Raw genomic sequence first — 72,089 nt, forward strand, 5'->3', positions numbered from 1 at the left:
TTCAAGCATTAATTTCATTGTGCTTTTGCTCATTTTGAAGATTTTGACATTTTCACCTGAAGTGTACAATCGGGCTGAAAATGCATTTAAAGCAATAAAAACTTCATTTTGGCTCTCACACCTTAACTAAATGTTGTAGACTCAAACTTTTTGCTGTCATTAGTGTATTTTAGCAAAATGATGATGATTCAAGCATTAATTTCATTGTGCTTTTGCTCATTTTGAAGATTTTGACATTTTCACCTGAAGTGTACAATTAGGGGCTGAAAACGCGTTTAAAGCAATAAAAAGTTCATTTTGGCTCTCACACCTTAACTAAATGTTGTAGACTCAAACTTTTTGCTGTCATTAGTATATTTTAGCAAAATGAAGATGATTCAAGCATTAATTTTATTGTGCTTTTGCTCATTTTGAAGATTTTGACATTTTCCCCTGAAGTGTACAATCGGGCTGAAAATGCATTTAAAGCCATAAAAAGTTCATTTTGGCTCTCACACCTTAACTAAATGTTGTAGACTCAAACTTTTTGCTGTCATTAGTGTATGTTAGCAAAATGAAGATGAATCAAGCATTAATTTCATTGTGCTTTTGCTCTTTTTGAAGATTTTGACATTTTCACCTGAAGTGTACAATCAGGCTGAAAATGCATTTAAAGCCATAAAAAGTTCATTTTGGCTCTCACACCTTAACTAAATGTTGTAGACTCAAACTTTTTGCTGTCATTAGTGTATTTTAGCAAAATGAAGATGATTCAAGCATTAATTTCATTGTGCTTTTGCTCATTTTGAAGATTTTGACATTTTCACCTGAAGTGTACAATCGGGCTGAAAATGCATTTAAAGCCATAAAAAGTTCATTTTGGCTCTCACACCTTAACTAAATGTTGTAGACTCAAACTTTTTTGCTGTCATTAGTGTATTTTAGCAAAATGAAGATGATTCAAGCCTTAATTTCATTGTGCTTTTGCTCATTTTGAAGATTTTGACATTTTCACCTGAAGTGTACAATCGGGCTGAAAATGCATTTAAAGCAATAAAAAGTTCATTTTGGCTCTCACACCTTAACTAAATGTTGTAGATTCAAACTTTTTGCTGTCATTAGTGTATTTTAGCAAAATGAAGATGATTCAAGCATTAATGTCATTGTGCTTTTGCTCATTTTGAAGATTTTGACATTTTCACCTGAAGTGTACAATTAGGGGCTGAAAACGCGTTTAAAGCAATAAAAAGTTCATTTTGGCTCTCACACCTTAACTAAATGTTGTAAACTCAAACTTTTTGCTGTCATTAGTATATTTTAGCAAAATGAAGATGATTCAAGCATTAATTTCATTGTGCTTTTGCTCATTTTGAAGATTTTGACATTTTCACCTGAAGTGTACAATCGGGCTGAAAATTCATTTAAAGCCATAAAAAGTTCATTTTGGCTCTCACACCTTAACTAAATGTTGTAGACTCAAACTTTTTGCTGTCATTAGTGTATTTTAGCAAAATGAAGATGATTCAAGCATTAATTTCATTGTGCTTTTGCTCATTTAGAAGATTTTGACATTTTCACCTGAAGTGTACAATTAGGGGCTGAAAACGCGTTTAAAGCAATAAAATTTTCATTTTGGCTCTCACACCTTAACTAAATGTTGTAGACTCAAACTTTTTGCTGTCATTAGTGTATGTTAGCAAAATGAAGATGATTCAAGCATTAATTTCATTGTGCTTTTGCTCATTTTGAAGATTTTGACATTTTCACCTGAAGTGTACAATCAGGCTGAAAATGCATTTAAAGCCATAAAAAGTTCATTTTGGCTCTCACACCTTAACTAAATGTTGTAGACTCAAACTTTTTGCTGTCATTAGTGTATGTTAGCAAAATGAAGATGATTCAAGCATTAATTTCATTGTGCTTTTGCTCATTTTGAAGATTTTGACATTTTCACCTGAAGTGTACAATCGGGCTGAAAATTCATTTAAAGCCATAAAAAGTTCATTTTGGCTCTCACACCTTAACTAAATGTTGTAGACTCAAACTTTTTGCTGTCATTAGTGTATGTTAGCAAAATGAAGATGATTCAAGCATTAATTTCATTGTGCTTTTGCTCATTTTGAAGATTTTGACATTTTCACCTGAAGTGTACAATCAGGCTGAAAATGCATTTAAAGCCATAAAAAGTTCATTTTGGCTCTCACAAATTAACTAAATGTTGTAGACTCAAACTTTTTGCTGTCATTAGTGTATGTTAGCAAAATGAAGATGATTCAAGCATTAATTTCATTGTGCTTTTGCTCATTTTGAAGATTTTGACATTTTCACCTGAAGTATACAATCAGGCTGAAAATGCATTTAAAGCCATAAAAAGTTCATTTTGGCTCTCACACCTTAACTAAATGTTGTAGACTCAAACTTTTTGCTGTCATTAGTGTATGTTAGCAAAATGAAGATGATTCAAGCATTAATTTCATTGTGCTTTTGCTCATTTTGAAGATTTTGACATTTTCACCTGAAGTGTACAATCAGGCTGAAAATGCTTTTAAAGCCATAAAAAGTTCATTTTGGCTCTCACACCTTAACTAAATGTTGTAGACTCAAACTTTTTGCTGTCATTAGTGTATTTTAGCAAAATGAAGATGATTCAAGCATTAATTTCATTGTGCTTTTGCTCATTTTGAAGATTTTGACATTTCCACCTGAAGTGTACAATCGGGCTGAAAATGCATTTAAAGCCATAAAAAGTTAATTTTGGCTCTCACACCTTAACTAAATGTTGTAGACTCAAACTTTTTGGTGTCATTAGTGTATTTTAGCAAAATGAAGATGATTCAAGCATTAATTTCATTGTGCTTTTGCTCATTTTGAAGATTTTGACATTTTCACCTGAAGTGTACAATCGGGCTGAAAATGCATTTAAAGCCATAAAAAGTTCATTTTGGCTCTCACACCTTAACTAAATGTTGTAGACTCAAACTTTTTGCTGTCATTAGTGTATTTTAGCAAAATGAAGATGATTCAAGCATTAATTTCATTGTGCTTTTGCTCATTTTGAAGATTTTGACATTTTCACCTGAAGTGTACAATTAGGGGCTGAAAACGCGTTTAAAGCAATAAAAAGTTCATTTTGGCTCTCACACCTTAACTAAATGTTGTAGACTCAAACTTTTTGCTGTCATTAGTATATTTTAGCAAAATGAAGATGATTCAAGCATTAATTTTATTGTGCTTTTGCTCATTTTGAAGATTTTGACATTTTCACCTGAAGTGTACAATCGGGCTGAAAATGCATTTAAAGCCATAAAAAGTTCATTTTGGCTCTCACACCTTAACTAAATGTTGTAGACTCAAACTTTTTGCTGTCATTAGTGTATGTTAGCAAAATGAAGATGATTCAAGCATTAATTTCATTGTGCTTTTGCTCATTTTGAAGATTTTGACATTTTCACCTGAAGTGTACAATCGGGCTGAAAATTCATTTAAAGCCATAAAAAGTTCATTTTGGCTCTCACACCTTAACTAAATGTTGTAGACTCAAACTTTTTGCTGTCATTAGTGTATGTTAGCAAAATGAAGATGATTCAAGCATTAATTTCATTGTGCTTTTGCTCATTTTGAAGATTTTGACATTTTCACCTGAAGTGTACAATCAGGCTGAAAATGCATTTAAAGCCATAAAAAGTTCATTTTGGCTCTCACAAATTAACTAAATGTTGTAGACTCAAACTTTTTGCTGTCATTAGTGTATGTTAGCAAAATGAAGATGATTCAAGCATTAATTTCATTGTGCTTTTGCTCATTTTGAAGATTTTGACATTTTCACCTGAAGTATACAATCAGGCTGAAAATGCATTTAAAGCCATAAAAAGTTCATTTTGGCTCTCACACCTTAACTAAATGTTGTAGACTCAAACTTTTTGCTGTCATTAGTGTATGTTAGCAAAATGAAGATGATTCAAGCATTAATTTCATTGTGCTTTTGCTCATTTTGAAGATTTTGACATTTTCACCTGAAGTGTACAATCAGGCTGAAAATGCTTTTAAAGCCATAAAAAGTTCATTTTGGCTCTCACACCTTAACTAAATGTTGTAGACTCAAACTTTTTGCTGTCATTAGTGTATTTTAGCAAAATGAAGATGATTCAAGCATTAATTTCATTGTGCTTTTGCTCATTTTGAAGATTTTGACATTTCCACCTGAAGTGTACAATCGGGCTGAAAATGCATTTAAAGCCATAAAAAGTTAATTTTGGCTCTCACACCTTAACTAAATGTTGTAGACTCAAACTTTTTGGTGTCATTAGTGTATTTTAGCAAAATGAAGATGATTCAAGCATTAATTTCATTGTGCTTTTGCTCATTTTGAAGATTTTGACATTTTCACCTGAAGTGTACAATCGGGCTGAAAATGCATTTAAAGCCATAAAAAGTTCATTTTGGCTCTCACACCTTAACTAAATGTTGTAGACTCAAACTTTTTGCTGTCATTAGTGTATTTTAGCAAAATGAAGATGATTCAAGCATTAATTTCATTGTGCTTTTGCTCATTTTGAAGATTTTGACATTTTCACCTGAAGTGTACAATTAGGGGCTGAAAACGCGTTTAAAGCAATAAAAAGTTCATTTTGGCTCTCACACCTTAACTAAATGTTGTAGACTCAAACTTTTTGCTGTCATTAGTATATTTTAGCAAAATGAAGATGATTCAAGCATTAATTTTATTGTGCTTTTGCTCATTTTGAAGATTTTGACATTTTCACCTGAAGTGTACAATCGGGCTGAAAATGCATTTAAAGCCATAAAAAGTTCATTTTGGCTCTCACACCTTAACTAAATGTTGTAGACTCAAACTTTTTGCTGTCATTAGTGTATGTTAGCAAAATGAAGATGAATCAAGCATTAATTTCATTGTGCTTTTGCTCATTTTGAAGATTTTGACATTTTCACCTGAAGTGTACAATCAGGCTGAAAATGCATTTAAAGCCATAAAAAGTTCATTTTGGCATTCACACCTTAACTAAATGTTGTAGACTCAAACTTTTTGCTGTCATTAGTGTATTTTAGCAAAATGTAGATGATTCAAGCATTAATTTCATTGTGCTTTTGCTCATTTTGAAGATTTTGACATTTTCACCTGAAGTGTACAATCGGGCTGAAAATGCATTTAAAGCCATAAAAAGTTCATTTTGGCTCTCACACCTTAACTAAATGTTGTAGACTCAAACTTTTTGCTGTCATTAGTGTATTTTAGCAAAATGAAGATGATTCAAGCATTAATTTCATTGTGCTTTTGCTCATTTTGAAGATTTTGACATTTTCACCTGAAGTGTACAATCGGGCTGAAAATGCATTTAAAGCAATAAAAAGTTCATTTTGGCTCTCACACCTTAACTAAATGTTGTAGATTCAAACTTTTTGCTGTCATTAGTGTATTTTAGCAAAATGAAGATGATTCAAGCATTAATGTCATTGTGCTTTTGCTCATTTTGAAGATTTTGACATTTTCACCTGAAGTGTACAATTAGGGGCTGAAAACGCGTTTAAAGCAATAAAAAGTTCATTTTGGCTCTCACACCTTAACTAAATGTTGTAGACTCAAACTTTTTGCTGTCATTAGTATATTTTAGCAAAATGAAGATGATTCAAGCATTAATTTTATTGTGCTTTTGCTCATTTTGAAGATTTTGACATTTTCACCTGAAGTGTACAATCGGGCTGAAAATGCATTTAAAGCCATAAAAAGTTCATTTTGGCTCTCACACCTTAACTAAATGTTGTAGACTCAAACTTTTTGCTGTCATTAGTGTATGTTAGCAAAATGAAGATGATTCAAGCATTAATTTCATTGTGCTTTTGCTCATTTTGAAGATTTTGACATTTTCACCTGAAGTGTACAATCAGGCTGAAAATGCATTTAAAGCCATAAAAAGTTCATTTTGGCTCTCACACCTTAACTAAATGTTGTAGACTCAAACTTTTTGCTGTCATTAGTGTATTTTAGCAAAATGAAGATGATTCAAGCATTAATTTCATTGTGCTTTTGCTCATTTTGAAGATTTTGACATTTTCACCTGAAGTGTACAATCGGGCTGAAAATGCATTTAAAGCCATAAAAAGTTCATTTTGGCTCTCACACCTTAACTAAATGTTGTAGACTCAAACTTTTTGCTGTCATTAGTGTATGTTAGCAAAATGAAGATGATTCAAGCATTAATTTCATTGTGCTTTTGCTCATTTTGAAGATTTTGACATTTTCACCTGAAGTGTACAATCGGGCTGAAAATGCATTTAAAGCCATAAAAAGTTCATTTTGGCTCTCACACCTTAACTAAATGTTGTAGACTCAAACTTTTTGCTGTCATTAGTGTATTTTAGCAAAATGAAGATGATTCAAGCATTAATTTCATTGTGCTTTTGCTCATTTTGAAGATTTTGACATTTCCACCTGAAGTGTACAATCGGGCTGAAAATGCATTTAAAGCAATAAAAAGTTCATTTTGGCTCTCACACCTTAACTAAATGTTGTAGACTCAAACTTTTTGCTGTCATTAGTGTATTTTAGCAAAATGAAGATGATTCAAGCATTAATTTCATTGTGCTTTTGCTCATTTTGAAGATTTTGACATTTTTCACCTGAAGTGTACAATTAGGGGCTGAAAACGCGTTTAAAGCAATAAAAAGTTCATTTTGGCTCTCACACCTTAACTAAATGTTGTAGACTCAAACTTTTTGCTGTCATTAGTATATTTTAGCAAAATGAAGATGATTCAAGCATTAATTTTATTGTGCTTTTGCTCATTTTGAAGATTTTGACATTTTCACCTGAAGTGTACAATCGGGCTGAAAATGCATTTAAAGCCATAAAAAGTTCATTTTGGCTCTCACACCTTAACTAAATGTTGTAGACTCAAACTTTTTGCTGTCATTAGTGTATGTTAGCAAAATGAAGATGATTCAAGCATTAATTTCATTGTGCTTTTGCTCATTTTGAAGATTTTGACATTTTCACCTGAAGTGTACAATCAGGCTGAAAATGCTTTTAAAGCCATAAAAAGTTCATTTTGGCTCTCACACCTTAACTAAATGTTGTAGACTCAAACTTTTTGCTGTCATTAGTGTATTTTAGCAAAATGAAGATGATTCAAGCATTAATTTCATTGTGCTTTTGCTCATTTTGAAGATTTTGACATTTTCACCTGAAGTGTACAATTAGGGGCTGAAAACGCGTTTAAAGCAATAAAAAGTTCATTTTGGCTCTCACACCTTAACTAAATGTTGTAGACTCAAACTTTTTGCTGTCATTAGTATATTTTAGCAAAATGAAGATGATTCAAGCATTAATTTTATTGTGCTTTTGCTCATTTTGAAGATTTTGACATTTTCACCTGAAGTGTACAATCGAGCTGAAAATGCATTTAAAGCCATAAAAAGTTCATTTTGGCTCTCACACCTTAACTAAATGTTGTAGACTCAAACTTTTTGCTGTCTGTCATTAGTGTATTTTAGCAAAATGAAGATGATTCAAGCATTAATGTCATTGTGCTTTTGCTCATTTTGAAGATTTTGACATTTTCACCTAAAGTGTACAATTAGGGGCTGAAAACGCGTTTAAAGCAATAAAAAGTTCATTTTGGCTCTCACACCTTAACTAAATGTTGTAAACTCAAACTTTTTGCTGTCATTAGTATATTTTAGCAAAATGAAGATGATTCAAGCATTAATTTCATTGTGCTTTTGCTCATTTTGAAGATTTTGACATTTTCACCTGAAGTGTACAATCGGGCTGAAAATTCATTTAAAGCCATAAAAAGTTCATTTTGGCTCTCACACCTTAACTAAATGTTGTAGACTCAAACTTTTTGCTGTCATTAGTGTATTTTAGCAAAATGAAGATGATTCAAGCATTAATTTCATTGTGCTTTTGCTCATTTAGAAGATTTTGACATTTTCACCTGAAGTGTACAATTAGGGGCTGAAAACGCGTTTAAAGCAATAAAATTTTCATTTTGGCTCTCACACCTTAACTAAATGTTGTAGACTCAAACTTTTTGCTGTCATTAGTGTATGTTAGCAAAATGAAGATGATTCAAGCATTAATTTCATTGTGCTTTTGCTCATTTTGAAGATTTTGACATTTTCACCTGAAGTGTACAATCAGGCTGAAAATGCATTTAAAGCCATAAAAAGTTCATTTTGGCTCTCACACCTTAACTAAATGTTGTAGACTCAAACTTTTTGCTGTCATTAGTGTATGTTAGCAAAATGAAGATGATTCAAGCATTAATTTCATTGTGCTTTTGCTCATTTTGAAGATTTTGACATTTTCACCTGAAGTGTACAATCAGGCTGAAAATGCATTTAAAGCCATAAAAAGTTCATTTTGGCTCTCACACCTTAACTAAATGTTGTAGACTCAAACTTTTTGCTGTCATTAGTGTATTTTAGCAAAATGATGATGATTCAAGCATTAATTTCATTGTGCTTTTGCTCATTTTGAAGATTTTGACATTTTCACCTGAAGTGTACAATCGGGCTGAAAATGCATTTAAAGCCATAAAAAGTTCATTTTGGCTCTCACACCTTAACTAAATGTTGTAGACTCAAACTTTTTGCTGTCATTAGTGTATTTTAGCAAAATGAAGATGATTCAAGCATTAATTTCATTGTGCTTTTGCTCATTTTGAAGATTTTGACATTTTCACCTGAAGTGTACAATCGGGCTGAAAATGCATTTAAAGCAATAAAAAGTTCATTTTGGCTCTCACACCTTAACTAAATGTTGTAGATTCAAACTTTTTGCTGTCATTAGTGTATTTTAGCAAAATGAAGATGATTCAAGCATTAATGTCATTGTGCTTTTGCTCATTTTGAAGATTTTGACATTTTCACCTGAAGTGTACAATTAGGGGCTGAAAACGCGTTTAAAGCAATAAAAAGTTCATTTTGGCTCTCACACCTTAACTAAATGTTGTAAACTCAAACTTTTTGCTGTCATTAGTATATTTTAGCAAAATGAAGATGATTCAAGCATTAATTTCATTGTGCTTTTGCTCATTTTGAAGATTTTGACATTTTCACCTGAAGTGTACAATCGGGCTGAAAATTCATTTAAAGCCATAAAAAGTTCATTTTGGCTCTCACACCTTAACTAAATGTTGTAGACTCAAACTTTTTGCTGTCATTAGTGTATTTTAGCAAAATGAAGATGATTCAAGCATTAATTTCATTGTGCTTTTGCTCATTTAGAAGATTTTGACATTTTCACCTGAAGTGTACAATTAGGGGCTGAAAACGCGTTTAAAGCAATAAAATTTTCATTTTGGCTCTCACACCTTAACTAAATGTTGTAGACTCGAACTTTTTGCTGTCATTAGTGTATGTTAGCAAAATGAAGATGATTCAAGCATTAATTTCATTGTGCTTTTGCTCATTTTGAAGATTTTGACATTTTCACCTGAAGTGTACAATCAGGCTGAAAATGCATTTAAAGCCATAAAAAGTTCATTTTGGCTCTCACACCTTAACTAAATGTTGTAGACTCAAACTTTTTGCTGTCATTAGTGTATGTTAGCAAAATGAAGATGATTCAAGCATTAATTTCATTGTGCTTTTGCTCATTTTGAAGATTTTGACATTTTCACCTGAAGTGTACAATCAGGCTGAAAATGCATTTAAAGCCATAAAAAGTTCATTTTGGCTCTCACACCTTAACTAAATGTTGTAGACTCAAACTTTTTGCTGTCATTAGTGTATTTTAGCAAAATGATGATGATTCAAGCATTAATTTCATTGTGCTTTTGCTCATTTTGAAGATTTTGACATTTTCACCTGAAGTGTACAATTAGGGGCTGAAAACGCGTTTAAAGCAATAAAAAGTTCATTTTGGCTCTCACACCTTAACTAAATGTTGTAGACTCAAACTTTTTGCTGTCATTAGTATATTTTAGCAAAATGAAGATGATTCAAGCATTAATTTTATTGTGCTTTTGCTCATTTTGAAGATTTTGACATTTTCACCTGAAGTGTACAATCGGGCTGAAAATGCATTTAAAGCCATAAAAAGTTCATTTTGGCTCTCACACCTTAACTAAATGTTGTAGACTCAAACTTTTTGCTGTCATTAGTGTATGTTAGCAAAATGAAGATGAATCAAGCATTAATTTCATTGTGCTTTTGCTCATTTTGAAGATTTTGACATTTTCACCTGAAGTGTACAATCAGGCTGAAAATGCATTTAAAGCCATAAAAAGTTCATTTTGGCTCTCACACCTTAACTAAATGTTGTAGACTCAAACTTTTTGCTGTCATTAGTGTATTTTAGCAAAATGGAGATGATTCAAGCATTAATTTCATTGTGCTTTTGCTCATTTTGAAGATTTTGACATTTTCACCTGAAGTGTACAATCGGGCTGAAAATGCATTTAAAGCCATAAAAAGTTCATTTTGGCTCTCACACCTTAACTAAATGTTGTAGACTCAAACTTTTTGCTGTCATTAGTGTATTTTAGCAAAATGAAGATGATTCAAGCATTAATGTCATTGTGCTTTTGCTCATTTTGAAGATTTTGACATTTTCACCTGAAGTGTACAATTAGGGGCTGAAAACGCGTTTAAAGCAATAAAAAGTTCATTTTGGCTCTCACACCTTAACTAAATGTTGTAAACTCAAACTTTTTGCTGTCATTAGTATATTTTAGCAAAATGAAGATGATTCAAGCATTAATTTTATTGTGCTTTTGCTCATTTTGAAGATTTTGACATTTTCACCTGAAGTGTACAATCGGGCTGAAAATGCATTTAAAGCCATAAAAAGTTCATTTTGGCTCTCACACCTTAACTAAATGTTGTAGACTCAAACTTTTTGCTGTCATTAGTGTATGTTAGCAAAATGAAGATGATTCAAGCATTAATTTCATTGTGCTTTTGCTCATTTTGAAGATTTTGACATTTCCACCTGAAGTGTACAATCGGGCTGAAAATGCATTTAAAGCCATAAAAAGTTCATTTTGGCTCTCACACCTTAACTAAATGTTGTAGACTCAAACTTTTTGCTGTCATTAGTGTATTTTAGCAAAATGAAGATGATTCAAGCATTAATTTCATTGTGCTTTTGCTCATTTTGAAGATTTTGACATTTTCACCTGAAGTGTACAATTAGGGGCTGAAAACGCGTTTAAAGCAATAAAAAGTTCATTTTGGCTCTCACACCTTAACTAAATGTTGTAGACTCAAACTTTTTGCTGTCATTAGTATATTTTAGCAAAATGAAGATGATTCAAGCATTAATTTTATTGTGCTTTTGCTCATTTTGAAGATTTTGACATTTTCACCTGAAGTGTACAATCGGGCTGAAAATGCATTTAAAGCCATAAAAAGTTCATTTTGGCTCTCACACCTTAACTAAATGTTGTAGACTCAAACTTTTTGCTGTCATTAGTGTATGTTAGCAAAATGAAGATGATTCAAGCATTAATTTCATTGTGCTTTTGCTCATTTTGAAGATTTTGACATTTTCACCTGAAGTGTACAATCAGGCTGAAAATGCATTTAAAGCCATAAAAAGTTCATTTTGGCTCTCACACCTTAACTAAATGTTGTAGACTCAAACTTTTTGCTGTCATTAGTGTATGTTAGCAAAATGAAGATGATTCAAGCATTAATTTCATTGTGCTTTTGCTCATTTTGAAGATTTTGACATTTTCACCTGAAGTGTACAATCAGGCTGAAAATGCATTTAAAGCCATAAAAAGTTCATTTTGGCTCTCACACCTTAACTAAATGATGTAGACTCAAACTTTTTGCTGTCATTAGTGTATTTTAGCAAAATGAAGATGATTCAAGCATTAATTTCATTGTGCTTTTGCTCATTTTGAAGATTTTGACATTTTCACCTGAAGTGTACAATTAGGGGCTGAAAACGCGTTTAAAGCAATAAAAAGTTCATTTTGGCTCTCACACCTTAACTAAATGTTGTAGACTCAAACTTTTTGCTGTCATTAGTGTATGTTAGCAAAATGATGATGATTCAAGCATTAATTTCATTGTGCTTTTGCTCATTTTGAAGATTTTGACATTTTCACCTGAAGTGTACAATCGGGCTGAAAATGCATTTAAAGCCATAAAAAGTTCATTTTGGCTCTCACACCTTAACTAAATGTTGTAGACTCAAACTTTTTGCTGTCATTAGTGTATTTTAGCAAAATGAAGATGATTCAAGCATTAATTTCATTGTGCTTTTGCTCATTTTGAAGATTTTGACATTTTCACCTGAAGTGTACAATCGGGCTGAAAATGCATTTAAAGCAATAAAAAGTTCATTTTGGCTCTCACACCTTAACTAAATGTTGTAGATTCAAACTTTTTGCTGTCATTAGTGTATTTTAGCAAAATGAAGATGATTTCAAGCATTAATTTCATTGTGCTTTTGCTCATTTTGAAGATTTTGACATTTTCACCTGAAGTGTACAATCGGGCTGAAAATGCATTTAAAGCAATAAAAAGTTCATTTTGGCTCTCACACCTTAACTAAATGTTGTAGACTCAAACTTTTTGCTGTCATTAGTATATTTTAGTAAAATGAAGATGATTCAAGCATTAATTTTATTGTGCTTTTGCTCATTTTGAAGATTTTGACATTTTCACCTGAAGTGTACAATCGGGCTGAAAATGCATTTAAAGCCATAAAAAGTTCATTTTGGCTCTCACACCTTAACTAAATGTTGTAGACTCAAACTTTTTGCTGTCATTAGTGTATTTTAGCAAAATGAAGATGATTCAAGCATTAATTTCATTGTGCTTTTGCTCATTTTGAAGATTTTGACATTTTCACCTGAAGTGTACAATTAGGGGCTGAAAACGCGTTTAAAGCAATAAAATTTTCATTTTGGCTCTCACACCTTAACTAAATGTTGTAGACTCAAACTTTTTGCTGTCATTAGTGTATGTTAGCAAAATGAAGATGATTCAAGCATTAATTTCATTGTGCTTTTGCTCATTTTGAAGATTTTGACATTTTCACCTGAAGTGTACAATCAGGCTGAAAATGCATTTAAAGCCATAAAAAGTTCATTTTGGCTCTCACACCTTAACTAAATGTTGTAGACTCAAACTTTTTGCTGTCATTAGTGTATTTTAGCAAAATGAAGATGATTCAAGCATTAATTTTATTGTGCTTTTGCTCATTTTGAAGATTTTGACATTTTCACCTGAAGTGTACAATCGGGCTGAAAATGCATTTAAAGCCATAAAAAGTTCATTTTGGCTCTCACACCTTAACTAAATGTTGTAGACTCAAACTTTTTGCTGTCATTAGTGTATGTTAGCAAAATGAAGATGATTCAAGCATTAATTTCATTGTGCTTTTGCTCATTTTGAAGATTATGACATTTTCACCTGAAGTGTACAATCAGGCTGAAAATGCATTTAAAGCCATAAAAAGTTCATTTTGGCTCTCACACCTTAACTAAATGTTGTAGACTCAAACTTTTTGCTGTCATTAGTGTATTTTAGCAAAATGAAGATGATTCAAGCATTAATTTCATTGTGCTTTTGCTCATTTTGAAGATTTTGACATTTTCACCTGAAGTGTACAATTAGGGGCTGAAAACGCGTTTAAAGCAATAAAAAGTTCATTTTGGCTCTCACACCTTAACTAAATGTTGTAGACTCAAACTTTTTGCTGTCATTAGTATATTTTAGCACAATGAAGATGATTCAAGCATTAATTTTATTGTGCTTTTGCTCATTTTGAAGATTTTGACATTTTCACCTGAAGTGTACAATCGGGCTGAAAATGCATTTAAAGCCATAAAAAGTTCATTTTGGCTCTCACACCTTAACTAAATGTTGTAGACTCAAACTTTTTGCTGTCATTAGTGTATGTTAGCAAAATGAAGATGATTCAAGCATTAATTTCATTGTGCTTTTGCTCATTTTGAAGATTTTGACATTTTCACCTGAAGTGTACAATCAGGCTGAAAATGCATTTAAAGCCATAAAAAGTTCATTTTGGCTCTCACACCTTAACTAAATGTTGTAGACTCAAACTTTTTGCTGTCATTAGTATATTTTTGGCAAAATGAAGATGATTCAAGCATTAATTTTATTGTGCTTTTGCTCATTTTGAAGATTTTGACATTTTCACCTGAAGTGTACAATCGGGCTGAAAATGCATTTAAAGCCATAAAAAGTTCATTTTGGCTCTCACACCTTAACTAAATGTTGTAGACTCAAACTTTTTGCTGTCATTAGTGTATGTTAGCAAAATGAAGATGATTCAAGCATTAATTTCATTGTGCTTTTGCTCATTTTGAAGATTTTGACATTTTCACCTGAAGTGTACAATCGGGCTGAAAATGCATTTAAAGCAATAAAAAGTTCATTTTGGCTCTCACACCTTAACTAAATGTTGTAGACTCAAACTTTTTGCTGTCATTAGTATATTTTAGTAAAATGAAGATGATTCAAGCATTAATTTTATTGTGCTTTTGCTCATTTTGAAGATTTTGACATTTTCACCTGAAGTGTACAATCGGGCTGAAAATGCATTTAAAGCCATAAAAAGTTCATTTTGGCTCTCACACCTTAACTAAATGTTGTAGACTCAAACTTTTTGCTGTCATTAGTGTATTTTAGCAAAATGAAGATGATTCAAGCATTAATTTCATTGTGCTTTTGCTCATTTTGAAGATTTTGACATTTTCACCTGAAGTGTACAATTAGGGGCTGAAAACGCGTTTAAAGCAATAAAATTTTCATTTTGGCTCTCACACCTTAACTAAATGTTGTAGACTCAAACTTTTTGCTGTCATTAGTGTATGTTAGCAAAATGAAGATGATTCAAGCATTAATTTCATTGTGCTTTTGCTCATTTTGAAGATTTTGACATTTTCACCTGAAGTGTACAATCAGGCTGAAAATGCATTTAAAGCCATAAAAAGTTCATTTTGGCTCTCACACCTTAACTAAATGTTGTAGACTCAAACTTTTTGCTGTCATTAGTGTATTTTAGCAAAATGAAGATGATTCAAGCATTAATTTTATTGTGCTTTTGCTCATTTTGAAGATTTTGACATTTTCACCTGAAGTGTACAATCGGGCTGAAAATGCATTTAAAGCCATAAAAAGTTCATTTTGGCTCTCACACCTTAACTAAATGTTGTAGACTCAAACTTTTTGCTGTCATTAGTGTATGTTAGCAAAATGAAGATGATTCAAGCATTAATTTCATTGTGCTTTTGCTCATTTTGAAGATTTTGACATTTTCACCTGAAGTGTACAATCGGGCTGAAAATGCATTTAAAGCCATAAAAAGTTCATTTTGGCTCTCACACCTTAACTAAATGTTGTAGACTCAAACTTTTTGCTGTCATTAGTGTATTTTAGCAAAAATGAAGATGATTCAAGCATTAATTTCATTGTGCTTTTGCTCATTTTGAAGATTTTGACATTTTCACCTGAAGTGTACAATCGGGCTGAAAATGCATTTAAAGCCATAAAAAGTTCATTTTGGCTCTCACACCTTAACTAAATGTTGTAGACTCAAACTTTTTGCTGTCATTAGTGTATGTTAGCAAAATGAAGATGATTCAAGCATTAATTTCATTGTGCTTTTGCTCATTTTGAAGATTTTGACATTTTCACCTGAAGTGTACAATCGGGCTGAAAATGCATTTAAAGCCATAAAAAGTTCATTTTGGCTCTCACACCTTAACTAAATGTTGTAGACTCAAACTTTTTGCTGTCATTAGTGTATTTTAGCAAAATGAAGATGATTCAAGCATTAATTTCATTGTGCTTTTGCTCATTTTGAAGATTTTGACATTTCCACCTGAAGTGTACAATCGGGCTGAAAATGCATTTAAAGCAATAAAAAGTTCATTTTGGCTCTCACACCTTAACTAAATGTTGTAGACTCAAACTTTTTGCTGTCATTAGTGTATTTTAGCAAAATGAAGATGATTCAAGCATTAATTTCATTGTGCTTTTGCTCATTTTGAAGATTTTGACATTTTCACCTGAAGTGTACAATTAGGGGCTGAAAACGCGTTTAAAGCAATAAAAAGTTCATTTTGGCTCTCACACCTTAACTAAATGTTGTAGACTCAAACTTTTTGCTGTCATTAGTATATTTTAGCAAAATGAAGATGATTCAAGCATTAATTTTATTGTGCTTTTGCTCATTTTGAAGATTTTGACATTTTCACCTGAAGTGTACAATCGGGCTGAAAATGCATTTAAAGCCATAAAAAGTTCATTTTGGCTCTCACACCTTAACTAAATGTTGTAGACTCAAACTTTTTGCTGTCATTAGTGTATGTTAGCAAAATGAAGATGATTCAAGCATTAATTTCATTGTGCTTTTGCTCATTTTGAAGATTTTGACATTTTCACCTGAAGTGTACAATCAGGCTGAAAATGCTTTTAAAGCCATAAAAAGTTCATTTTGGCTCTCACACCTTAACTAAATGTTGTAGACTCAAACTTTTTGCTGTCATTAGTGTATTTTAGCAAAATGAAGATGATTCAAGCATTAATTTCATTGTGCTTTTGCTCATTTTGAAGATTTTGACATTTTCACCTGAAGTGTACAATTAGGGGCTGAAAACGCGTTTAAAGCAATAAAAAGTTCATTTTGGCTCTCACACCTTAACTAAATGTTGTAGACTCAAACTTTTTGCTGTCATTAGTGTATTTTAGCAAAAATGAAGATGATTCAAGCATTAATTTCATTGTGCTTTTGCTCATTTTGAAGATTTTGACATTTTCACCTGAAGTGTACAATCGGGCTGAAAATGCATTTAAAGCCATAAAAAGTTCATTTTGGCTCTCACACCTTAACTAAATGTTGTAGACTCAAACTTTTTGCTGTCATTAGTGTATGTTAGCAAAATGAAGATGATTCAAGCATTAATTTCATTGTGCTTTTGCTCATTTTGAAGATTTTGACATTTTCACCTGAAGTGTACAATCGGGCTGAAAATGCATTTAAAGCCATAAAAAGTTCATTTTGGCTCTCACACCTTAACTAAATGTTGTAGACTCAAACTTTTTGCTGTCATTAGTGTATTTTAGCAAAATGAAGATGATTCAAGCATTAATTTCATTGTGCTTTTGCTCATTTTGAAGATTTTGACATTTCCACCTGAAGTGTACAATCGGGCTGAAAATGCATTTAAAGCCATAAAAAGTTCATTTTGGCTCTCACACCTTAACTAAATGTTGTAGACTCAAACTTTTTGCTGTCATTAGTGTATGTTAGCAAAATGAAGATGATTCAAGCATTAATTTCATTGTGCTTTTGCTCATTTTGAAGATTTTGACATTTTCACCTGAAGTGTACAATCAGGCTGAAAATGCATTTAAAGCCATAAAAAGTTCATTTTGGCTCTCACACCTTAACTAAATGTTGTAGACTCAAACTTTTTGCTGTCATTAGTGTATTTTAGCAAAATGAAGATGATTCAAGCATTAATTTCATTGTGCTTTTGCTCATTTTGAAGATTTTGACATTTTCACCTGAAGTGTACAATCTGGCTGAAAATGCATTTAAAGCCATAAAAAGTTCATTTTGGCTCTCACACCTTAACTAAATGTTGTAGACTCAAACTTTTTGCTGTCATTAGTGTATTTTAGCAAAATGAAGATGATTCAAGCATTAATTTCATTGTGCTTTTGCTCATTTTGAAGATTTTGACATTTTCACCTGAAGTGTACAATTAGGGGCTGAAAACGCGTTTAAAGCAATAAAAAGTTCATTTTCGCTCTCACACCTTATATAAATGTTGTAGACTCAAACTTTTTGCTGTCATTAGTATATTTTAGCAAAATGAAGATGATTCAAGCATTAATTTTATTGTGCTTTTGCTCATTTTGAAGATTTTGACATTTTCACCTGAAGTGTACAATCGGGCTGAAAATGCATTTAAAGCCATAAAAAGTTCATTTTGGCTCTCACACCTTATCTAAATGTTGTAGACTCAAACTTTTTGCTGTCATTAGTGTATTTTAGCAAAATGAAGATGATTCAAGCATTAATTTCATTGTGCTTTTGCTCATTTTGAAGATTTTGACATTTTCACCTGAAGTGTACAATTAGGGGCTGAAAACGCGTTTAAAGCAATAAAAAGTTCATTTTGGCTCTCACACCTTAACTAAATGTTGTAGACTCAAACTTTTTGCTGTCATTAGTATATTTTAGCAAAATGAAGATGATTCAAGCATTAATTTTATTGTGCTTTTGCTCATTTTGAAGATTTTGACATTTTCACCTGAAGTGTACAATCGGGCTGAAAATGCATTTAAAGCCATAAAAAGTTCATTTTGGCTCTCACACCTTAACTAAATGTTGTAGACTCAAACTTTTTGCTGTCATTAGTGTATGTTAGCAAAATGAAGATGATTCAAGCATTAATTTCATTGTGCTTTTGCTCATTTTGAAGATTTTGACATTTTCACCTGAAGTGTACAATCAGGCTGAAAATGCATTTAAAGCCATAAAAAGTTCATTTTGGCTCTCACACCTTAACTAAATGTTGTAGACTCAAACTTTTTGCTGTCATTAGTGTATTTTAGCAAAATGAAGATGATTCAAGCATTAATTTCATTGTGCTTTTGCTCATTTTGAAGATTTTGACATTTTCACCTGAAGTGTACAATCGGGCTGAAAATGCATTTAAAGCCATAAAAAGTTCATTTTGGCTCTCACACCTTAACTAAATGTTGTAGATTCAAACTTTTTGCTGTCATTAGTGTATTTTAGCAAAATGAAGATGATTCAAGCATTAATTTCATTGTGCTTTTGCTCATTTTGAAGATTTTGACATTTTCACCTGAAGTGTACAATCGGGCTGAAAATGCATTTAAAGCCATAAAAAGTTCATTTTGGCTCTCACACCTTAACTAAATGTTGTAGATTCAAACTTTTTGCTGTCATTAGTGTATTTTAGCAAAATGAAGATGATTTAAGCATTAATTTCATTGTGCTTTTGCTCATTTTGAAGATTTTGACATTTTCACCTGAAGTGTACAATTAGGGGCTGAAAACGCGTTTAAAGCAATAAAAAGTTCATTTTGGCTCTCACACCTTAACTAAATGTTGTAGACTCAAACTTTTTGCTGTCATTAGTATATTTTAGCAAAATGAAGATGATTCAAGCATTAATTTTATTGTGCTTTTGCTCATTTTGAAGATTTTGACATTTTCACCTGAAGTGTACAATCGGGCTGAAAATGCATTTAAAGCCATAAAAAGTTCATTTTGGCTCTCACACCTTAACTAAATGTTGTAGACTCAAACTTTTTGCTGTCATTAGTGTATTTTAGCAAAATGAAGATGATTCAAGCATTAATTTCATTGTGCTTTTGCTCATTTTGAAGATTTTGACATTTCCACCTGAAGTGTACAATCGGGCTGAAAATGCATTTAAAGCCATAAAAAGTTCATTTTGGCTCTCACACCTTATCTAAATGTTGTAGACTCAAACTTTTTGCTGTCATTAGTGTATTTTAGCAAAATGAAGATGATTCAAGCATTAATTTCATTGTGCTTTTGCTCATTTTGAAGATTTTGACATTTTCACCTGAAGTGTACAATTAGGGGCTGAAAACGCGTTTAAAGCAATAAAAAGTTCATTTTGGCTCTCACACCTTAACTAAATGTTGTAGACTCAAACTTTTTGCTGTCATTAGTATATTTTAGCAAAATGAAGATGATTCAAGCATTAATTTTATTGTGCTTTTGCTCATTTTGAAGATTTTGACATTTTCACCTGAAGTGTACAATCGGGCTGAAAATGCATTTAAAGCCATAAAAAGTTCATTTTGGCTCTCACACCTTAACTAAATGTTGTAGACTCAAACTTTTTGCTGTCATTAGTGTATGTTAGCAAAATGAAGATGATTCAAGCATTAATTTCATTGTGCTTTTGCTCATTTTGAAGATTTTGACATTTTCACCTGAAGTGTACAATCAGGCTGAAAATGCATTTAAAGCCATAAAAAGTTCATTTTGGCTCTCACACCTTAACTAAATGTTGTAGACTCAAACTTTTTGCTGTCATTAGTGTATTTTAGCAAAATGAAGATGATTCAAGCATTAATTTCATTGTGCTTTTGCTCATTTTGAAGATTTTGACATTTTCACCTGAAGTGTACAATCGGGCTGAAAATGCATTTAAAGCCATAAAAAGTTCATTTTGGCTCTCACACCTTAACTAAATGTTGTAGATTCAAACTTTTTGCTGTCATTAGTGTATTTTAGCAAAATGAAGATGATTCAAGCATTAATTTCATTGTGCTTTTGCTCATTTTGAAGATTTTGACATTTTCACCTGAAGTGTACAATCGGGCTGAAAATGCATTTAAAGCCATAAAAAGTTCATTTTGGCTCTCACACCTTAACTAAATGTTGTAGATTCAAACTTTTTGCTGTCATTAGTGTATTTTAGCAAAATGAAGATGATTCAAGCATTAATTTCATTGTGCTTTTGCTCATTTTGAAGATTTTGACATTTTCACCTGAAGTGTACAATTAGGGGCTGAAAACGCGTTTAAAGCAATAAAAAGTTCATTTTGGCTCTCACACCTTAACTAAATGTTGTAGACTCAAACTTTTTGCTGTCATTAGTATATTTTAGCAAAATGAAGATGATTCAAGCATTAATTTTATTGTGCTTTTGCTCATTTTGAAGATTTTGACATTTTCACCTGAAGTGTACAATCGGGCTGAAAATGCATTTAAAGCCATAAAAAGTTCATTTTGGCTCTCACACCTTAACTAAATGTTGTAGACTCAAACTTTTTGCTGTCATTAGTGTATGTTAGCAAAATGAAGATGATTCAAGCATTAATTTCATTGTGCTTTTGCTCATTTTGAAGATTTTGACATTTTCACCTGAAGTGTACAATCGGGCTGAAAATGCATTTAAAGCAATAAAAAGTTCATTTTGGCTCTCACACCTTAACTAAATGTTGTAGACTCAAACTTTTTGCTGTCATTAGTATATTTTAGTAAAATGAAGACGATTCAAGCATTAATTTTATTGTGCTTTTGCTCATTTTGAAGATTTTGACATTTTCACCTGAAGTGTACAATCGGGCTGAAAATGCATTTAAAGCCATAAAAAGTTCATTTTGGCTCTCACACCTTAACTAAATGTTGTAGACTCAAACTTTTTGCTGTCATTAGTGTATTTTAGCAAAATGAAGATGATTCAAGCATTAATTTCATTGTGCTTTTGCTCATTTTGAAGATTTTGACATTTTCACCTGAAGTGTACAATTAGGGGCTGAAAACGCGTTTAAAGCAATAAAATTTTCATTTTGGCTCTCACACCTTAACTAAATGTTGTAGACTCAAACTTTTTGCTGTCATTAGTGTATGTTAGCAAAATGAAGATGATTCAAGCATTAATTTCATTGTGCTTTTGCTCATTTTGAAGATTTTGACATTTTCACCTGAAGTGTACAATCAGGCTGAAAATGCATTTAAAGCCATAAAAAGTTCATTTTGGCTCTCACACCTTAACTAAATGTTGTAGACTCAAACTTTTTGCTGTCATTAGTGTATTTTAGCAAAATGAAGATGATTCAAGCATTAATTTTATTGTGCTTTTGCTCATTTTGAAGATTTTGACATTTTCACCTGAAGTGTACAATCGGGCATTTAAAGCCATAAAAAGTTCATTTTGGCTCTCACACCTTAACTAAATGTTGTAGACTCAAACTTTTTGCTGTCATTAGTGTATGTTAGCAAAATGAAGATGATTCAAGCATTAATTTCATTGTGCTTTTGCTCATTTTGAAGATTATGACATTTTCACCTGAAGTGTACAATCAGGCTGAAAATGCATTTAAAGCCATAAAAAGTTCATTTTGGCTCTCACACCTTAACTAAATGTTGTAGACTCAAACTTTTTGCTGTCATTAGTGTATTTTAGCAAAATGAAGATGATTCAAGCATTAATTTCATTGTGCTTTTGCTCATTTTGAAGATTTTGACATTTTCACCTGAAGTGTACAATTAGGGGCTGAAAACGCGTTTAAAGCAATAAAAAGTTCATTTTGGCTCTCACACCTTAACTAAATGTTGTAGACTCAAACTTTTTGCTGTCATTAGTGTATTTTAGCAAAATGAAGATGATTCAAGCATTAATTTCATTGTGCTTTTGCTCATTTTGAAGATTTTGACATTTCCACCTGAAGTGTACAATCGGGCTGAAAATGCATTTAAAGCCATAAAAAGTTCATTTTGGCTCTCACACCTTATCTAAATGTTGTAGACTCAAACTTTTTGCTGTCATTAGTGTATTTTAGCAAAATGAAGATGATTCAAGCATTAATTTCATTGTGCTTTTGCTCATTTTGAAGATTTTGACATTTTCACCTGAAGTGTACAATTAGGGGCTGAAAACGCGTTTAAAGCAATAAAAAGTTCATTTTGGCTCTCACACCTTAACTAAATGTTGTAGACTCAAACTTTTTGCTGTCATTAGTATATTTTAGCAAAATGAAGATGATTCAAGCATTAATTTTATTGTGCTTTTGCTCATTTTGAAGATTTTGACATTTTCACCTGAAGTGTACAATCGGGCTGAAAATGCATTTAAAGCCATAAAAAGTTCATTTTGGCTCTCACACCTTAACTAAATGTTGTAGACTCAAACTTTTTGCTGTCATTAGTGTATGTTAGCAAAATGAAGATGATTCAAGCATTAATTTCATTGTGCTTTTGCTCATTTTGAAGATTTTGACATTTTCACCTGAAGTGTACAATCAGGCTGAAAATGCATTTAAAGCCATAAAAAGTTCATTTTGGCTCTCACACCTTAACTAAATGTTGTAGACTCAAACTTTTTGCTGTCATTAGTATATTTTAGCAAAATGAAGATGATTCAAGCATTAATTTTATTGTGCTTTTGCTCATTTTGAAGATTTTGACATTTTCACCTGAAGTGTACAATCGGGCTGAAAATGCATTTAAAGCCATAAAAAGTTCATTTTGGCTCTCACACCTTAACTAAATGTTGTAGACTCAAACTTTTTGCTGTCATTAGTGTATTTTAGCAAAATGAAGATGATTCAAGCATTAATTTCATTGTGCTTTTGCTCATTTTGAAGATTTTGACATTTCCACCTGAAGTGTACAATCGGGCTGAAAATGCATTTAAAGCCATAAAAAGTTCATTTTGGCTCTCACACCTTATCTAAATGTTGTAGACTCAAACTTTTTGCTGTCATTAGTGTATTTTAGCAAAATGAAGATGATTCAAGCATTAATTTCATTGTGCTTTTGCTCATTTTGAAGATTTTGACATTTTCACCTGAAGTGTACAATTAGGGGCTGAAAACGCGTTTAAAGCAATAAAAAGTTCATTTTGGCTCTCACACCTTAACTAAATGTTGTAGACTCAAACTTTTTGCTGTCATTAGTATATTTTAGCAAAATGAAGATGATTCAAGCATTAATTTTATTGTGCTTTTGCTCATTTTGAAGATTTTGACATTTTCACCTGAAGTGTACAATCGGGCTGAAAATGCATTTAAAGCCATAAAAAGTTCATTTTGGCTCTCACACCTTAACTAAATGTTGTAGACTCAAACTTTTTGCTGTCATTAGTGTATGTTAGCAAAATGAAGATGATTCAAGCATTAATTTCATTGTGCTTTTGCTCATTTTGAAGATTTTGACATTTTCACCTGAAGTGTACAATCAGGCTGAAAATGCATTTAAAGCCATAAAAAGTTCATTTTGGCTCTCACACCTTAACTAAATGTTGTAGACTCAAACTTTTTGCTGTCATTAGTATATTTTAGCAAAATGAAGATGATTCAAGCATTAATTTTATTGTGCTTTTGCTCATTTTGAAGATTTTGACATTTTCACCTGAAGTGTACAATCGGGCTGAAAATGCATTTAAAGCCATAAAAAGTTCATTTTGGCTCTCACACCTTAACTAAATGTTGTAGACTCAAACTTTTTGCTGTCATTAGTGTATTTTAGCAAAATGAAGATGATTCAAGCATTAATTTCATTGTGCTTTTGCTCATTTTGAAGATTTTGACATTTCCACCTGAAGTGTACAATCGGGCTGAAAATGCATTTAAAGCCATAAAAAGTTCATTTTGGCTCTCACACCTTATCTAAATGTTGTAGACTCAAACTTTTTGCTGTCATTAGTGTATTTTAGCAAAATGAAGATGATTCAAGCATTAATTTCATTGTGCTTTTGCTCATTTTGAAGATTTTGACATTTTCACCTGAAGTGTACAATTAGGGGCTGAAAACGCGTTTAAAGCAATAAAAAGTTCATTTTGGCTCTCACACCTTAACTAAATGTTGTAGACTCAAACTTTTTGCTGTCATTAGTATATTTTAGCAAAATGAAGATGATTCAAGCATTAATTTTATTGTGCTTTTGCTCATTTTGAAGATTTTGACATTTTCACCTGAAGTGTACAATCGGGCTGAAAATGCATTTAAAGCCATAAAAAGTTCATTTTGGCTCTCACACCTTAACTAAATGTTGTAGACTCAAACTTTTTGCTGTCATTAGTGTATGTTAGCAAAATGAAGATGATTCAAGCATTAATTTCATTGTGCTTTTGCTCATTTTGAAGATTTTGACATTTTCACCTGAAGTGTACAATCAGGCTGAAAATGCATTTAAAGCCATAAAAAGTTCATTTTGGCTCTCACACCTTAACTAAATGTTGTAGACTCAAACTTTTTGCTGTCATTAGTGTATTTTAGCAAAATGAAGATGATTCAAGCATTAATTTCATTGTGCTTTTGCTCATTTTGAAGATTTTGACATTTTCACCTGAAGTGTACAATCGGGCTGAAAATGCATTTAAAGCCATAAAAAGTTCATTTTGGCTCTCACACCTTAACTAAATGTTGTAGATTCAAACTTTTTGCTGTCATTAGTGTATTTTAGCAAAATGAAGATGATTCAAGCATTAATTTCATTGTGCTTTTGCTCATTTTGAAGATTTTGACATTTTCACCTGAAGTGTACAATCGGGCTGAAAATGCATTTAAAGCCATAAAAAGTTCATTTTGGCTCTCACACCTTAACTAAATGTTGTAGATTCAAACTTTTTGCTGTCATTAGTGTATTTTAGCAAAATGAAGATGATTCAAGCATTAATTTCATTGTGCTTTTGCTCATTTTGAAGATTTTGACATTTTCACCTGAAGTGTACAATTAGGGGCTGAAAACGCGTTTAAAGCAATAAAAAGTTCATTTTGGCTCTCACACCTTAACTAAATGTTGTAGACTCAAACTTTTTGCTGTCATTAGTATATTTTAGCAAAATGAAGATGATTCAAGCATTAATTTTATTGTGCTTTTGCTCATTTTGAAGATTTTGACATTTTCACCTGAAGTGTACAATCGGGCTGAAAATGCATTTAAAGCCATAAAAAGTTCATTTTGGCTCTCACACCTTAACTAAATGTTGTAGACTCAAACTTTTTGCTGTCATTAGTGTATGTTAGCAAAATGAAGATGATTCAAGCATTAATTTCATTGTGCTTTTGCTCATTTTGAAGATTTTGACATTTTCACCTGAAGTGTACAATCGGGCTGAAAATGCATTTAAAGCAATAAAAAGTTCATTTTGGCTCTCACACCTTAACTAAATGTTGTAGACTCAAACTTTTTGCTGTCATTAGTATATTTTAGTAAAATGAAGATGATTCAAGCATTAATTTTATTGTGCTTTTGCTCATTTTGAAGATTTTGACATTTTCACCTGAAGTGTACAATCGGGCTGAAAATGCATTTAAAGCCATAAAAAGTTCATTTTGGCTCTCACACCTTAACTAAATGTTGTAGACTCAAACTTTTTGCTGTCATTAGTGTATTTTAGCAAAATGAAGATGATTCAAGCATTAATTTCATTGTGCTTTTGCTCATTTTGAAGATTTTGACATTTTCACCTGAAGTGTACAATTAGGGGCTGAAAACGCGTTTAAAGCAATAAAATTTTCATTTTGGCTCTCACACCTTAACTAAATGTTGTAGACTCAAACTTTTTGCTGTCATTAGTGTATGTTAGCAAAATGAAGATGATTCAAGCATTAATTTCATTGTGCTTTTGCTCATTTTGAAGATTTTGACATTTTCACCTGAAGTGTACAATCAGGCTGAAAATGCATTTAAAGCCATAAAAAGTTCATTTTGGCTCTCACACCTTAACTAAATGTTGTAGACTCAAACTTTTTGCTGTCATTAGTGTATTTTAGCAAAATGAAGATGATTCAAGCATTAATTTTATTGTGCTTTTGCTCATTTTGAAGATTTTGACATTTTCACCTGAAGTGTACAATCGGGCTGAAAATGCATTTAAAGCCATAAAAAGTTCATTTTGGCTCTCACACCTTAACTAAATGTTGTAGACTCAAACTTTTTGCTGTCATTAGTGTATGTTAGCAAAATGAAGATGATTCAAGCATTAATTTCATTGTGCTTTTGCTCATTTTGAAGATTATGACATTTTCACCTGAAGTGTACAATCAGGCTGAAAATGCATTTAAAGCCATAAAAAGTTCATTTTGGCTCTCACACCTTAACTAAATGTTGTAGACTCAAACTTTTTGCTGTCATTAGTGTATTTTAGCAAAATGAAGATGATTCAAGCATTAATTTCATTGTGCTTTTGCTCATTTTGAAGATTTTGACATTTTCACCTGAAGTGTACAATTAGGGGCTGAAAACGCGTTTAAAGCAATAAAAAGTTCATTTTGGCTCTCACACCTTAACTAAATGTTGTAGACTCAAACTTTTTGCTGTCATTAGTATATTTTAGCACAATGAAGATGATTCAAGCATTAATTTTATTGTGCTTTTGCTCATTTTGAAGATTTTGACATTTTCACCTGAAGTGTACAATCGGGCTGAAAATGCATTTAAAGCCATAAAAAGTTCATTTTGGCTCTCACACCTTAACTAAATGTTGTAGACTCAAACTTTTTGCTGTCATTAGTGTATGTTAGCAAAATGAAGATGATTCAAGCATTAATTTCATTGTGCTTTTGCTCATTTTGAAGATTTTGACATTTTCACCTGAAGTGTACAATCAGGCTGAAAATGCATTTAAAGCCATAAAAAGTTCATTTTGGCTCTCACACCTTAACTAAATGTTGTAGACTCAAACTTTTTGCTGTCATTAGTGTATTTTAGCAAAATGAAGATGATTCAAGCATTAATTTCATTGTGCTTTTGCTCATTTTGAAGATTTTGACATTTTCACCTGAAGTGTACAATTAGGGGCTGAAAACGCGTTTAAAGCAATAAAAAGTTCATTTTGGCTCTCACACCTTAACTAAATGTTGTAGACTCAAACTTTTTGCTGTCATTAGTGTATTTTAGCAAAATGAAGATGATTCAAGCATTAATTTCATTGTGCTTTTGCTCATTTTGAAGATTTTGACATTTTCACCTGAAGTGTACAATTAGGGGCTGAAAACGCGTTTAAAGCAATAAAAAGTTCATTTTGGCTCTCACACCTTAACTAAATGTTGTAGACTCAAACTTTTTGCTATCATTAGTATATTTTAGCAAAATGAAGATGATTCAAGCATTAATTTTACTGTGCTTTTACTCATTTTGAAAATTTTGACATTTTCACCTGAAGTGTACAATCGGGCTGAAAATGCATTTAAAGCCATAAAAAGTTCATTTTGGCTCTCACACCTTAACTAAATGTTGTAGACTCAAACTTTTTGCTGTCATTAGTATATTTTAGCAAAATGAAGATGATTCAAGCATTAATTTTATTGTGCTTTTGCTCATTTTGAAGATTTTGACATTTTCACCTGAAGTGTACAATCGGGCTGAAAATGCATTTAAAGCCATAAAAAGTTCATTTTGGCTCTCACACCTTAACTAAATGTTGTAGACTCAAACTTTTTGCTGTCATTAGTGTATTTTAGCAAAATGAAGATGATTCAAGCATTAATTTTATTGTGCTTTTGCTCATTTTGAAGATTTTGACATTTTCACCTGAAGTGTACAATCGGGCTGAAAATGCATTTAAAGCCATAAAAAGTTCATTTTGGCTCTCACACCTTAACTAAATGTTGTAGACTCAAACTTTTTGCTGTCATTAGTGTATTTTAGCAAAATGAAGATGATTCAAGCATTAATTTCATTGTGCTTTTGCTCATTTTGAAGATTTTGACATTTTCACCTGAAGTGTACAATCGGGCTGAAAATGCATTTAAAGCCATAAAAAGTTCATTTTGGCTCTCACACCTTAACTAAATGTTGTAGATTCAAACTTTTTGCTGTCATTAGTGTATTTTAGCAAAATGAAGATGATTCAAGCATTAATTTCATTGTGCTTTTGCTCATTTTGAAGATTTTGACATTTTCACCTGAAGTGTACAATTAGGGGCTGAAAACGCGTTTAAAGCAATAAAAAGTTCATTTTGGCTCTCACACCTTAACTAAATGTTGTAGACTCAAACTTTTTGCTGTCATTAGTATATTTTAGCAAAATGAAGATGATTCAAGCATTAATTTTATTGTGCTTTTGCTCATTTTGAAGATTTTGACATTTTCACCTGAAGTGTACAATCGGGCTGAAAATGCATTTAAAGCCATAAAAAGTTCATTTTGGCTCTCACACCTTAACTAAATGTTGTAGACTCAAACTTTTTGCTGTCATTAGTGTATGTTAGCAAAATGAAGATGATTCAAGCATTAATTTCATTGTGCTTTTGCTCATTTTGAAGATTTTGACATTTTCACCTGAAGTGTACAATCGGGCTGAAAATGCATTTAAAGCAATAAAAAGTTCATTTTGGCTCTCACACCTTAACTAAATGTTGTAGACTCAAACTTTTTGCTGTCATTAGTATATTTTAGTAAAATGAAGATGATTCAAGCATTAATTTTATTGTGCTTTTGCTCATTTTGAAGATTTTGACATTTTCACCTGAAGTGTACAATCGGGCTGAAAATGCATTTAAAGCCATAAAAAGTTCATTTTGGCTCTCACACCTTAACTAAATGTTGTAGACTCAAACTTTTTGCTGTCATTAGTGTATTTTAGCAAAATGAAGATGATTCAAGCATTAATTTCATTGTGCTTTTGCTCATTTTGAAGATTTTGACATTTTCACCTGAAGTGTACAATTAGGGGCTGAAAACGCGTTTAAAGCAATAAAATTTTCATTTTGGCTCTCACACCTTAACTAAATGTTGTAGACTCAAACTTTTTGCTGTCATTAGTGTATGTTAGCAAAATGAAGATGATTCAAGCATTAATTTCATTGTGCTTTTGCTCATTTTGAAGATTTTGACATTTTCACCTGAAGTGTACAATCAGGCTGAAAATGCATTTAAAGCCATAAAAAGTTCATTTTGGCTCTCACACCTTAACTAAATGTTGTAGACTCAAACTTTTTGCTGTCATTAGTGTATTTTAGCAAAATGAAGATGATTCAAGCATTAATTTTATTGTGCTTTTGCTCATTTTGAAGATTTTGACATTTTCACCTGAAGTGTACAATCGGGCTGAAAATGCATTTAAAGCCATAAAAAGTTCATTTTGGCTCTCACACCTTAACTAAATGTTGTAGACTCAAACTTTTTGCTGTCATTAGTGTATGTTAGCAAAATGAAGATGATTCAAGCATTAATTTCATTGTGCTTTTGCTCATTTTGAAGATTATGACATTTTCACCTGAAGTGTACAATCAGGCTGAAAATGCATTTAAAGCCATAAAAAGTTCATTTTGGCTCTCACACCTTAACTAAATGTTGTAGACTCAAACTTTTTGCTGTCATTAGTGTATTTTAGCAAAATGAAGATGATTCAAGCATTAATTTCATTGTGCTTTTGCTCATTTTGAAGATTTTGACATTTTCACCTGAAGTGTACAATTAGGGGCTGAAAACGCGTTTAAAGCAATAAAAAGTTCATTTTGGCTCTCACACCTTAACTAAATGTTGTAGACTCAAACTTTTTGCTGTCATTAGTATATTTTAGCACAATGAAGATGATTCAAGCATTAATTTTATTGTGCTTTTGCTCATTTTGAAGATTTTGACATTTTCACCTGAAGTGTACAATCGGGCTGAAAATGCATTTAAAGCCATAAAAAGTTCATTTTGGCTCTCACACCTTAACTAAATGTTGTAGACTCAAACTTTTTGCTGTCATTAGTGTATGTTAGCAAAATGAAGATGAATCAAGCATTAATTTCATTGTGCTTTTGCTCATTTTGAAGATTTTGACATTTTCACCTGAAGTGTACAATCAGGCTGAAAATGCATTTAAAGCCATAAAAAGTTCATTTTGGCTCTCACACCTTAACTAAATGTTGTAGACTCAAACTTTTTGCTGTCATTAGTGTATTTTAGCAAAATGAAGATGATTCAAGCATTAATTTCATTGTGCTTTTGCTCATTTTGAAGATTTTGACATTTTCACCTGAAGTGTACAATTAGGGGCTGAAAACGCGTTTAAAGCAATAAAAAGTTCATTTTGGCTCTCACACCTTAACTAAATGTTGTAGACTCAAACTTTTTGCTGTCATTAGTGTATTTTAGCAAAATGAAGATGATTCAAGCATTAATTTCATTGTGCTTTTGCTCATTTTGAAGATTTTGACATTTTCACCTGAAGTGTACAATTAGGGGCTGAAAACGCGTTTAAAGCAATAAAAAGTTCATTTTGGCTCTCACACCTTAACTAAATGTTGTAGACTCAAACTTTTTGCTGTCATTAGTATATTTTAGCAAAATGAAGATGATTCAAGCATTAATTTTATTGTGCTTTTGCTCATTTTGAAGATTTTGACATTTTCACCTGAAGTGTACAATCGGGCTGAAAATGAATTTAAAGCCATAAAAAGTTCATTTTGGCTCTCACACCTTAACTAAATGTTGTAGACTCAAACTTTTTGCTGTCATTAGTGTATGTTAGCAAAATGAAGATGATTCAAGCATTAATTTCATTGTGCTTTTGCTCATTTTGAAGATTTTGACATTTTCACCTGAAGTGTACAATTAGGGGCTGAAAACGCGTTTAAAGCAATAAAAAGTTCATTTTGGCTCTCACACCTTAACTAAATGTTGTAGACTCAAACTTTTTGCTGTCATTAGTGTATTTTAGCAAAATGAAGATGATTCAAGCATTAATTTCATTGTGCTTTTGCTCATTTTGAAGATTTTGACATTTTCACCTGAAGTGTACAATTAGGGGCTGAAAACGCGTTTAAAGCAATAAAAAGTTCATTTTGGCTCTCACACCTTAACTAAATGTTGTAGACTCAAACTTTTTGCTGTCATTAGTATATTTTAGCAAAATGAAGATGATTCAAGCATTAATTTTATTGTGCTTTTGCTCATTTTGAAGATTTTGACATTTTCACCTGAAGTGTACAATCGGGCTGAAAATGCATTTAAAGCCATGAAAAGTTCATTTTGGCTCTCACACCTTAACTAAATGTTGTAGACTCAAACTTTTTGCTGTCATTAGTGTATGTTAGCAAAATGAAGATGATTCAAGCATTAATTTCATTGTGCTTTTGCTCATTTTGAAGATTTTGACATTTTCACCTGAAGTGTACAATCAGGCTGAAAATGCATTTAAAGCCATAAAAAGTTCATTTTGGCTCTCACACCTTAACTAAATGTTGTAGACTCAAACTTTTTGCTGTCATTAGTGTATTTTAGCAAAATGAAGATGATTCAAGCATTAATTTCATTGTGCTTTTGCTCATTTTGAAGATTTTGACATTTCCACCTGAAGTGTACAATCGGGCTGAAAATGCATTTAAAGCCATAAAAAGTTCATTTTGGCTCTCACACCTTAACTAAATGTTGTAGACTCAAACTTTTTGCTGTCATTAGTGTATGTTAGCAAAATGAAGATGATTCAAGCATTAATTTCATTGTGCTTTTGCTCATTTTGAAGATTTTGACATTTCCACCTGAAGTGTACAATCAGGCTGAAAATGCATTTAAAGCCATAAAAAGTTCATTTTGGCTCTCACACCTTAACTAAATGTTGTAGACTCAAACTTTTTGCTGTCATTAGTGTATTTTAGCAAAATGAAGATGATTCAAGCATTAATTTCATTGTGCTTTTGCTCATTTTGAAGATTTTGACATTTTCACCTGAAGTGTACAATTAGGGGCTGAAAACGCGTTTAAATAAAAAGTTCATTTTGGCTCTCACACCTTAACTAAATGTTGTAGATTCAAACTTTTTGCTGTCATTAGTGTATTTTAGCAAAATGAAGATGATTCAAGCATTAATGTCATTGTGCTTTTGCTCATTTTGAAGATTTTGACATTTTCACCTGAAGTGTACAATTAGGGGCTGAAAACGCGTTTAAAGCAATAAAAAGTTCATTTTGGCTCTCACACCTTAACTAAATGTTGTAAACTCAAACTTTTTGCTGTCATTGGTATATTTTAGCAAAATGAAGATGATTCAAGCATTAATTTCATTGTGCTTTTGCTCATTTTGAAGATTTTGACATTCTCACCTGAAGTGTACAATCGGGCTGAAAATTCATTTAAAGCCATAAAAAGTTCATTTTGGCTCTCACACCTTAACTAAATGTTGTAGACTCAAACTTTTTGCTGTCATTAGTGTATGTTAGCAAAATGAAGATGATTCAAGCATTAATTTCATTGTGCTTTTGCTCATTTTGAAGATTTTGACATTTTCACCTGAAGTGTACAATCAGGCTGAAAATGCATTTAAAGCCATAAAAAGTTCATTTTGGCTCTCACACCTTAACTAAATGTTGTAGACTCAAACTTTTCGCTGTCATTAGTGTATGTTAGCAAAATGAAGATGATTCAAGCATTAATTTCATTGTGCTTTTGCTCATTTTGAAGATTTTGACATTTTCACCTGAAGTGTACAATCAGGCTGAAAATGCATTTAAAGCCATAAAAAGTTCATTTTGGCTCTCACACCTTAACTAAATGTTGTAGACTCAAACTTTTTGCTGTCATTAGTGTATTTTAGCAAAATGATGATGATTCAAGCATTAATTTCATTGTGCTTTTGCTCATTTTGAAGATTTTGACATTTTCACCTGAAGTGTACAATTAGGGGCTGAAAACGCGTTTAAAGCAATAAAAAGTTCATTTTGGCTCTCACACCTTAACTAAATGTTGTAGACTCAAACTTTTTGCTGTCATTAGTATATTTTAGCAAAATGAAGATGATTCAAGCATTAATTTTATTGTGCTTTTGCTCATTTTGAAGATTTTGACATTTTCACCTGAAGTGTACAATCGGGCTGAAAATGCATTTAAAGCCATAAAAAGTTCATTTTGGCTCTCACACCTTAACTAAATGTTGTAGACTCAAACTTTTTGCTGTCATTAGTGTATGTTAGCAAAATGAAGATGAATCAAGCATTAATTTCATTGTGCTTTTGCTCATTTTGAAGATTTTGACATTTTCACCTGAAGTGTACAATCAGGCTGAAAATGCATTTAAAGCCATAAAAAGTTCATTTTGGCTCTCACACCTTAACTAAATGTTGTAGACTCAAACTTTTTGCTGTCATTAGTGTATTTTAGCAAAATGAAGATGATTCAAGCATTAATTTCATTGTGCTTTTGCTCATTTTGAAGATTTTGACATTTTCACCTGAAGTGTACAATCAGGCTGAAAATGCATTTAAAGCCATAAAAAGTTCATTTTGGCTCTCACACCTTAACTAAATGTTGTAGACTCAAACTTTTTGCTGTCATTAGTGTATTTTAGCAAAATGAAGATGATTCAAGCATTAATTTCATTGTGCTTTTGCTCATTTTGAAGATTTTGACATTTCCACCTGAAGTGTACAATCGGGCTGAAAATGCATTTAAAGCCATAAAAAGTTCATTTTGGCTCTCACACCTTAACTAAATGTTGTAGACTCAAACTTTTTGCTGTCATTAGTGTATGTTAGCAAAATTAAGATGATTCAAGCATTAATTTCATTGTGCTTTTGCTCATTTTGAAGATTTTGACATTTTCACCTGAAGTGTACAATCAGGCTGAAAATGCATTTAAAGCCCTAAAAAGTTCATTTTGGCTCTCACACCTTAACTAAATGTTGTAGACTCAAACTTTTTGCTGTCATTAGTGTATTTTAGCAAAATGAAGATGATTCAAGCATTAATTTCATTGTGCTTTTGCTCATTTTGAAGATTTTGACATTTTCACCTGAAGTGTACAATTAGGGGCTGAAAACGCGTTTAAAGCAATAAAATTTTCATTTTGGCTCTCACACCTTAACTAAATGTTGTAGACTCAAACTTTTTGCTGTCATTAGTGTATGTTAGCAAAATGAAGATGATTCAAGCATTAATTTCATTGTGCTTTTGCTCATTTTGAAGATTTTGACATTTTCACCTGAAGTGTACAATCAGGCTGAAAATGCATTTAAAGCCATAAAAAGTTCATTTTGGCTCTCACACCTTAACTAAATGTTGTAGACTCAAACTTTTTGCTGTCATTAGTGTATGTTAGCAAAATGAAGATGATTCAAGCATTAATTTCATTGTGCTTTTGCTCATTTTGAAGATTTTGACATTTTCACCTGAAGTGTACAATCAGGCTGAAAATGCATTTAAAGCCATAAAAAGTTCATTTTGGCTCTCACACCTTAACTAAATGTTGTAGACTCAAACTTTTTGCTGTCATTAGTGTATTTTAGCAAAATGATGATGATTCAAGCATTAATTTCATTGTGCTTTTGCTCATTTTGAAGATTTTGACATTTTCACCTGAAGTGTACAATTAGGGGCTGAAAACGCGTTTAAAGCAATAAAAAGTTCATTTTGGCTCTCACACCTTAACTAAATGTTGTAGACTCAAACTTTTTGCTGTCATTAGTATATTTTAGCAAAATGAAGATGATTCAAGCATTAATTTTATTGTGCTTTTGCTCATTTTGAAGATTTTGACATTTTCACCTGAAGTGTACAATCGGGCTGAAAATGCATTTAAAGCCATAAAAAGTTCATTTTGGCTCTCACACCTTAACTAAATGTTGTAGACTCAAACTTTTTGCTGTCATTAGTGTATGTTAGCAAAATGAAGATGAATCAAGCATTAATTTCATTGTGCTTTTGCTCTTTTTGAAGATTTTGACATTTTCACCTGAAGTGTACAATCAGGCTGAAAATGCATTTAAAGCCATAAAAAGTTCATTTTGGCTCTCACACCTTAACTAAATGTTGTAGACTCAAACTTTTTGCTGTCATTAGTGTATTTTAGCAAAATGAAGATGATTCAAGCATTAATTTCATTGTGCTTTTGCTCATTTTGAAGATTTTGACATTTTCACCTGAAGTGTACAATCGGGCTGAAAATGCATTTAAAGCCATAAAAAGTTCATTTTGGCTCTCACACCTTAACTAAATGTTGTAGACTCAAACTTTTTGCTGTCATTAGTGTATTTTAGCAAAATGAAGATGATTCAAGCATTAATTTCATTGTGCTTTTGCTCATTTTGAAGATTTTGACATTTTCACCTGAAGTGTACAATCGGGCTGAAAATGCATTTAAAGCAATAAAAAGTTCATTTTGGCTCTCACACCTTAACTAAATGTTGTAGATTCAAACTTTTTGCTGTCATTAGTGTATTTTAGCAAAATGAAGATGATTCAAGCATTAATGTCATTGTGCTTTTGCTCATTTTGAAGATTTTGACATTTTCACCTGAAGTGTACAATTAGGGGCTGAAAACGCGTTTAAAGCAATAAAAAGTTCATTTTGGCTCTCACACCTTAACTAAATGTTGTAAACTCAAACTTTTTGCTGTCATTAGTATATTTTAGCAAAATGAAGATGATTCAAGCATTAATTTCATTGTGCTTTTGCTCATTTTGAAGATTTTGACATTTTCACCTGAAGTGTACAATCGGGCTGAAAATTCATTTAAAGCCATAAAAAGTTCATTTTGGCTCTCACACCTTAACTAAATGTTGTAGACTCAAACTTTTTGCTGTCATTAGTGTATTTTAGCAAAATGAAGATGATTCAAGCATTAATTTCATTGTGCTTTTGCTCATTTAGAAGATTTTGACATTTTCACCTGAAGTGTACAATTAGGGGCTGAAAACGCGTTTAAAGCAATAAAATTTTCATTTTGGCTCTCACACCTTAACTAAATGTTGTAGACTCAAACTTTTTGCTGTCATTAGTGTATGTTAGCAAAATGAAGATGATTCAAGCATTAATTTCATTGTGCTTTTGCTCATTTTGAAGATTTTGACATTTTCACCTGAAGTGTACAATCAGGCTGAAAATGCATTTAAAGCCATAAAAAGTTCATTTTGGCTCTCACACCTTAACTAAATGTTGTAGACTCAAACTTTTTGCTGTCATTAGTGTATGTTAGCAAAATGAAGATGATTCAAGCATTAATTTCATTGTGCTTTTGCTCATTTTGAAGATTTTGACATTTTCACCTGAAGTGTACAATCAGGCTGAAAATGCATTTAAAGCCATAAAAAGTTCATTTTGGCTCTCACACCTTAACTAAATGTTGTAGACTCAAACTTTTTGCTGTCATTAGTGTATTTTAGCAAAATGATGATGATTCAAGCATTAATTTCATTGTGCTTTTGCTCATTTTGAAGATTTTGACATTTTCACCTGAAGTGTACAATTAGGGGCTGAAAACGCGTTTATAGCAATAAAAAGTTCATTTTGGCTCTCACACCTTAACTAAATGTTGTAGACTCAAACTTTTTGCTGTCATTAGTATATTTTAGCAAAATGAAGATGATTCAAGCATTAATTTTATTGTGCTTTTGCTCATTTTGAAGATTTTGACATTTTCACCTGAAGTGTACAATCGGGCTGAAAATGCATTTAAAGCCATAAAAAGCTCATTTTGGCTCTCACACCTTAACTAAATGTTGTAGACTCAAACTTTTTGCTGTCATTAGTGTATGTTAGCAAAATGAAGATGAATCAAGCATTAATTTCATTGTGCTTTTGCTCATTTTGAAGATTTTGACATTTTCACCTGAAGTGTACAATTAGGGGCTGAAAACGCGTTTAAAGCAATAAAAAGTTCATTTTGGCTCTCACACCTTAACTAAATGTTGTAAACTCAAACTTTTTGCTGTCATTAGTATATTTTAGCAAAATGAAGATGATTCAAGCATTAATTTCATTGTGCTTTTGCTCATTTTGAAGATTTTGACATTTTCACCTGAAGTGTACAATCGGGCTGAAAATTCATTTAAAGCCATAAAAAGTTCATTTTGGCTCTCACACCTTAACTAAATGTTGTAGACTCAAACTTTTTGCTGTCATTAGTGTATTTTAGCAAAATGAAGATGATTCAAGCATTAATTTCATTGTGCTTTTGCTCATTTAGAAGATTTTGACATTTTCACCTGAAGTGTACAATTAGGGGCTGAAAACGCGTTTAAAGCAATAAAATTTTCATTTTGGCTCTCACACCTTAACTAAATGTTGTAGACTCAAACTTTTTGCTGTCATTAGTGTATGTTAGCAAAATGAAGATGATTCAAGCATTAATTTCATTGTGCTTTTGCTCATTTTGAAGATTTTGACATTTTCACCTGAAGTGTACAATCAGGCTGAAAATGCATTTAAAGCCATAAAAAGTTCATTTTGGCTCTCACACCTTAACTAAATGTTGTAGACTCAAACTTTTCGCTGTCATTAGTGTATGTTAGCAAAATGAAGATGATTCAAGCATTAATTTCATTGTGCTTTTGCTCATTTTGAAGATTTTGACATTTTCACCTGAAGTGTACAATCAGGCTGAAAATGCATTTAAAGCCATAAAAAGTTCATTTTGGCTCTCACACCTTAACTAAATGTTGTAGACTCAAACTTTTTGCTGTCATTAGTGTATTTTAGCAAAATGATGATGATTCAAGCATTAATTTCATTGTGCTTTTGCTCATTTTGAAGATTTTGACATTTTCACCTGAAGTGTACAATTAGGGGCTGAAAACGCGTTTAAAGCAATAAAAAGTTCATTTTGGCTCTCACACCTTAACTAAATGTTGTAGACTCAAACTTTTTGCTGTCATTAGTATATTTTAGCAAAATGAAGATGATTCAAGCATTAATTTTATTGTGCTTTTGCTCATTTTGAAGATTTTGACATTTTCACCTGAAGTGTACAATCGGGCTGAAAATGCATTTAAAGCCATAAAAAGTTCATTTTGGCTCTCACACCTTAACTAAATGTTGTAGACTCAAACTTTTTGCTGTCATTAGTGTATGTTAGCAAAATGAAGATGAATCAAGCATTAATTTCATTGTGCTTTTGCTCATTTTGAAGATTTTGACATTTTCACCTGAAGTGTACAATCAGGCTGAAAATGCATTTAAAGCCATAAAAAGTTCATTTTGGCTCTCACACCTTAACTAAATGTTGTAGACTCAAACTTTTTGCTGTCATTAGTGTATTTTAGCAAAATGAAGATGATTCAAGCATTAATTTCATTGTGCTTTTGCTCATTTTGAAGATTTTGACATTTCCACCTGAAGTGTACAATCGGGCTGAAAATGCATTTAAAGCCATAAAAAGTTCATTTTGGCTCTCACACCTTAACTAAATGTTGTAGACTCAAACTTTTTGCTGTCATTAGTGTATGTTAGCAAAATGAAGATGATTCAAGCATTAATTTCATTGTGCTTTTGCTCATTTTGAAGATTTTGACATTTTCACCTGAAGTGTACAATCGGGCTGAAAATGCATTTAAAGCCATAAAAAGTTCATTTTGGCTCTCACACCTTAACTAAATGTTGTAGACTCAAACTTTTTGCTGTCATTAGTGTATGTTAGCAAAATGAAGATGAATCAAGCATTAATTTCATTGTGCTTTTGCTCATTTTGAAGATTTTGACATTTTCACCTGAAGTGTACAATCAGGCTGAAAATGCATTTAAAGCCATAAAAAGTTCATTTTGGCTCTCACACCTTAACTAAATGTTGTAGACTCAAACTTTTTGCTGTCATTAGTGTATTTTAGCAAAATGAAGATGATTCAAGCATTAATTTCATTGTGCTTTTGCTCATTTTGAAGATTTTGACATTTTCACCTGAAGTGTACAATCAGGCTGAAAATGCATTTAAAGCCATAAAAAGTTCATTTTGGCTCTCACACCTTAACTAAATGTTGTAGACTCAAACTTTTTGCTGTCATTAGTGTATTTTAGCAAAATGAAGATGATTCAAGCATTAATTTCATTGTGCTTTTGCTCATTTTGAAGATTTTGACATTTCCACCTGAAGTGTACAATCGGGCTGAAAATGCATTTAAAGCCATAAAAAGTTCATTTTGGCTCTCACACCTTAACTAAATGTTGTAGACTCAAACTTTTTGCTGTCATTAGTGTATGTTAGCAAAATGAAGATGATTCAAGCATTAATTTCATTGTGCTTTTGCTCATTTTGAAGATTTTGACATTTTCACCTGAAGTGTACAATCAGGCTGAAAATGCATTTAAAGCCATAAAAAGTTCATTTTGGCTCTCACACCTTAACTAAATGTTGTAGACTCAAACTTTTTGCTGTCATTAGTGTATGTTAGCAAAATGAAGATGATTCAAGCATTAATTTCATTGTGCTTTTGCTCATTTTGAAGATTTTGACATTTTCACCTGAAGTGTACAATCAGGCTGAAAATGCATTTAAAGCCATAAAAAGTTCATTTTGGCTCTCACACCTTAACTAAATGTTGTAGACTCAAACTTTTTGCTGTCATTAGTGTATTTTAGCAAAATGATGATGATTCAAGCATTAATTTCATTGTGCTTTTGCTCATTTTGAAGATTTTGACATTTTCACCTGAAGTGTACAATTAGGGGCTGAAAACGCGTTTAAAGCAATAAAAAGTTCATTTTGGCTCTCACACCTTAACTAAATGTTGTAGACTCAAACTTTTTGCTGTCATTAGTATATTTTAGCAAAATGAAGATGATTCAAGCATTAATTTTATTGTGCTTTTGCTCATTTTGAAGATTTTGACATTTTCACCTGAAGTGTACAATCGGGCTGAAAATGCATTTAAAGCCATAAAAAGTTCATTTTGGCTCTCACACCTTAACTAAATGTTGTAGACTCAAACTTTTTGCTGTCATTAGTGTATGTTAGCAAAATGAAGATGAATCAAGCATTAATTTCATTGTGCTTTTGCTCATTTTGAAGATTTTGACATTTTCACCTGAAGTGTACAATCAGGCTGAAAATGCATTTAAAGCCATAAAAAGTTCATTTTGGCTCTCACACCTTAACTAAATGTTGTAGACTCAAACTTTTTGCTGTCATTAGTGTATTTTAGCAAAATGAAGATGATTCAAGCATTAATTTCATTGTGCTTTTGCTCATTTTGAAGATTTTGACATTTTCACCTGAAGTGTACAATCGGGCTGAAAATGCATTTAAAGCCATAAAAAGTTCATTTTGGCTCTCACACCTTAACTAAATGTTGTAGACTCAAACTTTTTGCTGTCATTAGTGTATTTTAGCAAAATGAAGATGATTCAAGCATTAATTTCATTGTGCTTTTGCTCATTTTGAAGATTTTGACATTTTCACCTGAAGTGTACAATCGGGCTGAAAATGCATTTAAAGCAATAAAAAGTTCATTTTGGCTCTCACACCTTAACTAAATGTTGTAGATTCAAACTTTTTGCTGTCATTAGTGTATTTTAGCAAAATGAAGATGATTCAAGCATTAATGTCATTGTGCTTTTGCTCATTTTGAAGATTTTGACATTTTCACCTGAAGTGTACAATTAGGGGCTGAAAACGCGTTTAAAGCAATAAAAAGTTCATTTTGGCTCTCACACCTTAACTAAATGTTGTAGACTCAAACTTTTTGCTGTCATTAGTATATTTTAGCAAAATGAAGATGATTCAAGCATTAATTTTATTGTGCTTTTGCTCATTTTGAAGATTTTGACATTTTCACCTGAAGTGTACAATCAGGCTGAAAATTCATTTAAAGCCATAAAAAGTTCATTTTGGCTCACACACCTTAACTAAATGTTGTAGACTCAAACTTTTTGCTGTCATTAGTGTATTTTAGCAAAATGAAGATGATTCAAGCATTAATTTCATTGTGCTTTTGCTCATTTAGAAGATTTTGACATTTTCACCTGAAGTGTACAATTAGGGGCTGAAAACGCGTTTAAAGCAATAAAATTTTCATTTTGGCTCTCACACCTTAACTAAATGTTGTAGACTCAAACTTTTTGCTGTCATTAGTGTATGTTAGCAAAATGAAGATGATTCAAGCATTAATTTCATTGTGCTTTTGCTCATTTTGAAGATTTTGACATTTTCACCTGAAGTGTACAATCAGGCTGAAAATGCATTTAAAGCCATAAAAAGTTCATTTTGGCTCTCACACCTTAACTAAATGTTGTAGACTCAAACTTTTTGCTGTCATTAGTGTATGTTAGCAAAATGAAGATGATTCAAGCATTAATTTCATTGTGCTTTTGCTCATTTTGAAGATTTTGACATTTTCACCTGAAGTGTACAATCAGGCTGAAAATGCATTTAAAGCCATAAAAAGTTCATTTTGGCTCTCACACCTTAACTAAATGTTGTAGACTCAAACTTTTTGCTGTCATTAGTGTATTTTAGCAAAATGATGATGATTCAAGCATTAATTTCATTGTGCTTTTGCTCATTTTGAAGATTTTGACATTTTCACCTGAAGTGTACAATTAGGGGCTGAAAACGCGTTTAAAGCAATAAAAAGTTCATTTTGGCTCTCACACCTTAACTAAATGTTGTAGACTCAAACTTTTTGCTGTCATTAGTATATTTTAGCAAAATGAAGATGATTCAAGCATTAATTTTATTGTGCTTTTGCTCATTTTGAAGATTTTGACATTTTCACCTGAAGTGTACAATCGGGCTGAAAATGCATTTAAAGCCATAAAAAGTTCATTTTGGCTCTCACACCTTAACTAAATGTTGTAGACTCAAACTTTTTGCTGTCATTAGTGTATGTTAGCAAAATGAAGATGAATCAAGCATTAATTTCATTGTGCTTTTGCTCATTTTGAAGATTTTGACATTTTCACCTGAAGTGTACAATCAGGCTGAAAATGCATTTAAAGCCATAAAAAGTTCATTTTGGCTCTCACACCTTAACTAAATGTTGTAGACTCAAACTTTTTGCTGTCATTAGTGTATTTTAGCAAAATGAAGATGATTCAAGCATTAATTTCATTGTGCTTTTGCTCATTTTGAAGATTTTGACATTTTCACCTGAAGTGTACAATCGGGCTGAAAATGCATTTAAAGCCATAAAAAGTTCATTTTGGCTCTCACACCTTAACTAAATGTTGTAGACTCAAACTTTTTGCTGTCATTAGTGTATTTTAGCAAAATGAAGATGATTCAAGCATTAATTTCATTGTGCTTTTGCTCATTTTGAAGATTTTGACATTTTCACCTGAAGTGTACAATTAGGGGCTGAAAACGCGTTTAAAGCAATAAAAAGTTCATTTTGGCTCTCACACCTTAACTAAATGTTGTAAACTCAAACTTTTTGCTGTCATTAGTATATTTTAGCAAAATGAAGATGATTCAAGCATTAATTTTATTGTGCTTTTGCTCATTTTGAAGATTTTGACATTTTCACCTGAAGTGTACAATCGGGCTGAAAATGCATTTAAAGCCATAAAAAGTTCATTTTGGCTCTCACACCTTAACTAAATGTTGTAGACTCAAACTTTTTGCTGTCATTAGTGTATTTTAGCAAAATGAAGATGATTCAAGCATTAATTTCATTGTGCTTTTGCTCATTTTGAAGATTTTGACATTTTCACCTGAAGTGTACAATTAGGGGCTGAAAACGCGTTTAAAGCAATAAAAAGTTCATTTTGGCTCTCACACCTTAACTAAATGTTGTAGACTCAAACTTTTTGCTGTCATTAGTATATTTTAGCAAAATGAAGATGATTCAAGCATTAATTTTACTGTGCTTTTACTCATTTTGAAAATTTTGACATTTTCACCTGAAGTGTACAATCGGGCTGAAAATGCATTTAAAGCCATAAAAAGTTCATTTTGGCTCTCACACCTTAACTAAATGTTGTAGACTCAAACTTTTTGCTGTCATTAGTGTATGTTAGCAAAATGAAGATGATTCAAGCATTAATTTCATTGTGCTTTTGCTCATTTTGAAGATTTTGACATTTTCACCTGAAGTATACAATCAGGCTGAAAATGCATTTAAAGCCATAAAAAGTTCATTTTGGCTCTCACACCTTAACTAAATGTTGTAGACTCAAACTTTTTGCTGTCATTAGTGTATTTTAGCAAAATGAAGATGATTCAAGCATTAATTTCATTGTGCTTTTGCTCATTTTGAAGATTTTGACATTTTCACCTGAAGTGTACAATTAGGGGCTGAAAACGCGTTTAAAGCAATAAAAAGTTCATTTTGGCTCTCACACCTTAACTAAATGTTGTAGACTCAAACTTTTTGCTGTCATTAGTGTATGTTAGCAAAAATGAAGATGATTCAAGCATTAATTTCATTGTGCTTTTGCTCATTTTGAAGATTTTGACATTTTCACCTGAAGTGTACAATCAGGCTGAAAATGCATTTAAAGCCATAAAAAGTTCATTTTGGCTCTCACACCTTAACTAAATGTTGTAGACTCAAACTTTTTGCTGTCATTAGTGTATTTTAGCAAAATGAAGATGATTCAAGCATTAATTTCATTGTGCTTTTGCTCATTTTGAAGATTTTGACATTTCCACCTGAAGTGTACAATCGGGCTGAAAATGCATTTAAAGCCATAAAAAGTTAATTTTGGCTCTCACACCTTAACTAAATGTTGTAGACTCAAACTTTTTGGTGTCATTAGTGTATTTTAGCAAAATGAAGATGATTCAAGCATTAATTTCATTGTGCTTTTGCTCATTTTGAAGATTTTGACATTTTCACCTGAAGTGTACAATCGGGCTGAAAATGCATTTAAAGCCATAAAAAGTTCATTTTGGCTCTCACACCTTAACTAAATGTTGTAGACTCAAACTTTTTGCTGTCATTAGTGTATGTTAGCAAAATGAAGATGATTCAAGCATTAATTTCATTGTGCTTTTGCTCATTTTGAAGATTTTGACATTTTCACCTGAAGTATACAATCAGGCTGAAAATGCATTTAAAGCCATAAAAAGTTCATTTTGGCTCTCACACCTTAACTAAATGTTGTAGACTCAAACTTTTTGCTGTCATTAGTGTATTTTAGCAAAATGAAGATGATTCAAGCATTAATTTCATTGTGCTTTTGCTCATTTTGAAGATTTTGACATTTTCACCTGAAGTGTACAATTAGGGGCTGAAAACGCGTTTAAAGCAATAAAAAGTTCATTTTGGCTCTCACACCTTAACTAAATGTTGTAGACTCAAACTTTTTGCTGTCATTAGTGTATGTTAGCAAAAATGAAGATGATTCAAGCATTAATTTCATTGTGCTTTTGCTCATTTTGAAGATTTTGACATTTTCACCTGAAGTGTACAATCAGGCTGAAAATGCATTTAAAGCCATAAAAAGTTCATTTTGGCTCTCACACCTTAACTAAATGTTGTAGACTCAAACTTTTTGCTGTCATTAGTGTATTTTAGCAAAATGAAGATGATTCAAGCATTAATTTCATTGTGCTTTTGCTCATTTTGAAGATTTTGACATTTCCACCTGAAGTGTACAATCGGGCTGAAAATGCATTTAAAGCCATAAAAAGTTAATTTTGGCTCTCACACCTTAACTAAATGTTGTAGACTCAAACTTTTTGGTGTCATTAGTGTATTTTAGCAAAATGAAGATGATTCAAGCATTAATTTCATTGTGCTTTTGCTCATTTTGAAGATTTTGACATTTTCACCTGAAGTGTACAATCGGGCTGAAAATGCATTTAAAGCCATAAAAAGTTCATTTTGGCTCTCACACCTTAACTAAATGTTGTAGACTCAAACTTTTTGCTGTCATTAGTGTATTTTAGCAAAATGAAGATGATTCAAGCATTAATTTCATTGTGCTTTTGCTCATTTTGAAGATTTTGACATTTTCACCTGAAGTGTACAATTAGGGGCTGAAAACGCGTTTAAAGCAATAAAAAGTTCATTTTGGCTCTCACACCTTAACTAAATGTTGTAGACTCAAACTTTTTGCTGTCATTAGTGTATGTTAGCAAAAATGAAGATGATTCAAGCATTAATTTCATTGTGCTTTTGCTCATTTTGAAGATTTTGACATTTTCACCTGAAGTGTACAATCAGGCTGAAAATGCATTTAAAGCCATAAAAAGTTCATTTTGGCTCTCACACCTTAACTAAATGTTGTAGACTCAAACTTTTTGCTGTCATTAGTGTATTTTAGCAAAATGAAGATGATTCAAGCATTAATTTCATTGTGCTTTTGCTCATTTTGAAGATTTTGACATTTCCACCTGAAGTGTACAATCGGGCTGAAAATGCATTTAAAGCCATAAAAAGTTAATTTTGGCTCTCACACCTTAACTAAATGTTGTAGACTCAAACTTTTTGGTGTCATTAGTGTATTTTAGCAAAATGAAGATGATTCAAGCATTAATTTCATTGTGCTTTTGCTCATTTTGAAGATTTTGACATTTTCACCTGAAGTGTACAATCGGGCTGAAAATGCATTTAAAGCCATAAAAAGTTCATTTTGGCTCTCACACCTTAACTAAATGTTGTAGACTCAAACTTTTTGCTGTCATTAGTGTATTTTAGCAAAATGAAGATGATTCAAGCATTAATTTCATTGTGCTTTTGCTCATTTTGAAGATTTTGACATTTTCACCTGAAGTGTACAATTAGGGGCTGAAAACGCGTTTAAAGCAATAAAAAGTTCATTTTGGCTCTCACACCTTAACTAAATGTTGTAGACTCAAACTTTTTGCTATCATTAGTATATTTTAGCAAAATGAAGATGATTCAAGCATTAATTTTATTGTGCTTTTGCTCATTTTGAAGATTTTGACATTTTCACCTGAAGTGTACAATCGGGCTGAAAATGCATTTAAAGCCATAAAAAGTTCATTTTGGCTCTCACACCTTAACTAAATGTTGTAGACTCAAACTTTTTGCTGTCATTAGTGTATGTTAGCAAAATGAAGATGAATCAAGCATTAATTTCATTGTCCTTTTGCTCATTTTGAAGATTTTGACATTTTCACCTGAAGTGTACAATCAGGCTGAAAATGCATTTAAAGCCATAAAAAGTTCATTTTGGCTCTCACACCTTAACTAAATGTTGTAGACTCAAACTTTTTGCTGTCATTAGTGTATTTTAGCAAAATGATGATGATTCAAGCATTAATTTCATTGTGCTTTTGCTCATTTTGAAGATTTTGACATTTTCACCTGAAGTGTACAATTAGGGGCTGAAAACGCGTTTAAAGCAATAAAAAGTTCATTTTGGCTCTCACACCTTAACTAAATGTTGTAGATTCAAACTTTTTGCTGTCATTAGTGTATTTTAGCAAAATGAAGATGATTCAAGCATTAATGTCATTGTGCTTTTGCTCATTTTGAAGATTTTGACATTTTCACCTGAAGTGTACAATTAGGGGCTGAAAACGCGTTTAAAGCAATAAAAAGTTCATTTTGGCTCTCACACCTTAACTAAATGTTGTAGACTCAAACTTTTTGCTGTTATTAGTATATTTTAGCAAAATGAAGATGATTCAAGCATTAATTTTATTGTGCTTTTGCTCATTTTGAAGATTTTGACATTTTCACCTGAAGTGTACAATCGGGCTGAAAATGCATTTAAAGCCATAAAAAGTTCATTTTGGCTCTCACACCTTAACTAAATGTTGTAGACTCAAACTTTTTGCTGTCATTAGTGTATGTTAGCAAAATGAAGATGATTCAAGCATTAATTTCATTGTGCTTTTGCTCATTTTGAAGATTTTGACATTTTCACCTGAAGTGTACAATCAGGCTGAAAATGCATTTAAAGCCATAAAAAGTTCATTTTGGCTCTCACACCTTAACTAAATGTTGTAGACTCAAACTTTTTGCTGTCATTAGTGTATTTTAGCAAAATGAAGATGATTCAAGCATTAATTTCATTGTGCTTTTGCTCATTTTGAAGATTTTGACATTTTCACCTGAAGTGTACAATCGGGCTGAAAATGCATTTAAAGCCATAAAAAGTTCATTTTGGCTCTCACACCTTAACTAAATGTTGTAGACTCAAACTTTTTGCTGTCATTAGTGTATGTTAGCAAAATGAAGATGATTCAAGCATTAATTTCATTGTGCTTTTGCTCATTTTGAAGATTTTGACATTTTCACCTGAAGTGTACAATCGGGCTGAAAATGCATTTAAAGCCATAAAAAGTTCATTTTGGCTCTCACACCTTAACTAAATGTTGTAGACTCAAACTTTTTGCTGTCATTAGTGTATTTTAGCAAAATGAAGATGATTCAAGCATTAATTTCATTGTGCTTTTGCTCATTTTGAAGATTTTGACATTTCCACCTGAAGTGTACAATCGGGCTGAAAATGCATTTAAAGCAATAAAAAGTTCATTTTGGCTCTCACACCTTAACTAAATGTTGTAGACTCAAACTTTTTGCTGTCATTAGTGTATTTTAGCAAAATGAAGAGGATTCAAGCATTAATTTCATTGTGCTTTTGCTCATTTTGAAGATTTTGACATTTTCACCTGAAGTGTACAATTAGGGGCTGAAAACGCGTTTAAAGCAATAAAAAGTTCATTTTGGCTCTCACACCTTAACTAAATGTTGTAGACTCAAACTTTTTGCTGTCATTAGTATATTTTAGCAAAATGAAGATGATTCAAGCATTAATTTTATTGTGCTTTTGCTCATTTTGAAGATTTTGACATTTTCACCTGAAGTGTACAATCGGGCTGAAAATGCATTTAAAGCCATAAAAAGTTCATTTTGGCTCTCACACCTTAACTAAATGTTGTAGACTCAAACTTTTTGCTGTCATTAGTGTATGTTAGCAAAATGAAGATGATTCAAGCATTAATTTCATTGTGCTTTTGCTCATTTTGAAGATTTTGACATTTTCACCTGAAGTGTACAATCAGGCTGAAAATGCTTTTAAAGCCATAAAAAGTTCATTTTGGCTCTCACACCTTAACTAAATGTTGTAGACTCAAACTTTTTGCTGTCATTAGTGTATTTTAGCAAAATGAAGATGATTCAAGCATTAATTTCATTGTGCTTTTGCTCATTTTGAAGATTTTGACATTTTCACCTGAAGTGTACAATTAGGGGCTGAAAACGCGTTTAAAGCAATAAAAAGTTCATTTTGGCTCTCACACCTTAACTAAATGTTGTAGACTCAAACTTTTTGCTGTCATTAGTATATTTTAGCAAAATGAAGATGATTCAAGCATTAATTTTATTGTGCTTTTGCTCATTTTGAAGATTTTGACATTTTCACCTGAAGTGTACAATCGAGCTGAAAATGCATTTAAAGCCATAAAAAGTTCATTTTGGCTCTCACACCTTAACTAAATGTTGTAGACTCAAACTTTTTGCTGTCATTAGTGTATTTTAGCAAAATGAAGATGATTCAAGCATTAATTTCATTGTGCTTTTGCTCATTTTGAAGATTTTGACATTTTCACCTGAAGTGTACAATCGGGCTGAAAATGCATTTAAAGCCATAAAAAGTTCATTTTGGCTCTCACACCTTAACTAAATGTTGTAGACTCAAACTTTTTGCTGTCATTAGTGTATGTTAGCAAAATGAAGATGATTCAAGCATTAATTTCATTGTGCTTTTGCTCATTTTGAAGATTTTGACATTTTCACCTGAAGTGTACAATCAGGCTGAAAATGCATTTAAAGCCATAAAAAGTTCATTTTGGCTCTCACACCTTAACTAAATGTTGTAGACTCAAACTTTTTGCTGTCATTAGTGTATTTTAGCAAAATGAAGATGATTCAAGCATTAATTTCATTGTGCTTTTGCTCATTTTGAAGATTTTGACATTTTCACCTGAAGTGTACAATTAGGGGCTGAAAACGCGTTTAAAGCAATAAAAAGTTCATTTTGGCTCTCACACCTTAACTAAATGTTGTAGACTCAAACTTTTTGCTGTCATTAGTGTATTTTAGCAAAATGAAGATGATTCAAGCATTAATTTCATTGTGCTTTTGCTCATTTTGAAGATTTTGACATTTTCACCTGAAGTGTACAATTAGGGGCTGAAAACGCGTTTAAAGCAATAAAAAGTTCATTTTGGCTCTCACACCTTAACTAAATGTTGTAGACTCGAACTTTTTGCTGTCATTAGTATATTTTAGCAAAATTAAGATGATTCAAGCATTAATTTTATTGTGCTTTTGCTCATTTTGAAGATTTTGACATTTTCACCTGAAGTGTACAATCGGGCTGAAAATGCATTTAAAGCCATAAAAAGTTCATTTTGGCTCTCACACCTTAACTAAATGTTGTAGACTCAAACTTTTTGCTGTCATTAGTGTATGTTAGCAAAATGAAGAGGATTCAAGCATTAATTTCATTGTGCTTTTGCTCATTTTGAAGATTTTGACATTTTCACCTGAAGTGTACAATCAGGCTGAAAATGCATTTAAAGCCATAAAAAGTTCATTTTGGCTCTCACACCTTAACTAAATGTTGTAGACTCAAACTTTTTGCTGTCATTAGTGTATTTTAGCAAAATGAAGATGATTCAAGCATTAATTTCATTGTGCTTTTGCTCATTTTGAAGATTTTGACATTTTCACCTGAAGTGTACAATCAGGCTGAAAATGCATTTAAAGCCATAAAAAGTTCATTTTGGCTCTCACACCTTAACTAAATGTTGTAGACTCAAACTTTTTGCTGTCATTAGTGTATTTTAGCAAAATGAAGATGATTCAAGCATTAATTTCATTGTGCTTTTGCTCATTTTGAAGATTTTGACATTTTCACCTGAAGTGTACAATTAGGGGCTGAAAACGCGTTTAAAGCAATAAAAAGTTAATTTTGGCTCTCACACCTTAACTAAATGTTGTAGACTCAAACTTTTTGCTGTCATTAGTATATTTTAGCAAAATGAAGATGATTCAAGCATTAATTTTACTGAGCTTTTGCTCATTTTGAAGATTTTGACATTTTCACCTGAAGTGTACAATCGGGCTGAAAATGCATTTAAAGCCATAAAAAGTTCATTTTGGCTCTCACACCTTAACTAAATGTTGTAGACTCAAACTTTTTGCTGTCATTAGTGTATTTTAGCAAAATGAAGATGATTCAAGCATTAATTTAATTGTGCTTTTGCTCATTTTGAAGATTTTGACATTTTCACCTGAAGTGTACAATCGGGCTGAAAATGCATTTAAAGCCATAAAAAGTTCATTTTGGCTCTCACACCTTAACTAAATGTTGTAGACTCAAACTTTTTGCTGTCATTAGTGTATTTTAGCAAAATGAAGATGATTCAAGCATTAATTTCATTGTGCTTTTGCTCATTTTGAAGATTTTGACATTTTCACCTGAAGTGTACAATTAGTGGCTGAAAACGCGTTTAAAGCAATAAAAAGTTCATTTTGGCTCTCACACCTTAACTAAATGTTGTAGACTCAAACTTTTTGCTGTCATTAGTATATTTTAGCAAAATGAAGATGATTCAAGCATTAATTTTATTGTGCTTTTGCTCATTTTGAAGATTTTGACATTTTCACCTGAAGTGTACAATCGGGCTGAAAATGCATTTAAAGCCATAAAAAGTTCATTTTGGCTCTCACACCTTAACTAAATGTTGTAGACTCAAACTTTTTGCTGTCATTAGTGTATGTTAGCAAAATGAAGATGATTCAAGCATTAATTTCATTGTGCTTTTGCTCATTTTGAAGATTTTGACATTTTCACCTGAAGTATACAATCAGGCTGAAAATGCATTTAAAGCCATAAAAAGTTCATTTTGGCTCTCACACCTTAACTAAATGTTGTAGACTCAAACTTTTTGCTGTCATTAGTGTATTTTAGCAAAATGAAGATGATTCAAGCATTAATTTCATTGTGCTTTTGCTCATTTTGAAGATTTTGACATTTTCACCTGAAGTGTACAATTAGGGGCTGAAAACGCGTTTAAAGCAATAAAAAGTTCATTTTGGCTCTCACACCTTAACTAAATGTTGTAGACTCAAACTTTTTGCTGTCATTAGTGTATGTTAGCAAAAATGAAGATGATTCAAGCATTAATTTCATTGTGCTTTTGCTCATTTTGAAGATTTTGACATTTTCACCTGAAGTGTACAATCAGGCTGAAAATGCATTTAAAGCCATAAAAAGTTCATTTTGGCTCTCACACCTTAACTAAATGTTGTAGACTCAAACTTTTTGCTGTCATTAGTGTATTTTAGCAAAATGAAGATGATTCAAGCATTAATTTCATTGTGCTTTTGCTCATTTTGAAGATTTTGACATTTCCACCTGAAGTGTACAATCGGGCTGAAAATGCATTTAAAGCCATAAAAAGTTCATTTTGGCTCTCACACCTTATCTAAATGTTGTAGACTCAAACTTTTTGCTGTCATTAGTGTATTTTAGCAAAATGAAGATGATTCAAGCATTAATTTCATTGTGCTTTTGCTCATTTTGAAGATTTTGACATTTTCACCTGAAGTGTACAATTAGGGGCTGAAAACGCGTTTAAAGCAATAAAAAGTTCATTTTGGCTCTCACACCTTAACTAAATGTTGTAGACTCAAACTTTTTGCTGTCATTAGTATATTTTAGCAAAATGAAGATGATTCAAGCATTAATTTTATTGTGCTTTTGCTCATTTTGAAGATTTTGACATTTTCACCTGAAGTGTACAATCGGGCTGAAAATGCATTTAAAGCCATAAAAAGTTCATTTTGGCTCTCACACCTTAACTAAATGTTGTAGACTCAAACTTTTTGCTGTCATTAGTGTATGTTAGCAAAATGAAGATGCTTCAAGCATTAATTTCATTGTGCTTTTGCTCATTTTGAAGATTTTGACATTTTCACCTGAAGTGTACAATCAGGCTGAAAATGCATTTAAAGCCATAAAAAGTTCATTTTGGCTCTCACACCTTAACTAAATGTTGTAGACTCAAACTTTTTGCTGTCATTAGTGTATTTTAGCAAAATGAAGATGATTCAAGCATTAATTTCATTGTGCTTTTGCTCATTTTGAAGATTTTGACATTTTCACCTGAAGTGTACAATTAGGGGCTGAAAACGCGTTTAAAGCAATAAAAAGTTCATTTTGGCTCTCACACCTTAACTAAATGTTGTAGACTCAAACTTTTTGCTGTCATTAGTATATTTTAGCAAAATGAAGATGATTCAAGCATTAATTTTACTGAGCTTTTGCTCATTTTGAAGATTTTGACATTTTCACCTGAAGTGTACAATCGGGCTGAAAATGCATTTAAAGCCATAAAAAGTTCATTTTGGCTCTCACACCTTAACTAAATGTTGTAGACTCAAACTTTTTGCTGTCATTAGTGTATTTTAGCAAAATGAAGATGATTCAAGCATTAATTTAATTGTGCTTTTGCTCATTTTGAAGATTTTGACATTTTCACCTGAAGTGTACAATCGGGCTGAAAATGCATTTAAAGCCATAAAAAGTTCATTTTGGCTCTCACACCTTAACTAAATGTTGTAGACTCAAACTTTTTGCTGTCATTAGTGTATTTTAGCAAAATGAAGATGATTCAAGCATTAATTTCATTGTGCTTTTGCTCATTTTGAAGATTTTGACATTTTCACCTGAAGTGTACAATTAGTGGCTGAAAACGCGTTTAAAGCAATAAAAAGTTCATTTTGGCTCTCACACCTTAACTAAATGTTGTAGACTCAAACTTTTTGCTGTCATTAGTATATTTTAGCAAAATGAAGATGATTCAAGCATTAATTTTATTGTGCTTTTGCTCATTTTGAAGATTTTGACATTTTCACCTGAAGTGTACAATCGGGCTGAAAATGCATTTAAAGCCATAAAAAGTTCATTTTGGCTCTCACACCTTAACTAAATGTTGTAGACTCAAACTTTTTGCTGTCATTAGTGTATGTTAGCAAAATGAAGATGATTCAAGCATTAATTTCATTGTGCTTTTGCTCATTTTGAAGATTTTGACATTTTCACCTGAAGTGTACAATTAGGGGCTGAAAACGCGTTTAAAGCAATAAAAAGTTCATTTTGGCTCTCACACCTTAACTAAATGTTGTAGACTCAAACTTTTTGCTGTCATTAGTGTATTTTAGCAAAATGAAGATGATTCAAGCATTAATTTCATTGTGCTTTTGCTCATTTTGAAGATTTTGACATTTTCACCTGAAGTGTACAATCGGGCTGAAAATGCATTTAAAGCCATAAAAAGTTCATTTTGGCTCTCACACCTTAACTAAATGTTGTAGATTCAAACTTTTTGCTGTCATTAGTGTATTTTAGCAAAATGAAGATGATTCAAGCATTAATTTCATTGTGCTTTTGCTCATTTTGAAGATTTTGACATTTTCACCTGAAGTGTACAATCGGGCTGAAAATGCATTTAAAGCCATAAAAAGTTCATTTTGTCTCTCACACCTTAACTAAATGTTGTAGATTCAAACTTTTTGCTGTCATTAGTGTATTTTAGCAAAATGAAGATGATTCAAGCATTAATTTCATTGTGCTTTTGCTCATTTTGAAGATTTTGACATTTTCACCTGAAGTGTACAATTAGGGGCTGAAAACGCGTTTAAAGCAATAAAAAGTTCATTTTGGCTCTCACACCTTAACTAAATGTTGTAGACTCAAACTTTTTGCTGTCATTAGTATATTTTAGCAAAATGAAGATGATTCAAGCATTAATTTTATTGTGCTTTTGCTCATTTTGAAGATTTTGACATTTTCACCTGAAGTGTACAATCGGGCTGAAAATGCATTTAAAGCCATAAAAAGTTCATTTTGGCTCTCACACCTTAACTAAATGTTGTAAACTCAAACTTTTTGCTGTCATTAGTGTATGTTAGCAAAATGAAGATGATTCAAGCATTAATTTCATTGTGCTTTTGCTCATTTTGAAGATTTTGACATTTTCACCTGAAGTGTACAATCGGGCTGAAAATGCATTTAAAGCAATAAAAAGTTCATTTTGGCTCTCACACCTTAACTAAATGTTGTAGACTCAAACTTTTTGCTGTCATTAGTATATTTTAGTAAAATGAAGATGATTCAAGCATTAATTTTATTGTGCTTTTGCTCCTTTTTAAGATTTTGACATTTTCACCTGAAGTGTACAATCGGGCTGAAAATGCATTTAAAGCCATAAAAAGTTCATTTTGGCTCTCACACCTTAACTAAATGTTGTAGACTCAAACTTTTTGCTGTCATTAGTGTATTTTAGCAAAATGAAGATGATTCAAGCATTAATTTCATTGTGCTTTTGCTCATTTTGAAGATTTTGACATTTTCACCTGAAGTGTACAATTAGGGGCTGAAAACGCGTTTAAAGCAATAAAATTTTCATTTTGGCTCTCACACCTTAACTAAATGTTGTAGACTCAAACTTTTTGCTGTCATTAGTGTATGTTAGCAAAATGAAGATGATTCAAGCATTAATTTCATTGTGCTTTTGCTCATTTTGAAGATTTTGACATTTTCACCTGAAGTGTACAATCAGGCTGAAAATGCATTTAAAGCCATAAAAAGTTCATTTTGGCTCTCACACCTTAACTAAATGTTGTAGACTCAAACTTTTTGCTGTCATTAGTGTATTTTAGCAAAATGAAGATGATTCAAGCATTAATTTTATTGTGCTTTTGCTCATTTTGAAGATTTTGACATTTTCACCTGAAGTGTACAATCGGGCTGAAAATGCATTTAAAGCCATAAAAAGTTCATTTTGGCTCTCACACCTTAACTAAATGTTGTAGACTCAAACTTTTTGCTGTCATTAGTGTATGTTAGCAAAATGAAGATGATTCAAGCATTAATTTCATTGTGCTTTTGCTCATTTTGAAGATTTTGACATTTTCACCTGAAGTGTACAATCGGGCTGAAAATGCATTTAAAGCCATAAAAAGTTCATTTTGGCTCTCACACCTTAACTAAATGTTGTAGACTCAAACTTTTTGCTGTCATTAGTGTATTTTAGCAAAATGAAGATGATTCAAGCATTAATTTCATTGTGCTTTTGCTCATTTTGAAGATTTTGACATTTTCACCTGAAGTGTACAATCGGGCTGAAAATGCATTTAAAGCCATAAAAAGTTCATTTTGGCTCTCACACCTTAACTAAATGTTGTAGACTCAAACTTTTTGCTGTCATTAGTGTATGTTAGCAAAATGAAGATGATTCAAGCATTAATTTCATTGTGCTTTTGCTCATTTTGAAGATTTTGACATTTTCACCTGAAGTGTACAATCGGGCTGAAAATGCATTTAAAGCCATAAAAAGTTCATTTTGGCTCTCACACCTTAACTAAATGTTGTAGACTCAAACTTTTTGCTGTCATTAGTGTATTTTAGCAAAATGAAGATGATTCAAGCATTAATTTCATTGTGCTTTTGCTCATTTTGAAGATTTTGACATTTCCACCTGAAGTGTACAATCGGGCTGAAAATGCATTTAAAGCAATAAAAAGTTCATTTTGGCTCTCACACCTTAACTAAATGTTGTAGACTCAAACTTTTTGCTGTCATTAGTGTATTTTAGCAAAATGAAGATGATTCAAGCATTAATTTCATTGTGCTTTTGCTCATTTTGAAGATTTTGACATTTTCACCTGAAGTGTACAATTAGGGGCTGAAAACGCGTTTAAAGCAATAAAAAGTTCATTTTGGCTCTCACACCTTAACTAAATGTTGTAGACTCAAACTTTTTGCTGTCATTAGTATATTTTAGCAAAATGAAGATGATTCAAGCATTAATTTTATTGTGCTTTTGCTCATTTTGAAGATTTTGACATTTTCACCTGAAGTGTACAATCGGGCTGAAAATGCATTTAAAGCCATAAAAAGTTCATTTTGGCTCTCACACCTTAACTAAATGTTGTAGACTCAAACTTTTTGCTGTCATTAGTGTATGTTAGCAAAATGAAGATGATTCAAGCATTAATTTCATTGTGCTTTTGCTCATTTTGAAGATTTTGACATTTTCACCTGAAGTGTACAATCAGGCTGAAAATGCTTTTAAAGCCATAAAAAGTTCATTTTGGCTCTCACACCTTAACTAAATGTTGTAGACTCAAACTTTTTGCTGTCATTAGTGTATTTTAGCAAAATGAAGATGATTCAAGCATTAATTTCATTGTGCTTTTGCTCATTTTGAAGATTTTGACATTTTCACCTGAAGTGTACAATTAGGGGCTGAAAACGCGTTTAAAGCAATAAAAAGTTCATTTTGGCTCTCACACCTTAACTAAATGTTGTAGACTCAAACTTTTTGCTGTCATTAGTATATTTTAGCAAAATGAAGATGATTCAAGCATTAATTTTATTGTGCTTTTGCTCATTTTGAAGATTTTGACATTTTCACCTGAAGTGTACAATCGAGCTGAAAATGCATTTAAAGCCATAAAAAGTTCATTTTGGCTCTCACACCTTAACTAAATGTTGTAGACTCAAACTTTTTGCTGTCATTAGTGTATTTTAGCAAAATGAGGATGATTCAAGCATTAATTTCATTGTGCTTTTGCTCATTTTGAAGATTTTGACATTTTCACCTGAAGTGTACAATTAGGGGCTGAAAACGCGTTTAAAGCAATAAAAAGTTCATTTTGGCTCTCACACCTTAACTAAATGTTGTAGACTCAAACTTTTTGCTGTCATTAGTATATTTTAGCAAAATGAAGATGATTCAAGCATTAATTTTATTGTGCTTTTGCTCATTTTGAAGATTTTGACGTTTTCACCTGAAGTGTACAATCGGGCTGAAAATGCATTTAAAGCCATAAAAAGTTCATTTTGGCTCTCACACCTTAACTAAATGTTGTAGACTCAAACTTTTTGCTGTCATTAGTGTATGTTAGCAAAATGAAGATGATTCAAGCATTAATTTCATTGTGCTTTTGCTCATTTTGAAGATTTTGACATTTTCACCTGAAGTGTACAATCGGGCTGAAAATGCATTTAAAGCCATAAAAAGTTCATTTTGGCTCTCACACCTTAACTAAATGTTGTAGACTCAAACTTTTTGCTGTCATTAGTGTATGTTAGCAAAATGAAGATGATTCAAGCATTAATTTCATTGTGCTTTTGCTCATTTTGAAGATTTTGACATTTTCACCTGAAGTGTACAATCAGGCTGAAAATGCATTTAAAGCCATAAAAAGTTCATTTTGGCTCTCACACCTTAACTAAATGTTGTAGACTCAAACTTTTTGCTGTCATTAGTGTATTTTAGCAAAATGAGGATGATTCAAGCATTAATTTCATTGTGCTTTTGCTCATTTTGAAGATTTTGACATTTTCACCTGAAGTGTACAATTAGGGGCTGAAAACGCGTTTAAAGCAATAAAAAGTTCATTTTGGCTCTCACACCTTAACTAAATGTTGTAGACTCAAACTTTTTGCTGTCATTAGTATATTTTAGCAAAATGAAGATGATTCAAGCATTAATTTTATTGTGCTTTTGCTCATTTTGAAGATTTTGACGTTTTCACCTGAAGTGTACAATCGGGCTGAAAATGCATTTAAAGCCATAAAAAGTTCATTTTGGCTCTCACACCTTAACTAAATGTTGTAGACTCAAACTTTTTGCTGTCATTAGTGTATGTTAGCAAAATGAAGATGATTCAAGCATTAATTTCATTGTGCTTTTGCTCATTTTGAAGATTTTGACATTTTCACCTGAAGTGTACAATCGGGCTGAAAATGCATTTAAAGCCATAAAAAGTTCATTTTGGCTCTCACACCTTAACTAAATGTTGTAGACTCAAACTTTTTGCTGTCATTAGTGTATGTTAGCAAAATGAAGATGATTCAAGCATTAATTTCATTGTGCTTTTGCTCATTTTGAAGATTTTGACATTTTCACCTGAAGTGTACATACAGGCTGAAAATGCATTTAAAGCCATAAAAAGTTCATTTTGGCTCTCACACCTTAACTAAATGTTGTAGACTCAAACTTTTTGCTGTCATTAGTGTATTTTAGCAAAATGAAGATGATTCAAGCATTAATTTCATTGTGCTTTTGCTCATTTTGAAGATTTTGACATTTTCACCTGAAGTGTACAATCTGGCTGAAAATGCATTTAAAGCCATAAAAAGTTCATTTTGGCTCTCACACCTTAACTAAATGTTGTAGACTCAAACTTTTTAATGTCATTAGTGTATTTTAGCAAAATGAAGATGATTCAAGCATTAATTTCATTGTGCTTTTGCTCATTTGGAAGATTTTGACATTTTCACCTGAAGTGTACAATTAGGGGCTGAAAACGCGTTTAAAGCAATAAAAAGTTCATTTTCGCTCTCACACCTTAACTAAATGTTGTAGACTCAAACTTTTTGCTGTCATTAGTATATTTTAGCAAAATGAAGATGATTCAAGCATTAATTTTATTGTGCTTTTGCTCATTTTGAAGATTTTGACATTTTCACCTGAAGTGTACAATCGGGCTGAAAATGCATTTAAAGCCATAAAAAGTTCATTTTGGCTCTCACACCTTAACTAAATGTTGTAGACTCAAACTTTTTGCTGTCATTAGTGTATGTTAGCAAAATGAAGATGATTCAAGCATTAATTTCATTGTGCTTTTGCTCATTTTGAAGATTTTGACATTTTCACCTGAAGTGTACAATTAGGGGCTGAAAACGCGTTTAAAGCAATAAAAAGTTCATTTTGGCTCTCACACCTTAACTAAATGTTGTAGACTCAAACTTTTTGCTGTCATTAGTGTATTTTAGCAAAATGAAGATGATTCAAGCATTAATTTCATTGTGCTTTTGCTCATTTTGAAGATTTTGACATTTTCACCTGAAGTGTACAATTAGGGGCTGAAAACGCGTTTAAAGCAATAAAAAGTTCATTTTGGCTCTCACACCTTACCTAAATGTTGTAGACTCGAACTTTTTGCTGTCATTAGTATATTTTAGCAAAATGAAGATGATTCAAGCATTAATTTTATTGTGCTTTTGCTCATTTTGAAGATTTTGACATTTTCACCTGAAGTGTACAATCGGGCTGAAAATGCATTTAAAGCCATAAAAAGTTCATTTTGGCTCTCACACCTTAACTAAATGTTGTAGACTCAAACTTTTTGCTGTCATTAGTGTATGTTAGCAAAATGAAGAGGATTCAAGCATTAATTTCATTGTGCTTTTGCTCATTTTGAAGATTTTGACATTTTCACCTGAAGTGTACAATCAGGCTGAAAATGCATTTAAAGCCATAAAAAGTTCATTTTGGCTCTCACACCTTAACTAAATGTTGTAGACTCAAACTTTTTGCTGTCATTAGTGTATTTTAGCAAAATGAAGATGATTCAAGCATTAATTTCATTGTGCTTTTGCTCATTTTGAAGATTTTGACATTTTCACCTGAAGTGTACAATCAGGCTGAAAATGCATTTAAAGCCATAAAAAGTTCATTTTGGCTCTCACACCTTAACTAAATGTTGTAGACTCAAACTTTTTGCTGTCATTAGTGTATTTTAGCAAAATGAAGATGATTCAAGCATTAATTTCATTGTGCTTTTGCTCATTTTGAAGATTTTGACATTTTCACCTGAAGTGTACAATTAGGGGCTGAAAACGCGTTTAAAGCAATAAAAAGTTCATTTTGGCTCTCACACCTTAACTAAATGTTGTAGACTCAAACTTTTTGCTGTCATTAGTATATTTTAGCAAAATGAAGATGATTCAAGCATTAATTTTACTGAGCTTTTGCTCATTTTGAAGATTTTGACATTTTCACCTGAAGTGTACAATCGGGCTGAAAATGCATTTAAAGCCATAAAAAGTTCATTTTGGCTCTCACACCTTAACTAAATGTTGTAGACTCAAACTTTTTGCTGTCATTAGTGTATTTTAGCAAAATGAAGATGATTCAAGCATTAATTTCATTGTGCTTTTGCTCATTTTGAAGATTTTGACATTTTCACCTGAAGTGTACAATCGGGCTGAAAATGCATTTAAAGCCATAAAAAGTTCATTTTGGCTCTCACACCTTAACTAAATGTTGTAGACTCAAACTTTTTGCTGTCATTAGTGTATTTTAGCAAAATGAAGATGATTCAAGCATTAATTTCATTGTGCTTTTGCTCATTTTGAAGATTTTGACATTTTCACCTGAAGTGTACAATTAGTGGCTGAAAACGCGTTTAAAGCAATAAAAAGTTCATTTTGGCTCTCACACCTTAACTAAATGTTGTAGACTCAAACTTTTTGCTGTCATTAGTATATTTTAGCAAAATGAAGATGATTCAAGCATTAATTTTATTGTGCTTTTGCTCATTTTGAAGATTTTGACATTTTCACCTGAAGTGTACAATTGGGCTGAAAATGCATTTAAAGCCATAAAAAGTTCATTTTGGCTCTCACACCTTAACTAAATGTTGTAGACTCAAACTTTTTGCTGTCATTAGTGTATGTTAGCAAAATGAAGATGATTCAAGCATTAATTTCATTGTGCTTTTGCTCATTTTGAAGATTTTGACATTTTCACCTGAAGTATACAATCAGGCTGAAAATGCATTTAAAGCCATAAAAAGTTCATTTTGGCTCTCACACCTTAACTAAATGTTGTAGACTCAAACTTTTTGCTGTCATTAGTGTATGTTAGCAAAAATGAAGATGATTCAAGCATTAATTTTATTGTGCTTTTGCTCATTTTGAAGATTTTGACATTTTCACCTGAAGTGTACAATCGGGCTGAAAATGCATTTAAAGCCATAAAAAGTTCATTTTGGCTCTCACACCTTAACTAAATGTTGTAGACTCGAACTTTTTGCTGTCATTAGTGTATGTTAGCAAAATGAAGATGATTCAAGCATTAATTTCATTGTGCTTTTGCTCATTTTGAAGATTTTGACATTTTCACCTGAAGTGTACAATCGGGCTGAAAATGCATTTAAAGCAATAACAAGTTCATTTTGGCTCTCACACCTTAACTAAATGTTGTAGACTCAAACTTTTTGCTGTCATTAGTATATTTTAGTAAAATGAAGATGATTCAAGCATTAATTTTATTGTGCTTTTGCTCATTTTGAAGATTTTGACATTTTCACCTGAAGTGTACAATCGGGCTGAAAATGCATTTAAAGCCATAAAAAGTTCATTTTGGCTCTCACACCTTAACTAAATGTTGTAGACTCAAACTTTTTGCTGTCATTAGTGTATTTTAGCAAAATGAAGATGATTCAAGCATTAATTTCATTGTGCTTTTGCTCATTTTGAAGATTTTGACATTTTCACCTGAAGTGTACAATCAGGCTGAAAATGCATTTAAAGCCATAAAAAGTTCATTTTGGCTCTCACACCTTAACTAAATGTTGTAGACTCAAACTTTTTGCTGTCATTAGTGTATTTTAGCAAAATGAAGATGATTCAAGCATTAATTTTATTGTGCTTTTGCTCATTTTGAAGATTTTGACATTTTCACCTGAAGTGTACAATCGGGCTGAAAATGCATTTAAAGCCATAAAAAGTTCATTTTGGCTCTCACACCTTAACTAAATGTTGTAGACTCAAACTTTTTGCTGTCATTAGTGTATGTTAGCAAAATGAAGATGATTCAAGCATTAATTTCATTGTGCTTCTGCTCATTTTGAAGATTTTGACATTTTCACCTGAAGTGTACAATCGGGCTGAAAATGCATTTAAAGCCATAAAAAGTTCATTTTGGCTCTCACACCTTAACTAAATGTTGTAGACTCAAACTTTTTGCTGTCATTAGTGTATTTTAGCAAAAATGAAGATGATTCAAGCATTAATTTCATTGTGCTTTTGCTCATTTTGAAGATTTTGACATTTTCACCTGAAGTGTACAATCGGGCTGAAAATGCATTTAAAGCCATAAAAAGTTCATTTTGGCTCTCACACCTTAACTAAATGTTGTAGACTCAAACTTTTTGCTGTCATTAGTGTATGTTAGCAAAATGAAGATGATTCAAGCATTAATTTCATTGTGCTTTTGCTCATTTTGAAGATTTTGACATTTTCACCTGAAGTGTACAATCGGGCTGAAAATGCATTTAAAGCCATAAAAAGTTCATTTTGGCTCTCACACCTTAACTAAATGTTGCAGACTCAAACTTTTTGCTGTCATTAGTGTATTTTAGCAAAATGAAGATGATTCAAGCATTAATTTCATTGTGCTTTTGCTCATTTTGAAGATTTTGACATTTCCACCTGAAGTGTACAATCGGGCTGAAAATGCATTTAAAGCAATAAAAAGTTCATTTTGGCTCTCACACCTTAACTAAATGTTGTAGACTCAAACTTTTTGCTGTCATTAGTGTATTTTAGCAAAATGAAGATGATTCAAGCATTAATTTCATTGTGCTTTTGCTCATTTTGAAGATTTTGACATTTTCACCTGAAGTGTACAATTAGGGGCTGAAAACGCGTTTAAAGCAATAAAAAGTTCATTTTGGCTCTCACACCTTAACTAAATGTTGTAGACTCAAACTTTTTGCTGTCATTAGTATATTTTAGCAAAATGAAGATGATTCAAGCATTAATTTTATTGTGCTTTTGCTCATTTTGAAGATTTTGACATTTTCACCTGAAGTGTACAATCGGGCTGAAAATGCATTTAAAGCCATAAAAAGTTCATTTTGGCTCTCACACCTTAACTAAATGTTGTAGACTCAAACTTTTTGCTGTCATTAGTGTATGTTTGCAAAATGAAGATGATTCAAGCATTAATTTCATTGTGCTTTTGCTCATTTTGAAGATTTTGACATTTTCACCTGAAGTGTACAATCAGGCTGAAAATGCTTTTAAAGCCATAAAAAGTTCATTTTGGCTCTCACACCTTAACTAAATGTTGTAGACTCAAACTTTTTGCTGTCATTAGTGTATTTTAGCAAAATGAAGATGATTCAAGCATTAATTTCATTGTGCTTTTGCTCATTTTGAAGATTTTGACATTTTCACCTGAAGTGTACAATTAGGGGCTGAAAACGCGTTTAAAGCAATAAAAAGTTCATTTTGGCTCTCACACCTTAACTAAATGTTGTAGACTCAAACTTTTTGCTGTCATTAGTGTATTTTAGCAAAAATGAAGATGATTCAAGCATTAATTTCATTGTGCTTTTGCTCATTTTGAAGATTTTGACATTTTCACCTGAAGTGTACAATCGGGCTGAAAATGCATTTAAAGCCATAAAAAGTTCATTTTGGCTCTCACACCTTAACTAAATGTTGTAGACTCAAACTTTTTGCTGTCATTAGTGTATGTTAGCAAAATGAAGATGATTCAAGCATTAATTTCATTGTGCTTTTGCTCATTTTGAAGATTTTGACATTTTCACCTGAAGTGTACAATCGGGCTGAAAATGCTTTTAAAGCCATAAAAAGTTCATTTTGGCTCTCACACCTTAACTAAATGTTGTAGACTCAAACTTTTTGCTGTCATTAGTGTATTTTAGCAAAATGAAGATGATTCAAGCATTAATTTCATTGTGCTTTTGCTCATTTTGAAGATTTTGACATTTCCACCTGAAGTGTACAATCGGGCTGAAAATGCATTTAAAGCAATAAAAAGTTCATTTTGGCTCTCACACCTTAACTAAATGTTGTAGACTCAAACTTTTTGCTGTCATTAGTGTATTTTAGCAAAATGAAGATGATTCAAGCATTAATTTCATTGTGCTTTTGCTCATTTTGAAGATTTTGACATTTTCACCTGAAGTGTACAATTAGGGGCTGAAAACGCGTTTAAAGCAATAAAAAGTTCATTTTGGCTCTCACACCTTAACTAAATGTTGTAGACTCAAACTTTTTGCTGTCATTAGTATATTTTAGCAAAATGAAGATGATTCAAGCATTAATTTTATTGTGCTTTTGCTCATTTTGAAGATTTTGACATTTTCACCTGAAGTGTACAATCGGGCTGAAAATGCATTTAAAGCCATAAAAAGTTCATTTTGGCTCTCACACCTTAACTAAATGTTGTAGACTCAAACTTTTTGCTGTCATTAGTGTATGTTAGCAAAATGAAGATGATTCAAGCATTAATTTCATTGTGCTTTTGCTCATTTTGAAGATTTTGACATTTTCACCTGAAGTGTACAATCAGGCTGAAAATGCTTTTAAAGCCATAAAAAGTTCATTTTGGCTCTCACACCTTAACTAAATGTTGTAGACTCAAACTTTTTGCTGTCATTAGTGTATTTTAGCAAAATGAAGATGATTCAAGCATTAATTTCATTGTGCTTTTGCTCATTTTGAAGATTTTGACATTTTCACCTGAAGTGTACAATTAGGGGCTGAAAACGCGTTTAAAGCAATAAAAAGTTCATTTTGGCTCTCACACCTTAACTAAATGTTGTAGACTCAAACTTTTTGCTGTCATTAGTATATTTTAGCAAAATGAAGATGATTCAAGCATTAATTTTATTGTGCTTTTGCTCATTTTAAAGATTTTGACGTTTTCACCTGAAGTGTACAATCGGGCTGAAAATGCATTTAAAGCCATAAAAAGTTCATTTTGGCTCTCACACCTTAACTAAATGTTGTAGACTCAAACTTTTTGCTGTCATTAGTGTATGTTAGCAAAATGAAGATGATTCAAGCATTAATTTCATTGTGCTTTTGCTCATTTTGAAGATTTTGACATTTTCACCTGAAGTGTACAATCGGGCTGAAAATGCATTTAAAGCCATAAAAAGTTCATTTTGGCTCTCACACCTTAACTAAATGTTGTAGACTCAAACTTTTTGCTGTCATTAGTGTATGTTAGCAAAATGAAGATGATTCAAGCATTAATTTCATTGTGCTTTTGCTCATTTTGAAGATTTTGACATTTTCACCTGAAGTGTACAATCAGGCTGAAAATGCATTTAAAGCCATAAAAAGTTCATTTTGGCTCTCACACCTTAACTAAATGTTGTAGACTCAAACTTTTTGCTGTCATTAGTGTATTTTAGCAAAATGAAGATGATTCAAGCATTAATTTCATTGTGCTTTTGCTCATTTTGAAGATTTTGACATTTTCACCTGAAGTGTACAATCTGGCTGAAAATGCATTTAAAGCCATAAAAAGTTCATTTTGGCTCTCACACCTTAACTAAATGTTGTAGACTCAAACTTTTTGCTGTCATTAGTGTATTTTAGCAAAATGAAGATGATTCAAGCATTAATTTCATTGTGCTTTTGCTCATTTTGAAGATTTTGACATTTTCACCTGAAGTGTACAATTAGGGGCTGAAAACGCGTTTAAAGCAATAAAAAGTTCATTTTCGCTCTCACACCTTATATAAATGTTGTAGACTCAAACTTTTTGCTGTCATTAGTATATTTTAGCAAAATGAAGATGATTCAAGCATTAATTTTATTGTGCTTTTGCTCATTTTGAAGATTTTGACATTTTCACCTGAAGTGTACAATCGGGCTGAAAATGCATTTAAAGCCATAAAAAGTTCATTTTGGCTCTCACACCTTAACTAAATGTTGTAGACTCAAACTTTTTGCTGTCATTAGTGTATGTTAGCAAAATGAAGATGATTCAAGCATTAATTTCATTGTGCTTTTGCTCATTTTGAAGATTTTGACATTTTTACCTGAAGTGTACAATTAGGGGCTGAAAACGCGTTTAAAGCAATAAAAAGTTCATTTTGGCTCTCACACCTTAACTAAATGTTGTAGACTCAAACTTTTTGCTGTCATTAGTGTATTTTAGCAAAATGAAGATGATTCAAGCATTAATTTCATTGTGCTTTTGCTCATTTTGAAGATTTTGACATTTTTACCTGAAGTGTACAATTAGGGGCTGAAAACGCGTTTAAAGCAATAAAAAGTTCATTTTGGCTCTCACACCTTAACTAAATGTTGTAGACTCGAACTTTTTGCTGTCATTAGTATATTTTAGCAAAATGAAGATGATTCAAGCATTAATTTTATTGTGCTTTTGCTCATTTTGAAGATTTTGACATTTTCACCTGAAGTGTACAATCGGGCTGAAAATGCATTTAAAGCCATAAAAAGTTCATTTTGGCTCTCACACCTTAACTAAATGTTGTAGACTCAAAGTTTTTGCTGTCATTAGTGTATGTTAGCAAAATGAAGAGGATTCAAGCATTAATTTCATTGTGCTTTTGCTCATTTTGAAGATTTTGACATTTTCACCTGAAGTGTACAATCAGGCTGAAAATGCATTTAAAGCCATAAAAAGTTCATTTTGGCTCTCACACCTTAACTAAATGTTGTAGACTCAAACTTTTTGCTGTCATTAGTGTATTTTAGCAAAATGAAGATGATTCAAGCATTAATTTCATTGTGCTTTTGCTCATTTTGAAGATTTTGACATTTTCACCTGAAGTGTACAATCATGCTGAAAATGCATTTAAAGCCATAAAAAGTTCATTTTGGCTCTCACACCTTAACTAAATGTTGTAGACTCAAACTTTTTGCTGTCATTAGTGTATTTTAGCAAAATGAAGATGATTCAAGCATTAATTTCATTGTGCTTTTGCTCATTTTGAAGATTTTGACATTTTCACCTGAAGTGTACAATTAGGGGCTGAAAACGCGTTTAAAGCAATAAAAAATTCATTTTGGCTCTCACACCTTAACTAAATGTTGTAGACTCAAACTTTTTGCTGTCATTAGTATATTTTAGCAAAATGAAGATGATTCAAGCATTAATTTTACTGAGCTTTTGCTCATTTTGAAGATTTTGACATTTTCACCTGAAGTGTACAATCGGGCTGAAAATGCATTTAAAGCCATAAAAAGTTCATTTTGGCTCTCACACCTTAACTAAATGTTGTAGACTCAAACTTTTTGCTGTCATTAGTGTATGTTAGCAAAATGAAGATGATTCAAGCATTAATTTCATTGTGCTTTTGCTCATTTTGAAGATTTTGACATTTTCACCTGAAGTGTACAATCAGGCTGAAAATGCTTTTAAAGCCATAAAAAGTTCATTTTGGCTCTCACACCTTAACTAAATGTTGTAGACTCAAACTTTTTGCTGTCATTAGTGTATTTTAGCAAAATGAAGATGATTCAAGCATTAATTTCATTGTGCTTTTGCTCATTTTGAAGATTTTGACATTTTCACCTGAAGTGTACAATTAGGGGCTGAAAACGCGTTTAAAGCAATAAAAAGTTCATTTTGGCTCTCACACCTTAACTAAATGTTGTAGACTCAAACTTTTTGCTGTCATTAGTATATTTTAGCAAAATGAAGATGATTCAAGCATTAATTTCATTGTGCTTTTGCTCATTTTGAAGATTTTGACATTTTCACCTGAAGTGTACAATCAGGCTGAAAATGCATTTAAAGCCATAAAAAGTTCATTTTGGCTCTCACACCTTAACTAAATGTTGTAGATTCAAACTTTTTGCTGTCATTAGTGTATTTTAGCAAAATGAAGATGATTCAAGCATTAATTTCATTGTGCTTTTGCTCATTTTGAAGATTTTGACATTTTCACCTGAAGTGTACAATCAGGCTGAAAATGCATTTAAAGCCATAAAAAGTTCATTTTGGCTCTCACACCTTAACTAAATGTTGTAGACTCAAACTTTTTGCTGTCATTAGTGTATTTTAGCAAAATGAAGATGATTCAAGCATTAATTTCATTGTGCTTTTGCTCATTTTGAAGATTTTGACATTTTCACCTGAAGTGTACAATCTGGCTGAAAATGCATTTAAAGCCATAAAAAGTTCATTTTGGCTCTCACACCTTAACTAAATGTTGTAGACTCAAACTTTTTGCTGTCATTAGTGTATTTTAGCAAAATGAAGATGATTCAAGCATTAATTTCATTGTGCTTTTGCTCATTTTGAAGATTTTGACATTTTCACCTGAAGTGTACAATTAGGGGCTGAAAACGCGTTTAAAGCAATAAAAAGTTCATTTTCGCTCTCACACCTTATATAAATGTTGTAGACTCAAACTTTTTGCTGTCATTAGTATATTTTAGCAAAATGAAGATGATTCAAGCATTAATTTTATTGTGCTTTTGCTCATTTTGAAGATTTTGACATTTTCACCTGAAGTGTACAATCGGGCTGAAAATGCATTTAAAGCCATAAAAAGTTCATTTTGGCTCTCACACCTTAACTAAATGTTGTAGACTCAAACTTTTTGCTGTCATTAGTGTATGTTAGCAAAATGAAGATGATTCAAGCATTAATTTCATTGTGCTTTTGCTCATTTTGAAGATTTTGACATTTTTACCTGAAGTGTACAATTAGGGGCTGAAAACGCGTTTAAAGCAATAAAAAGTTCATTTTGGCTCTCACACCTTAACTAAATGTTGTAGACTCAAACTTTTTGCTGTCATTAGTGTATTTTAGCAAAATGAAGATGATTCAAGCATTAATTTCATTGTGCTTTTGCTCATTTTGAAGATTTTGACATTTTTACCTGAAGTGTACAATTAGGGGCTGAAAACGCGTTTAAAGCAATAAAAAGTTCATTTTGGCTCTCACACCTTAACTAAATGTTGTAGACTCGAACTTTTTGCTGTCATTAGTATATTTTAGCAAAATGAAGATGATTCAAGCATTAATTTTATTGTGCTTTTGCTCATTTTGAAGATTTTGACATTTTCACCTGAAGTGTACAATCGGGCTGAAAATGCATTTAAAGCCATAAAAAGTTCATTTTGGCTCTCACACCTTAACTAAATGTTGTAGACTCAAACTTTTTGCTGTCATTAGTGTATGTTAGCAAAATGAAGAGGATTCAAGCATTAATTTCATTGTGCTTTTGCTCATTTTGAAGATTTTGACATTTTCACCTGAAGTGTACAATCAGGCTGAAAATGCATTTAAAGCCATAAAAAGTTCATTTTGGCTCTCACACCTTAACTAAATGTTGTAGACTCAAACTTTTTGCTGTCATTAGTGTATTTTAGCAAAATGAAGATGATTCAAGCATTAATTTCATTGTGCTTTTGCTCATTTTGAAGATTTTGACATTTTCACCTGAAGTGTACAATTAGGGGCTGAAAACGCGTTTAAAGCAATAAAAAATTCATTTTGGCTCTCACACCTTAACTAAATGTTGTAGACTCAAACTTTTTGCTGTCATTAGTATATTTTAGCAAAATGAAGATGATTCAAGCATTAATTTTACTGAGCTTTTGCTCATTTTGAAGATTTTGACATTTTCACCTGAAGTGTACAATCGGGCTGAAAATGCATTTAAAGCCATAAAAAGTTCATTTTGGCTCTCACACCTTAACTAAATGTTGTAGACTCAAACTTTTTGCTGTCATTAGTGTATTTTAGCAAAATGAAGATGATTCAAGCATTAATTTCATTGTGCTTTTGCTCATTTTGAAGATTTTGACATTTTCACCTGAAGTGTACAATCGGGCTGAAAATGCATTTAAAGCCATAAAAAGTTCATTTTGGCTCTCACACCTTAACTAAATGTTGTAGACTCAAACTTTTTGCTGTCATTAGTGTATTTTAGCAAAATGAAGATGATTCAAGCATTAATTTCATTGTGCTTTTGCTCATTTTGAAGATTTTGACATTTTCACCTGAAGTGTACAATTAGTGGCTGAAAACGCGTTTAAAGCAATAAAAAGTTCATTTTGGCTCTCACACCTTAACTAAATGTTGTAGACTCAAACTTTTTGCTGTCATTAGTATATTTTAGCAAAATGAAGATGATTCAAGCATTAATTTTATTGTGCTTTTGCTCATTTTGAAGATTTTGACATTTTCACCTGAAGTGTACAATCGGGCTGAAAATGCATTTAAAGCCATAAAAAGTTCATTTTGGCTCTCACACCTTAACTAAATGTTGTAGACTCAAACTTTTTGCTGTCATTAGTGTATGTTAGCAAAATGAAGATGATTCAAGCATTAATTTCATTGTGCTTTTGCTCATTTTGAAGATTTTGACATTTTCACCTGAAGTATACAATCAGGCTGAAAATGCATTTAAAGCCATAAAAAGTTCATTTTGGCTCTCACACCTTAACTAAATGTTGTAGACTCAAACTTTTTGCTGTCATTAGTGTATTTTAGCAAAATGAAGATGATTCAAGCATTAATTTCATTGTGCTTTTGCTCATTTTGAAGATTTTGACATTTTCACCTGAAGTGTACAATTAGGGGCTGAAAACGCGTTTAAAGCAATAAAAAGTTCATTTTGGCTCTCACACCTTAACTAAATGTTGTAGACTCAAACTTTTTGCTGTCATTAGTGTATGTTAGCAAAAATGAAGATGATTCAAGCATTAATTTCATTGTGCTTTTGCTCATTTTGAAGATTTTGACATTTTCACCTGAAGTGTACAATCAGGCTGAAAATGCATTTAAAGCCATAAAAAGTTCATTTTGGCTCTCACACCTTAACTAAATGTTGTAGACTCAAACTTTTTGCTGTCATTAGTGTATTTTAGCAAAATGAAGATGATTCAAGCATTAATTTCATTGTGCTTTTGCTCATTTTGAAGATTTTGACATTTCCACCTGAAGTGTACAATCGGGCTGAAAATGCATTTAAAGCCATAAAAAGTTCATTTTGGCTCTCACACCTTATCTAAATGTTGTAGACTCAAACTTTTTGCTGTCATTAGTGTATTTTAGCAAAATGAAGATGATTCAAGCATTAATTTCATTGTGCTTTTGCTCATTTTGAAGATTTTGACATTTTCACCTGAAGTGTACAATTAGGGGCTGAAAACGCGTTTAAAGCAATAAAAAGTTCATTTTGGCTCTCACACCTTAACTAAATGTTGTAGACTCAAACTTTTTGCTGTCATTAGTATATTTTAGCAAAATGAAGATGATTCAAGCATTAATTTTATTGTGCTTTTGCTCATTTTGAAGATTTTGACATTTTCACCTGAAGTGTACAATCGGGCTGAAAATGCATTTAAAGCCATAAAAAGTTCATTTTGGCTCTCACACCTTAACTAAATGTTGTAGACTCAAACTTTTTGCTGTCATTAGTGTATGTTAGCAAAATGAAGATGATTCAAGCATTAATTTCATTGTGCTTTTGCTCATTTTGAAGATTTTGACATTTTCACCTGAAGTGTACAATCAGGCTGAAAATGCATTTAAAGCCATAAAAAGTTCATTTTGGCTCTCACACCTTAACTAAATGTTGTAGATTCAAACTTTTTGCTGTCATTAGTGTATTTTAGCAAAATGAAGATGATTCAAGCATTAATTTCATTGTGCTTTTGCTCATTTTGAAGATTTTGACATTTTCACCTGAAGTGTACAATCGGGCTGAAAATGCATTTAAAGCCATAAAAAGTTCATTTTGGCTCTCACACCTTAACTAAATGTTGTAGACTCAAACTTTTTGCTGTCATTAGTATATTTTAGCAAAATAAAGATGATTCAAGCATTAATTTCATTGTGCTTTTGCTCATTTTGAAGATTTTGACATTTTCACCTGAAGTGTACAATTAGGGGCTGAAAACGCGTTTAAAGCAATAAAAAGTTCATTTTGGCTCTCACACCTTAACTAAATGTTGTAGACTCAAACTTTTTGCTGTCATTAGTATATTTTAGCAAAATGAAGATGATTCAAGCATTAATTTTATTGTGCTTTTGCTCATTTTGAAGATTTTGACATTTTCACCTGAAGTGTACAATCGGGCTGAAAATGCATTTAAAGCCATAAAAAGTTCATTTTGGCTCTCACACCTTAACTAAATGTTGTAGACTCAAACTTTTTGCTGTCATTAGTGTATTTTAGCAAAATGAAGATGATTCAAGCATTAATTTCATTGTGCTTTTGCTCATTTTGAAGATTTTGACATTTCCACCTGAAGTGTACAATCGGGCTGAAAATGCATTTAAAGCCATAAAAAGTTCATTTTGGCTCTCACACCTTATCTAAATGTTGTAGACTCAAACTTTTTGCTGTCATTAGTGTATTTTAGCAAAATGAAGATGATTCAAGCATTAATTTCATTGTGCTTTTGCTCATTTTGAAGATTTTGACATTTTCACCTGAAGTTTA

This window comes from Leptonotus elevatus, unplaced genomic scaffold (genome assembly GCF_054856555.1).
Source record: "Leptonotus elevatus isolate MCC_2025b unplaced genomic scaffold, RoL_Lele_1.0 HiC_scaffold_24, whole genome shotgun sequence".
NCBI lineage: Eukaryota > Metazoa > Chordata > Actinopteri > Syngnathiformes > Syngnathidae > Leptonotus > Leptonotus elevatus.